Here is a 63,231-nt window from a genome sequence, read left to right as displayed (position 1 = left end):
TAGCTGGAAAGGAATCAAACACACACACACACACACACACACAGTGGCAGATATGTGAAACAGCCTTAACAATGAGAAGGAAAACAAACCTGTGTGAGAAGATACCTCAGCTGGCCCACTGATGGCTCACACATTCCCAAAACTTTGCCCTTGCCCGGACCTTTACTGTTCTCCCAAACCATCACAGAGGAAATCATGTACAATCAGTTTCCTGATAGAAGAATAGAATAGAGAATATCAACAAGGTGTCTTCTGGTGCAGTTAGGAAATGTTAACAATGAGGTTTTTAGGTCCTCCCTGAGGCACTGAACACTTAGCAGGGAGGTTACTTGCCAATTTCTAGGTCACAAGAGTCCAGGGTGGTGCAAGATGTGTGTGTGTGTGTGTGTGTGTTTGCATGAGAGAGCACATAGCAGAGGACTGTACATGTGTGTGTATGCATGTGGATACTTGAGTCTGTCAGACATGCATATACCCATGAACATATCAGTTGACTCAAATGAACACAGTTTATCTATCTATCTATCTATCTATCTATCTATCTATCTATCTATCTATCTAGCTAGCTAGCTAGCTAGCTAGCTAGCTATCTGTGTGTGTGTGTATGTGAGAGAGAGCATATAGTGGCGGACTGTACATGTGTGTATGCATGTGAATACTTGAGTCTGTGTCATGTGTATGTGTATTTTTGTGCATTTATTTTGCATCAGCAGGTACTGTTTGATTTGGCCATCTGCTCCCACTGCCAAGAAAAGCCAAACCAAAGAAACCCTGAAAAGATGAGGAAAGAAAAGAAATGCCATGTCTGCAGTTACATCTAAATGCCCACAAGCCATGACTGCAGTATAATGCTGTTAGAAAACCTGTCGCACACATTTGGCTCTCCTCACATAGGGGATAATTGGATTAAAGACATATTTTGTGCTCACATGAACTTATAGTAAAATGAATTTTACAGGGTTTTGTTTTGTTGCTGTAAAATGTGAACTCACACTTATATCAAAATGAAATAAACATGGCGTTAGAGCTGCAACGTGTGACAAAAAAAACCCACCTTCCATCTAGTTGAACTTTTCAAGAATATCGGTGAATATACCCAAAGTTGCTCAAATGATTCGCTAATTGTATCGTGGCTACTTCGGCTACCTGCTGAAACCAAGGCATTTGATGGCGCCACATCAATTAGAAAGCAGGCCTGTCGGTTCTGACCTTTTCTCCCAGCTCAGCCCAGTGAGTCCCCATCCATTTGAGGCCTGCGCCCAGCCTCTGTGCACAAACAGGCTGCTCACTCACACTCGCAGGACCCGAGGAGAGCAAATCTGGTTATCTCCACGTATCTCCCACAATCTACTGAGACAAGGATCACCCCCAGGCAGGGCTGAAATGGATACAGCAATATACACCGCCGCCGTGCCGAGGAGAGACAGGACGAAAGGAACAGAGGAGGGGAGCGGAAGCTGCGGGTGGGGGAGAAAAACAAGCACGGCGACAATGTGACTTAATTGATTCTATGCCATCTCATCAATTGTGATTAAAATGAAATGGGGCCCTGTACGTTTGAAAAGGTTAAAACAAATTGAAGGTGGGAATCACAGCTGGTAATCAAAGTCTGTCTAACAGCAGGCTTTTAATGAAGCGTCCCATTCTCAATCATTCATTTTGGGCAGCTGTGCGGATGCGGCAGTGTATGAGCTTGCCGCATTCAGGGCGTATGATATATACGCAGGCCTGTGTGCATTAGGTGGGTATCACCGGCACATCCACGCCTAATCACAGATGTGTGCTCAATCTCCCGACACCCGTTGTCAGGATAGTGGGAAGATGACTCGGTGAAAGAGGATTTACGAGTAACTGGTACAGTATTTTATGACTACTTATGATAGAACGTCACATCTGTCCGTCTGTCCATCTTGTCATTTTACTGTGCAAACACAGTCATTATGCAGATGGATAAACACAATTGCCTGATAAACCCATGTCAGGAAAAAAACAGATCAACTAGATCAGGCATAAATCTCTGAGTAGTAAAGCTGCTATTACAATCTAACCAGATGGCCATTACAAACTGTACATACAGTTTTGAGATTTTGTGACACTGGCACACAAGGAACTTTTGCTCTCTAGCTCCATAACAAGCTGGCGTGTAAGGATATTAACGTCAGGAATCAGGAACATGTCTCTTCATTCCATGCACCTGCACACATGAAACAAAATATCGTTTCCCCCAGCCCGCAGCAGTGCAACACAAAGACAAAAACACATATCCAAACTACAAAAACAAAAAAACTACAAAAACACATACCCCCCCCCCCCACACACACACATATATATATATAATTTGGGGGGCAACCACAGGAACTGCCGCAGCCGGTACGCAACTCCGTATACATCGCTAACCGCTCGACTAAAGGGTCCAACCCGTTAGCCAAGGGCCAACGTGGGTCCTTGGGCCCACCGGACGCAGCAGACCAGGGTCCCCCAGCCAGACACCTAAGACACACTTCCCCGCACTCCACACGACGACACCAAAAACACAGCCAACGCCAGGCGAGGCCGCCGCCAGACCGCCCCCGGTGTTATCGGAATTGCCGGTCTGCATAGGCTAGCATGCTAGCTAACACATACGTCACATTATATTGCATTAATAAATCCTTTCAAGCAGTTTATTTCAGAGTCACTTTGAAAACATCACGTTGGGTTTATGCATTCATACGACTGCAACCTGATACGTCAAGCATGTATCACCAAATAGAAATGAATAGCATACAGGGCAAATGATGGAACTAAACAGCTTGAAGTCACCTCATTACAAATCATCACACATTATCTAAAATATTCAGCAATGAAATAGCAGTTTTTTTTAAAATTATGATCCTTGATATTCATTGTACAGATAAAATAAAGTTTCTCAAAATGTTAATAAGATTCACCCAGATAAAATTTTCCACTTAACTGACCTTAAGGCCAGTCGGTAGACACTAATGTCATAATTGGTGTTAGCTGTGGGTGAGTACTGGCGTCAGGTAGTGCGGTGAGGTACAGTATATCGTAGGCAGTAAATTACACAGGAATAGTTTTGTTGAGTCTGTTGGGAGTGGCTGTGTTTGTGTGTGGTTCTTGAGGTGTCCTATGCCTAACACAACAAAACATCGACGATGGAAGGTGCCTACTTGGTAATCCCTACGACACACCTGAACACACAGGCTCTCTACCCTGTAATTACTGGTTTAGGTAGTTTATGGAGTACTAGTGAAGCTGCATGTGAGATGTGCTGCTAAACTCATGCCAGCGTGGCCTGATGTCCTAACTGTTAACAGATTAGTACATATGGATAGGAAATTAGCACAAAGGTTTGTTTTCCGATTTAGTCCTCTGTGTCAATGCTAACTGTGGAATATGGCACATGAAGTTCAACATCACATCCTGTGTGTTGGTAAATGCTCTTCACCGGTGTGGAAACGATAAGGATTAAAGAGTAAAATCAAACCACTCCTCAACAGTTCACTCCATAAGAATCCCACATGTGCTCTCTATGACATATTTTGTCTTGCAGTCTCTTGCAAACAATTTATCTTCTTTACTAATGTCGATTTGTGTTGGCTTTTCGGTTTGAGATTTCTGTGTGTTTTGGAGTGACTTCTGGTTCATGGTTTTAGTTTACTCAGAAACAATCTGAGCGTGAGCACATGGACACTCTGAATCAAATGTACTGATAACTTTTAAAAAGCTATAGATGATATGTCCGTTCTGTTGTTGGATAAAGGGGTTGGTGGGCACTCACCCTCACTTAAATATAAATATGCAAATTTGGAAACATTCCTGTGGATGAATACTGGCACCTTGTGGTGATTTGAAGAACAAGTAAAATGCAGCCTGAATGGATGGATGGCATTAATGACTCATTACAAGCCTATGAAACTCTACGAAACTATGAAAAAAGCTTCTCAGCCCTGCAATCCTGAAATACAAAATGGGAGAGGATTATATATATATATATTTTCTTTTCTTTTTTTTACCTGTTTTATTGCAAAAAGAGAAAGCTTTGCTGTGTTAACAAAAACAACATAACTGCAATGGCACCTGCTAAATAAATAACAATGCTGCTAGTTAATTTGAAAGCATATCCCCATGGTATATGCTCTGGATACAGACACTGCTGCCTTTTTGCTCACAAATTGTCCTATTTTCAGCAGTTCCTGTGTCTTAGTAGACTTAAATCTGTAAAGACACAATGCTGTCTCAGCAACAACTCTGTTCAATAGCAATGCAAATAGAAACACATGCAAAGCAAAACCTTTAGCTAATTATACAGCCGTCTTACAAGGTCTGTGTCCCTGAGTGCTGGAAAAAAACAACAACTGTAAAGCACAGCAAGTATGCTCTTTGCAAACACTGCTTCAATACCACACCTCTGTGGGTTGCCAGATTGGGTACATCTTAATAAAGCATAAGCTAATTATATTGCAACACAAAAGGAGCATTTTCTGATTTTCTGCTCAGATAGAATTTTGGCAATCTTTGAAAAATATTTTCAAAGACAATGATTAATAAATGTCTAAGCGTACATAAGCACTCAGAGCTAAATTCATTTAAATCCAATCTGGGGTAAAATCAGCAAAAACAAAGGTATATCAGTCACTAAAATGGTAAGGCAAGTACATTAAGACTTTAAAAAAAATGGTTAAGGTCATAAACCATTGTCACCAACACTGGGAAGTTTATCAATGTGTAACGTTTGGTAAATTTGACATTGTTAAGTGACCAAGACACCAAACATCCTAAAACTACTACCAATTGCAAGTTAGTTTTTTTATAAAATTTTATCCTATAAATAGCTTTTCATTTATTTATTTCTCTTATGTACACCTGAACGAGACAGACACATAGACAAAACTTGACCTTAGACACTCAGAGGTACAAGATAAAACAGCAATTGTGCAGTGGCTTGGGCTAACTGGTTGCACAAAAAACTCTGTAAGGCACTAAAATTGTTGATAGTAGCACTAAAAATGGCATCTGTGAAAAAAGGCAAGCGCAATTCTCCAGAATTATCTATTGCGATGTCTGCTTGGCCTTCGTGTAGTAGAAGACACCAAGTTCCCCAAAATAAGCTAGTGCAAAAGACACTATTGCATTTGCTTTCTCAGTGCAGTAGACAGTTCTTTGCCTCTCAGTTCAGTCAGAGTTCTCTGTCCTCTTAACTCTCAGTCATCTTTCTTGTCTGAGGTGCTGTCTTCCAGTGTGTTCTCCAGGCCGAAGTAATTAGCATTCTCCAGATCATCTTGTCCCACCTGCTGGAGGGCTTGGTATCGCTGAAGTTCCAGGTAGGTCGTGAAAAGCTTGGCGTACTCAGGGTGGGTAATGGCAAAGGCTTGGAATTCAGCTGTCATAGAGAACCACAGGTAAAGTAAGTAAAATAAACCAGTAAATCAGGTGGCTACAAAGTGACTTGGTAGGTAGGACATTACAAGAAACCAAAATATGTATACACTTCCACTTTGTCGCTTAGCACATTCTCCCTTTCAGAAAGTTTACTGCTATTTCTATTTAAGGTTTTCATTTCTTTAAGAATGTCTACAGCATTCATTCAGCCATAAAAGAAGCATCGTAAAGGAAATGCTCAAGCCTTATTCATTTCATGAACTCCTTTACAACTAGAGGAGTGCACTCAATACAGTGCAGATCTCCACCAGGCGTATGGATCTCCCCTTCTCCAATGTTCAAACTTGGTGACAAACCTTTGGAGAAGGGAAATACATGCACACACTGACAGTTTTCCTTCCATTATAAGACTTTTGTGCCGAACTGAATGGGAAATATGGAAGAAATAAAGTTGTTAATATGCAGCATGTAATCTAAACAATTTACCTAATAAAAACATTCTGCCTGTCAGTATGTGGATGTGCAGCCTCCTAGGCGGACACTCAAACGAATGCAAGTCTGACATGAAATGACAGAGATCAGGCTATCATAATTTCAAAGCCTTTATTAAAAGACTTCAAATGTGTTTAACCATCATGGTTTTTATGATATAAAATGAATTAAGGTGAATGGCTGCTCTGCTGATTGACTTTCTTTCATAAAACAACAGTAAGAAAACATAGCTCAGCCATGGGAAATGTTTTAATGTATCTACTAAGATAATTACCCGCTGTGACTGTGATTAATCCTATTCTTGAAGTTGTATTTTTATAGTGGAGTTTTAACATTGGAGGCTACCGCACTTCTGCGTGGCGGCAAGGTGAATAAGGCATAATTTTTTGGGTTTGACACTCACTGCCTGACCCGACTCAACTGTAGATGTGAGTTGCACATGCGCACAGTTGACTCAGATTGGGCAGTGACTGAGAGTGGTATTGGTCGAGCGAGCTAGAGTGAATGGAGAGAGGGAGCGGTGATAGCAAAAATAAATGTTTTTCGAAGGTTCTGAATCACTGCAACCACGAGAGGTTCTTCATCATACACTCATAACTGTGCACAATTTTTTTAGGCTGAGTCCAGTAGTTTGAGAATTAGCTGCAGACAGACAGACACACACACACACACACACATACGCGCGCACAACCAAACGCATACTCCCCGCCTGGTGGAGATAACAATATAAGCTAATATGTAAATTGTACACTGTCGAACATATTCCTTGACCAAAACAGTTAATAACAAATTACTCTTCAGGCAGGACACTTTTAACTTTGTTCTTGAGTCAAGGCCTTAGGATGGTCACTACTACATACACAAATATATATAAACTACGAGGTAAAATAAATGTGAAATGTTGCAAGGTTAGACTTTGCTAAGTCTTAAATGGAGTCTACTTACGGAAGGTGACGAAGCCAGAGCAATCTGCATCAATCTCCTTGAAGAGCTTGGTCATGTTCAGATCAGACACACCCAAAGCAGAATGCAGCAGAGCCGTAAACTCCTCCCGAGTAATTTTCTCATCCTCATCTATGTCAAATAACTGTGAGATAGAACAACAAGGGGGAAAAAATGAAAATACATACAATTATTTCCCTATACAGTCTTTGAATTTCATTTACATTGCATTTTCTAGACAGATGTAAAAATGTACACAACAACCACAACAAAAAATATTAGGAAAAAATTGGGAAAAGCTTATGGAAAAAAGAATATAGTTGGGTCCAGCTGATATCATGTTAAATATGAGTTTTAACATAATGTATATACCACAAAAACCAACATTCAACTTGATGGCTGTGAAATACATTCCAGATTTTCTATGCCGGTTGTTGGTTTGACATTTCCCACCCTTCAGAATGCTGCCTCTGTTCCTTCACACAATATTGGCAAAACAGACAAACAGCCTCCTATTAGTCTCATATCAGCTTTAGACCATGAATGGGTAATGAGGCCAGATTCTATCTCTCTAGAATACTTATCCAGTCTGCCAGTACAAAATATTCATCCAGCACAGAATGTAAGGTGATATCTTAATATTTCTATCCCACCTGGAAAGCCATGCGGAGGACCTCTTCAGTGTTGGCTGGTCGACACAAAATGTTCACACCAATCACATACTCTCGGAAGTCTATGGTGCCATCGCCATTCTAGACAGGGTCAGAAGATTAGCACGAAAATAGTTGAGTTGGTAAAAGAATATTGATGGGTGTCACTATAGGCTGTGTCGTCCAGATTTAGTATCAGACTTTTGGACAAAACAAAAAGACAAACAAATAAGACTCAAAAAAATGCACAACCCCCCCCAAAAAAAACAAAACAAAACGGCAAACAAACAATATTTTTGAACACATTCCATGTTTTAATTTCTATAAAACTTCTATATTATTGATAAATGACAATAAGAGTGCCTTTCTTTTTCTATCTAGGTGCCGTTACCCATGCCATCCTCTTTTTCACCTTCTACTTGTTACAGATGCTACAAGCCTTTGGGAGGGAAGCCAAAACAACATCACATTTTCTTCCTCCATACTGATAAAAGAATCAATCCTAACACTCCATCATCCCCTCCTACACCCGCTACACAATCCTCTGTCAGGACAATGGGGAAATACCCCCAAAAAACTTATATATAATGTATAAACAGCATATTTTGTAGTTTCCCTTTCCATTCTGTCCAGTGTTTATTTTCAGTTTTAACTTAAAACTTGTATTGCAAATCCTAGAGCAATTCATAATGTAATGTATAAACATCCAATGTCCAGGCTGTACTTGTACTTGTTCATAACATCTTTTTACTATTTATAATGACGCATCACACAGGCAAGCAAATGAGAATTCAAGATTTTAAATAAAAACAAACAGGGACCCTAGCCCTTCTTCCAAACAGTGAAACAGTGCTGCGTACAGAGCTATGTTATTTATCGGTGCTAATATTGGCTACTTCTCTGACATATTTTGAAATATACAACTGACCTCGGGGGAGGCATGACTGTGGCTGGCTGTTTACAGGGGTTGGGATGGGTTCAAGCCCTGGAGGAGGAGCCACTTTAGGACTCAGGAAAATATTTTGCACTGAATACAGAGAACACCAACAACCCGAATGGGAGAATAGATTACAGTTCCATTCTTCACCATATTTCTAGACTTCTAGGTTTCTAGACAATCTAGACTTATAGATATGTCTAGACTAAATCTTACAGATTTTACTTTTAAGCTTATTGTACCTCTTCTGTACTTCTTATTTTAGAATGTAAATGTAAAATATAAGTATCTATCAGATAAAACAAAACATTGAACTGGCACTAATATCTGGTAAATGTTTCTCACCCTGTCAAACAGGGCAAACAGCTGTTCGAGGGCCGGGTTGACAGGTAGCTTTAGGAAGCCAGCAAACTCCTCAATGGTGATGCGTCCTCCCTTACAGGAGCTGGCCATGGCAGCGAAGCCCTCCAGCTCCCTCTTCACACTGTCCCACTTCAGACTGGGGGAGACCGAGCAGGACACAAGGACTTTTGGTAAGAACATGGTGGGCACAGGTAAGATGAGATGAGGTTACTACTTTGTTGCCACAGTGCTTATGGAGAAAGAGCGAGAATTGCACTTTTCTTTTCTTGTACAAAACAAGTGATTGTTTGAGCTACATGTCTTCCCTTGATGAGAAAGACACATTTTTAATCCTCCCTATTTGGATACTGGGTCTGATAATCAGCACCTTTAAGAAGAACATGTTCTTTGTTTCCAAATCTTGACCACTTCAAGCTCAACAAAACTGTTTTGCCCTAATGCAGTGTGGAAGTGGTCCCATAATAAGTATGTTTGCACATAGACATTTCAGTAAATGGTTCAAACAGATAATCTGGAAGGTAGGTGGGAACATGTTCTGGATGCATCAAGCTTTGGATTTATCAGCAAAGTGAGCCTGTATGTTGTTACTGTGCGACAATCACAGAAGAACTATGGTTTGCTATGGTGGCAGGGTGGATTTCCAGACTTACCAGTTGCTTTCACCATTCTATCAATAAACCTAATTTTGTTGAATAATAATGGACCACAAAAACACTGCAAAACTGTGCGGAAATGGCTGTTAAATCTTACCAGCCATATCCCAAGGCCTCATTTGGGCCTCATTTGGCTGTTGGCTAACTTCAGTTTGATGTGATGTGATGCCAATAGCAAAACTGAGTGAGTTCATACTTTAGTTTGCGGCTGACTTTGGTGAACTCCACCAGGCCAGCTTCCATTGGCAGTGTCAGCTCCCCAGCTGAGATCATTAGGCGGCAGTCTTCATACGTGTGGTCTGTCACAGGGACTCCCAGGGCCCTTCAAAAAGACATGATTGGAAAACTTTATAGACTGACACTTACAGACATGATATCTATATCAAGGCATGTTTATGCAGTCCACTCCTTCAGTTAAATAGTTGGATGCAGGGGGTTAAATAGAGCAACCATCTTTCTCTTTCTATGACTGAGGTGGTGGGAAGACTATTTGCATACTAATAAGGTCAATTTTTTTATAAAAAGGGAATTACTGAATTTAACAGTTTCGTTGTATTTTTTTTTTTACATTTGCTTATCATGCACACATTTCCGGTTTCATCATTAAGCTGACATGCTTTTCAAGAGTAACAACTATGAATTGGCAGGAAGGCACTGAGTTTCTGCTCAAGGGCATTTACAAAGAACTTGTGAACTTGTGACAGAACATTTTGATGATAACTATTTGGTCTCTTTGTTGTGGTTGGAGAGTTTTTCTTCTCCATTTCATTTCATAGGCTTATTTAAATAACCCAATGGCGCAAAATAACAGCTCATAATTCTCAAATCAGAAGTAAGTCAATAACATAAGCCTACTTCTGATTTGTGGAGCTGGCTCAACAACTCTCAACGCTGCACACTAGGAAACTTAATGCACAGATAGGCAGATAGGCATTAAATAGTCAGATAGGCATTAAATTAAGTCAGTGAACACTTACTGGGCCATAATATTTCGCACTGTGCAGGCAAAAAGAGCCGCATTTTTCTTCTCCTCCTCTGTGGGGATCTGTGGGGGTAGGAACTGAAGAACAGGAAGAAACCAAAAGAAAGACGTGAGGCAAGTCAACTAAGAAGTAAACCGCTGCACCTCCATGAAAACCACTGTCATGAAACATTGCAAAACAAACCCCCTGACACTGATCCTCTGTAAGAGTGTAAAGAATGACTCTTTATGACATGGTATTAAGCAATCCTGGTCTTGTGTAACCCAAGAGGAAGATGATGGCTAAAATTCTGCCATTATGGCTGCACAATTCATACAAAAATGGAAAGAAAAAAGAAAAGAAAAGAAAAAAAGAGGTACATCACACAGCCTCATAACCAATATTTGGTTGATATCATATATATTGGTGAAAGGATCAAGAGAAAGAAAAACCATCCTCATATTCAAAGTGAGCAAAAAAAGAAATCATAAAATACAAGTAGTCTTTTAGTACATTATTACATTCAGAACAATACAATAAAAACATTATTTAAACATATCCTGTAACCCTTTTCTCTCACAGTATTATATATTACCTATATCTCACAGTACTTTTTATATTGCCTGTTACATCTGTCTCTCACAACATTACTTTGTATCTCTATTTTTCAGAAAATATTTTGATCATATTTGCTGTTACCTCTATCTCTACTGTGGTGTAGAGCTGGGACAGTGTGAGAATCAGCAAAGTCTTCCTGGAAAGAAATAATCAGCACAGCATGTCACATCTTTGAAACCAATATGCGATATACATGTTAAATTGAATGATGAAATAAGGCCCACAAAGAAAATAATTCTTAAGACAGTATGTGGCAAATCTTCAATGAATTGTGCATAACAAAAAAAAAAGGTGTGACACTAAGCATGAAACAGGTTTCAACCAAAACGGTCTTCATTAGGCAGTGCATCATTAAACTTAATTTATATACTGCAAAGCAGCACCCCTTTTCCATTTTTTTTTGAAAAATATTTTTTATAATTTTTTTTTCTGTTTTTCTAAATTTATTTCTAGCTTTCCCCCTTATCCCCCCTGATTAACCCAATGGCATATGGCCGGAAATCTTGTCGAATAACTCCCCTGGCTCACGTTTCCACAGGAAGGAGATAGTCGTTACACCAGCTTCCTTCAAACTCGTGTCGGCTGCTCTCGCTATTTTACACGCTGAAGCCTCGCATGGATTGCATCACCTTCAGGCCGTGAAGGAAGCGTAGGGAGAATGCTTTCAGTTGCTTGGCTGCAGGCGCCCGGGTGGGCCAGAGGGGTCGCTGGAGAACGATGAGTCCCCGAACACTACACCGATCTACACCCACTATCCCTCGGGTAAGGGTGGTCTAATGAATGCCTTACCCCGTGGACGCTCTGGCCCTGACCGGTTACGGCGAGTCTGGGATACGAACCTCCCAGCCACATGACGAGCGGTTTGCAAGAACGGTGGTTTATTCTGCTCGGCCACCAGAGCGGCCCCTTTTCCATTTTTGTTGTATTTTTTTTTTGTTGCATTGAAGCTCCTTTTTTCCCACCGACACATTTAAGACAATGAATATAGTATACACTACAATGGTTCTAAAGCACTGTGTTAAAATAAAGACGTTTAAAGTAATGATGATTGCTTTGACAATTAACATTTCCTTCCCCATTGTGTGTTTTATCTTAGGACCCTCAGGAGAAAGAGGAACAAGTCTGAAAGAAGTAAAACCAGTTTCGCCACTTCCTTAAACATGCATAACTTCTGTAGTGGCCAGAAGCTACTTGACAGAGCTCAAAAACCTGGTCGAAGAGGTAGGCTACATCTACAGCAGACATAATTCTACACCCTGTGCTCTCACATCAAACAAGTGATGAGAGGAGTAATGTGTACACTTACGCACTGAAACCTTGCCAAGTCCAAGTCACTGTGTCCTGGGGGGGGGGGGGGGAGAGACCGGGAGCGTTGACAAAGAACAACAATTACTTGAGTTCAACTCATCTCAAACCAGTAAGGAGTAATTCTCTCTGATATATTCTCTGCACCACTGAACTTTATTACCTCTTATTTTGCCCATTTAAGTCAATCCTTTTGTATATATCCGAAGATTGTTGTGTGGTAGTGCTGTTATTCTATGTTAAATACACTGTGACAGCCATGAAATTGGAGTCAAATCCCACGTATGTGCAAACCTACATGGTCAATAAACATGATCCTGATGCTGATCTCAAACCAGTAAACCTAATCTAATTTTTTTTTTAAATGGTATTTTAGCATTGGCCTTTCTTGACAGGGCAGTACAGAATGACATGCAACAAAGCTCCCGAGCTGGACTCGAAAGCGGGAAGTCGCAATAAAGCCCGAGACTATTTGGTGCCACCGCGGTGCCTCTCAGAAACCCTGTTCTTCCACTGGGACCCTACTGACAGCCAACTACATATTTGCTGGTGCTACAACTCTGTCCTTAGTATTATTATGTTATCTATTCTTACAGTGTCACAGTTAATTGTACAGATGACTAAATATGTTAGACTCAACTTGACAAACATCATGGGGCACTAATGAAAATACATAATACCCTGTTAGTTTACTAAAGGGATATACCAAAGGGAAACCAATGTGTCTCTCTGCTAGCCCTCTAACCATCCTTATTCCATCCTCTCCACGTGTACCAATGCTTAGGGGCACAAATAACCAACACAATTTGAAAGAATTAAGTAACTTGAATGATGCGTTTCTTCAAAATCATCACTGCCAATATGGCTCTGAAGTTTTGTGGTGGAATAAATGTACTATTGCAAAATGGACGGACAGTACCCACCAGTTTGTTTGGATATCTCATAATCACAGGCTGCACAGGAACCCCTGGGATAAATGCACCTTGGCGGGAGAAAGAGAGGGAGGGAGGGGGCGGAGAGGCAGGGAAAGAGAATGAGGGGGGAGAGAGAGAGTGAGAGAGAAACAGAGAGATGAGAGAGATTTCTGAAGATTGTTGTGTTGTAGTGTTGTTATTCTATGTTGCGAGCCACAGAACCGGAGTCAAATTCCATGTTTGTGCCAACCTACATGGCCAATAAACACAATTCTGACACACACACACACACACCACCGTCTTTATTTTCCACCACTTTCGTTTTTCTCCTTGTTCAAAATGTGAGTCACTGGAGATGGGTTGAAGTGTTTACTTCCTTTTTAGCAATGACTGCAAGATGTATATCTGCCATATGCCTACAAGCCTAAAATAAAACTGAAAAATAACACCTGTGTCACAATGTTCAGCGCCACACCTCTATCAAAGCTTTTCCTGTGTGTGTCAAGTGACCGTGTACAATACACAGCACATAATGAGTGAATGTCGAGGTATGGCGACAAAGCACACCTCTCAAACTACAGGTGCGGCATTCTTCTGCTTCCCTGGTCTTTGTGCTTTTAGGACGTCATTCGTTTTTCCAAACTATTACCAACTGATGGTCACAAAAGCCGTCGGCCAAAAGCATCTTTCTTTTTTTGTTCGTTTGTTCTGCTTAATTTCGTTCTACTTAAGTGTCAAATGGGTGGATTTTCCCCAAACAGCATGAAGTGCTGGCACGTCTAATGGATTATAAATGTATTTCTGGGTCAGCATTCTGTACTAGCAACATAACTTAGGCACAATATAAGTTGCCCTGATGTGGTAATCCCCACTCATCTGGTCTTAAACAAACACCATCTGACCCAGTTTTGTTTTTTACCTATTAGGGTAAAGGACATACCTTGTTTGAAAGTGATAAGACATGACCGATTTGTACACGTTCCCTCAGGGAAAATCAGGACCTGCAAATCAAAAGAGAAGTTATTTTTTCAGCGTGATACAAAGGTTGAACTCTATAACAGAACAAAATTGAACAATAATTGATTTTCAATATTTGTTGATAAAAATTCTTTATTTTAAAATAACAAATTAAGCAGCCAATACTGTGATTTTATCAGCTCTAGGAACATTCAAAGTGGTTTAAGGTTGGAAATGTGTTTATTGTCAAATGTAGATTACCAATTAATTGTGCTTGTAACTGAAGTACTTGAACTGTTCAAAGTTAATTGTTCAAGTTTTACTCATCACACAATGTCAACGCAATGGCAGTGAAATGTTTTTCCGCCCTGCTCCCTCCGCCCCCAACAGTTTTTATCGCTACCAGTTGTGTTTGAGCTTTTACTCTAATGGGCTTCTAGATGGCTAGGTTTATTTGTACTTGAGTATGATTTTATCTAAAACCAAAGGACTTTTAAGACGTTCATACGAAGTAAGACAACCAAAGCAAAGAGATGGGTAAGGTTTTGTGGCACTATCTTCACAAAAACTAACAAGCTTTATGTGTATTGCAGCATGTCAAAAAATGAATCAAAAGATAAAATGGTTGATACAGGTGGATTCTTTGTCTGGAGGTCTTTTTTTCCAGTAGATACATGAAAAAAGTTTAAAATCTACCTATGCATTGTGTGTATGGTACTAGTACATGTGTATGGGGACAGACCTGTGGCCAGTGGCCTCCTGACTTGGCTCTGCTGTCGATCTCTCGGATGGTGTTCTTCCTGGAGTCTGGGTCCTGTCGAGACACCAGGACTGGCTGGAGACAGCGTATAAATCCTGCAGAGAGAAGCCACACAAATAGATAGACATGCGTTTGGCTTGTAAATACCGAAAATACCAGTATTTATGTTTTTTTTCCCTCCATTGGACCTCTTAATTATGATATCAATAAAGCCATCACCAATAGCATGACTTTATTGTTGTGATCTAGGTTTAACACCCTTTAGTTGAGAGATCACATACTGATGACATCATCATTCAGCGCCAACTATAAATAAGTCCAATTCTGTGTTGAAACCAGTATTAACAGGATGGATGGACTAAAACACTACATTTATGAAATCTAACATCAACCACACCCACACCCCCCCCCCCCCAATTCTCCTCTACTGAATTTCAAAATAACAAGTAAGTTCCTCACGGCCGAAGATGGGTGTGGCGAGGTTCTCAAGGCGGGAGACTGTGGAGGGTAGGCCTGCTACAATACACACAATTCCATCAAAAAAGGTGGAATGGGGGGCCACAGCCAGAATAGGGGCCTCAGTGCTCCCAACTTGCTTGCCTTTGACCACCACTCTGAAGCCCATACAGAAGTAATAAGCTCTCCCCAATGCAGCCATCACCCTACGGCACATGAACCTGTGGAAAACCAATACCAGGTTACTTTGACAGGTTTAGTTAGGTCAAGAGCCTTGGTAATATTTGTTCTCTGTATTTCAGTCAGTAAGGATGACACCAACACTGCCAATAACACTGTCAGATGAGCTACAGATACAGTACTATTTCACTTGTGAGCTTCACAAGTGAAATATTGTAGATTTGAAAAATCCTGAATGGCTAAAATAAGGACTTGATTTTCACTCCTTATGGGACCACTCACTTCCTTAATAACTAGCAATTAAAGGATACACAGGAAGGAAGATGTGGCACAGATTGAGACATTATGACAAACTTGATGAACCGTGGTTGATCATAGAGTCCAGATTATGCAAGAATGGCATGACTGAACAGTCAATGTCAGTGAACATACCCAAGATGGAATAGTATTGTACTGCACAACTCTACTGCACATTGCTGGGACAGCAACGTAGTTCCTTTTATTAAAACGCAAGCTTTAGTTGTTATGAAGCGTAAACAGGCAAACAGTTTCCTTATATATGGACTATTTGCAGAATTTGGGTACAGAAGAGTGGCAAGATAACAAGATAAAAGATAAGCTCTTCCATTCCTGTCATTTCAGCTGCTCTCTGTGTTCTACGTGCTGTACTTGAGACTCCAAAAAAGCATTTTACAATTTAAAGAAAACATGTTATGAACAACTTTATTACACGTGCAACACACCACAGGGTGCTTTCTGTACTTCCAAGTCCCACTGGAGTTGCAACGATACAGTATGGCCAAGTTAGTCCAGAAAACGCTAAACTAAAACATATTTTATTTAAGGCAAGTTCAAGAAAATACTAGGTTATTGTCCACTGCATGTTTGGCACTATCTCTGGACTTTGTTTTTGTTGTGTTTTTGTCTTCATACCGTCTGCCTGTACACATTATATTTGATGTCCGCGAGCTCTTTCAACATTGTTCCAAGGGATAAGTTCCTGCACATCTATTGCACTTAGCAGTTACAATGATTATGATTGCTAAACTCTGAGCCTGCACCCTGAGCTTATTCATTAGGAGGAATTAGGCTCCCTGAGCGAATGTGCTGTCATGGCTGTTTGTATCCCAGTTACCGTCTCCAGCCAGTCATTGGCTCCACAGCTCCTTTCAGTGGGTGCATGAACGTAGTTATGACAGCCACCGGCCATGTCACAACGAGAACCAGAGACAGGAGGACGGCTCGAATAGGGACCAGGAAGACTCCCAGGAGTAAACACTGGAGAAGAGTACACACATACCACAGTTACACAATTCAAATAATTTACAATGTAAATGATGTACTGAGAGTTTCCTCAAACGGTATACAGCTGGCCACTGTTTCAGAGTCAGATAACGCGCCAGTGCTTTTGACATCAACATACCACTGAGCAGAAATACGCACGCTGCACTGAAAATCCACATTGCTGGAGGGATTTTCAAAGCACACAGCGGCTCCTATTGTTCCTGCTGCACGTTCGCAAGGCTTTGCAAAGGGATTGTCAATACTTCATCAGATTAGGCCTTACCACAAAGCAGCCCAACTATATAAATCAAACGGGGGCGAGGGGGGGGGGAAGGGGGGCGTACGGCACTGCGCGCTATGGAGTTATCCATATTCATATGCTGATCAATTATGAAAAGACCGCCCGACTGACTGCAGAAATAAACGCCGATTAACTTGAAAAGCATACTCACTTTTGCTATGTCTGCCTTTGTCAACTTCGTCTCTTGAACAAACGGATTAATGACCGCAGGCAGGAGCAGGGACTGCTGCCGAGGCAGCGCGAACACTCGCTGGTGCGACATTGGAACGGGGCGCCGCTCAGACCGCAGTGGCACAAAAGGCAAATTCTCGATTCAGCAGCGGCGCCGCTATCGCTCCACTTCCGCGACGTGACTCCGCTCGCCACATCTTTTTTTAAAAATCAGGCGACCATCTCTGAAGCGGAGAGACCGGATGAGAACGGGCGCGCGCGGGCTAGCCTCACTCGCTTCCTGTAGGCCCCACCTACAACGAAAGGACCGCTGGGGACAGTTTGCGCTGAATTAACTGAGGGACTAGAATTCCGTTATATTTTAATCCGCAAAGCAGTCATAACTCACAGATACTTGTGAGGTGGAGGCTTATACTGTCCGTTCATTCGCCCAGAGTAGTCTAGGAACACATCCGGGTCGAAAACGTGTAGAAGCTCATTTTATTTTACGAAGAGACGCAGATTTAAATCATAGCGTCGGGCTCGCGATGGCGAAAGCGTGATTTGACGTAATGACGTCATTTGACTGAAGCCAAAATAAATGACCACAAGATGGCGCAGTTTTACAGATAATCGTTTGAGGCGTTCGTTTTATTCCTGCACACACCGCTCCTAGGTAAGCAGTAGTCTATTATGCTCTCACCATTAATACTCTTGGCGAACAGGTCGAGTGGTTCAAATGGTTTCAGCTGAACTAGACTGTATTAACGATTCACCTTTATTGATGAAATTTTTTTTGACAAAGTGCACAAGCATCCAAAATAAAACACAGTCACTAATGTATATAGTTGAATTCAAAGAAAGAGGAGAGAATATGGGAGGGGGAAATATTATTTTGGTACTCTTTTGTCATGATTCGATCATGCAGCAAACCTATACAGCCTCATTAGGCAACCTGTGCCATTCATCTTTCTGTACTATTAGTGAAGAAAAATACAAAATGGAGACACCAAAACAATGACTTGGTCTCCATAGTGTGTTGTTTCCCTATATACTCCTATACAAAGTGCGTACCATAGAAGAATAATGTGTCCTTCAATGCTACTTTCTAACATAAAAAGTAGTCCCATCAGACAAAGTTAAACATACTATAAAATGTATATAGGCTATGACAATATATAGAAAACGTTCTCTAAAGCACCATTTTCGGTTAAGACACATTGTGCAAATTCATTTTTCCAAATGTATTTTACAACAATGAGACAATTACTTATGAATTAAAACAATGAGACATCTATAAAAATGTACTTTGTACAACGTGGACAAAAAGTAGTTCCAAGCCAACACAAATTCTTTACATGGTGTAAAACAGTCTCTGAAAATTCAAATTTGCATTACAAAGGCTATATCTCACAGCACAGTATAGCACTGCTTGCTCCAATGCAGTGTGGACATGTGGACATACCTGATGTCTGACTGTCTGACAAAACAAAACAAAAACAAAACAAAAACAAAAAAAATAACGGGGTAAATATAAAAAAAATTCTGCATCAGCTTAACAATAAAATGCCAAAATCACACAATTACATAGGAAAATATCCAGTTGCCTATGCCCAGCCTGTGTAGAAGGTCCCAAGGTGCCTGTCTACAAAGCTGGGGGCTGGTTATACAGGCCGGAGTGTACATTTCTCTCATGAGAGTGTGTAGAGTTGCCAGGCATAAACCTTACACCGGTGTGCACTTTGGTAAAATCAGTCGTGTGCGTTATCATGGCAGCATCCTCAAGAGGCCAAAGGTCATCACAGGGGGAGCCAATAGTCAGGCATATTAGTAATTTTTAACATCCCAGCCAGTCCTTTGTGATTTCACCCAATTTGACAATCTTCAGACTTCTGTCATCCAACTTGAAATAGTGGGCGCCTTTGAAGAAGTAGCTATAATCTGTAAACAAAAAGGAATCTACATGAGAATTCTCAGTTCATACCGTTATACATAGTGACATCATTCATACTAACAGTCTTTGCATTAATAGAGAAGAAAACTTGTAATACTGCAAACAAACTGTAACAAATTATGGGCTCTATGAAACGTTGCAGGACCACAATATAAGAAGTCCCAATTTGGATGAGAGGGAAACTACCTCATTTAGCTACACACTCAAAAATTAAATCAGGCACTGGTAAAGCTAAAAGTTGAGCCCTCTTGTTTTGAGTATGCTAATCAGCAAGCATAGGATACAGAGGTGGCTCTGTAGAGAGGCACAGAGTAGTGCTATATAAACTTGTCCATTCATCGAATGGGGAATGCACTTTGTGATCCTTACAGCATGTATGTCAGGAGGAAGGGGGCAGGCAGTAATGGAAAAGTACTTGGTTGCTTGCCTTTGACCAAATCTGCACACCGACTTAGAGCATGAGGTAACATGGCTGATTGTGATCATAAACTGTGACAGAGGAGCTTTTCAGGTTTCAGTATTTAGAATTCATGTACTTATATTTTTAGCACTCCAGCTAGTATAGTGGTGAGTTTGTTCTTTGCTCATTGTTTTTTCAAAATCCATTGCATATATATTAATAATGAGGAGTAATTGCAAATTTACAATTGCACATTAAGAATAGTAAATTGGAGCTCCATGAAACATTGCTCCACAGCTTGCCATTACTAGGAAGCATTTCAATATTAAGTGCAAAGCAAAGCTCTCTTCCCAGACTGTCCCTGCCACAGACCAATGCATAACCTCAGAACTACTATCTTATTTCCTCATCTTGGCAATGTAACCAGCTCTTTATAAATTATAATTTTTTTCTTTTTTGGATTCCCCCCCCCTTTTTTCTCCCCAATTGTATCTGACCAATTACCCGACTCTTCCGAGCCCACATCCGGCTTCCCACCTGCAGACACGGCCAACTGTGTCTGTAGGGACGCCTGACCAAGCCGTAGGTAACACAGAGATTCGAACCAGCGATCCCCGTGTTGGTAGGCAATGGAATAGACTGCCACGCCACCCACGAGCCTGCCGTTCTTAAAAAAATTAATTTTGTTTCTTTTTTCTAGCTAAAGTGCATCAGCAGTGTTAACAGAGTTTGGGCATATGAATCTAGTTGTTGAAGGAGCAGTGCCAGGCATGATGAGGAAGCCAGTCTGTAGAAAGTGAACTGGCACAGATGCTAAGTGTAGCCCCATGGTCATTTCCACACACATGTCCTTTTTGCCTTGTCTTACTCTTTTTAAAGACCGTTTTCATAATACAAACTTAAACAAAAGGGCAGTCTATCAAGGACCTTTTCTGCTTTTGTCTCTGTGCCAAGCTGCACCTTGATTTATTTTCTATTTCCACTGACTTACAGATCCCTTATTGGACCTACAAATAACACATTCCAGTAAAACACAATTTTTTTGCAGCATTTTCAAGTATATATTAGTTTAGGCAGGCATTATCATGCCCAATCATACTGTTAAAGAATGACAATCACACTGTTTAATAGAGGCTCTACCAAAACTAATTTTCCACATAAAAGTCATACCAATAAATACCTATGTCTCCAAAATTGCAAACTGCATAAATATTTAAAAGATTTTTTTTTTTGTTTTTTTTACCAATGCCATTGAGACTGAAGGCAGAGTCAATGCCATCTGGGATGCCGTTCCAGGATTCAGCAATAAGCTTGGGGAAACCAGGATCCATTTTCTTAGTATCCTCATTGTACCTAGAAACATCAAAAAGAAAGAGCCTAAATAGACAATTCCTTGCTCTAGATCTTAAAGTTGGAAATGTAACCAGGCACAAACATGTTTGCACACACACATGCATGCACACACGCATGCAAACACACACACACACATACACACACACACACACAAACATGACCACTCACAAATGTCATGCAGTTATATGATGATTAAAGAGTTACGAGAAGTCGGCAATTTTGCAATATTATACATCATCATGTGGTTCAAGAGCTGTGGGAGCTGACGTGGCTTATAGCCCAGTCACTCCAAAGAAACTTATTGCTGCCGGATGTAACTCAGCACCGTAGAATCAGACTATGGCATCATCAGCGCTAGCCTGTGGTTTATCAGCCATTCTTTTGCGCTCATAATATGTTTATGTGGGCTTTGTTTCTCACCGCCAGAATTTGTCACCAGCAAACAGGTAGGTCTTCCTGTTCTTCCTGAAGTTGAAGGCTGCGTCAATATGCTGTATGTCACTGGGGAGACCAAGGTTATAGATCCTCTTGGGGTAGCCTTTCTCCACTATATCAGCTTTGTATATCCACATCTCATTGCCTAGGAGCAGAAGGTAGAGTGATAACCAAGTGAGTAGAAACACAATCATTGGTAAAATAACAGAAGAGGGCATTTTTTATATCGTCCCAGTGATGCAAAACTGGAGCTCCTTGACACACATGCTGTCATGATACATTACTCCAATTGTGAGAGGCAGTTTTATCATCAAAATCAAAATCCTTCAGAATACATGTGGTAATGTAAGTATTGGACGATGAGGAGAATGAGGGCTGGATATGTGATCACAAAGATGACATCAGAGGTTAACTATTATTGGGATTGACAATAACAGTCTTCTTACGGCCAGACTCAAACCTCCACTCGAGGAAACTATGCACCAGACCAATTTTGATTTCAGTGTCTTATTAAGTGTCTTAGAGGCTGTGGAATATATTATGTAAATCTACTCAGGAAGTTTGTAATGCTACTACACTGCAAGGCATGTATTACAAACCACTAATAACCATGTTATAATGTCCTGAGTGTCCAGAGTGTGTACCACATATAATGGCCAACATTCCTTCTACTCCTAATGTTTCAGTTCTTAGCAACGGATGACCATTAAGCCAGAAAGCATCCTAGTGGCTGAAAGCGAGAGGAAAACTGATCCATTACTCATAGAAATGGAACTGTGTCCGTTTCTCTGATGGCCACAGAAGCAAAGCTGAAATGAAAAAGATAGCAATGGCATTCTCCAACATAAACCTGCCTAATTCAAGAGGGGATAGGTCAATCCTTTTCTGCCATTCACCTCCTGGACGAACCTTTAATTACTTGTTTCCTGAACCGTACCTGCAAAGAAGACAGTCTTCTCCTCCAGCGGGTTTTCATAGGCAGCATCTATTTTGGTAGGCAGGTCAGGCCAGTAGGTGGCTACTAGCATCGGGCCACTGGGCTTGCTTCTGAAATTGACTGACCTGAACAGGAACCTGTGGGAGTGTGAGACGGGGGGGGGGGGGGGGCAGAGAGAGAAACAGAGAGAGAGAAAGGAGAGTAGGGGGAGAAGGGGATGAAAATGGAGTGAGAGTTAGACAGAGTGAGTGAGTAGGTTTGAGGAGAGAGATGGAGAGAGAGAGAGTGTGTGTGCAAGTGCTTTGTGGGCCCAGCCAGCCACAATGGCCTGATTCATGAACATCTGGTTCTCGTTACGGCCAGGGCTGCCGACGCCAGCGGAACAAGACCCATCTTGCCCGGATTTCCAACACACAGCTGCACAACAACAGCAGCTTCCCAAACTCTTTTCCACTGACCTATTTTTCAAAGAGCAAATGATTTTAACTGCCAATCGCAGAGATGACTTCCAACAATGCCTAGAAATGAAGCTACAAAGCAGTTCCCATGTACCTACTTATTTGTGAATTCCTGTCCCAAATAATGCAGAGATATCCATATGAGCCACCGTGAAAACAAAATTAACCAGTGGCTATTTAAGTTAAGAGTTCAATGGAGCTAGACCACCACATGATGGTTAGTTGAAAAAAAAAAAAGTCAATCATAAAAAAAAAATGTCAAGTATTCCCAAAATTAAAGGTTCAAAAGCTGAACTTCCTTCCATTATATTTCCTTCCTCCAGCCTTGAGATCCAGTCTACCTGACGACACACACACACACACACACACACACACACACACACACACACACACACACACACACACACACAGAAAACCCCCGCACGTCTCAAACACTAACTCTTAGGCCCAATTTAAACTCCAAATGTCGGCTAGCAGACAGATGTCTCTCGACAATTTTGACGTCATGAGAGACACTTTCTGTGTCTCCCAGGGCTGTTGTGTACGCGACACATTTTCTTATGTCGCAGACTCGCACACATTATGTTGCTTAGCTGTGACTGGATAGTTGGATTGAAGGGACGAGGTGTTCGAGCGTTGCCATGGTTTTGCTTGAGAGTGTTGTTTACATTACGCGCGCTCATTCATAAAAAGAACACTCGCTACTGTATACAACACAGCGCGTGACGCGAAACGTTTCCATAGATACCAGGATACAGTCAGCGACACTGCGACAAGCATAAATGCAACAACTCGAGAGACACTTTTTTGTCTGCCGGGAGACATTTGTCTGCTAGCCGACATTTGGAGCATAAATTGGGCTTTATTCCATTCAGATTTGAATCACTTATGGCACTTTGTTAGCAGACCGCCAAATGTATTTCTTCTATCCAGACCACCAACTGTGGATTACTTCATGCTTCTTTTCCCTGACATACCCGACACTGACAAAGTACCACTGCTTAAGGGCAACCTATCGTATAAGTATGAGGTATGAATGCCTTGCATGTGAACCTTATATAGCTGTACCAACTTTTCCAGAGGAGGTTTTGAAAAATAGCAAACGCTAGCTCGAGGCTATTGTCTGGACATTTGCAGGCCACAAGTAATCGTGGCTGTTTCTGTCTTGTAAAAGTACAGCTAGATACCTCATCAGTAGCGAGGACAAGCAGCTTTAAGCTGTAACACAAACAGACATTAGAATGGCTCTTCCTCTAAACAGACTGCACTTATTTATTTACTGGATTTTTCCCCAATTGTATCCGGCCAATTACCCCACTCCTCCGAGCCGTCCCAGTCGCTGCTCCATCCCCTCTGCCAATCCAGGGAAGGCTGCAGACTACCACATTTCTCCTCCGATACATGTGGAGTTCCCAGCCGCTTCTTTTCACCTGACAGTGAGGAGTTTCGCCAGGGGGACGTGGTGTATGGGAGGAACACACTATTCCCCCTGGTTCCCCTTCCCCCCAAACAGGCTCCCCCGACCGACCAGAGGAGGCACTAGTGCAGCGCCCAGGACATACCCATATCCGGCTTCCCACCCGCAGACACGCCCAATTGTGTCTGTAGGGATGCCCGACCAAGCTGGAGGTATCACGGGGATTTGAACCAGCGATCCCCATGTTGGTAGGGAATGGAATAGACCACCACACCACCCAGACGCCCGTGGACTGCATTTATACAGTGGTTTTCTGGTCTGACGACCACTCAAAGTGCTTTACAATGTACGCCTCACATTCACCCATTCACACACACATTCATACACTGATGGAGGAGGCTGCCATGCAAGGCACCAACCTGCTCATCAGGAGCGCTTAAGGGTTCAGTGCCTTGCTCAAGGACACTTCCACATGCTCTCTGGAGGAGCTGGGGATCAAACCAGCGACCTTCTGATTATACAGCCACTCTGCGTCATGAGCTGTGCCACAGTAAAACTCCAGACAGACATTGTCTTTCATGCTGTGCTAAGTGAAAACTTTTAAGTGTTACCCGTTGCATCATTGCCAAATTCTACCTTCAACTTAAATAATATGGGAGGAAGGGGAATCCACCTTTTATGACAGGATAGTCAAGTAAACACTTGCTGGAGCCTGAAGGGCCTCCAGTTTTTATTTGAGGCCATAAACATTACCTTCTGTAATGACTTCAGAAGCCCATGTACAAGACAAAGCCTTCAGACAGCTAATTGAAGGTTACAGCAACAGGCCTGCATTCAAATTTTACTCATTCTAAGTTTTTTAATTGGCTTAAGTCTACCTCTTCCTCATTTCACTCTTAATCCTCCCTGGTCATAAAGTAGCCAACTTCTTAAACTTATGGTGCTGAGGCACACATTGCAAACACAACTAACTTTAAAAGCACAACAAAATAAAAAAATTGCTTAAACATGTCGATCAGGGTCATGTTCTGTTTAAAAGCAGGGTCCGGGGGCATCCGGGGAGCGTAGTGGTCTATTCCATTGCCTACCAACATGGGGAATCAGTGGTTCGAAGCCCCGTGTTACCTTCGGCTTGCTCGGGTGTGCCTACAGACACAACTGGCCATGTCTGCGGGTGGGAAGCCGGATGGGGGTATGTGTCCTGGTCGCTACACTAGTGCCTCCTCTAGTTGGTCGGGGTGCCTGTTGGGGGGGGGGGTGGCTGGGGGGGAATAGTGTGATCCTCCCACGTGCTACATCCCCCTGGTGAAACTCCGCACTGTCAGGTGAAAAGAAGCGTCTGGCGACTCCACATATATCGGAGGAGGCGTGTGGTAGTCTGCAGCTCTCCCTCTCTCAGCAGAGGGGGTGGAGCAGAGACCGGGATGGCTCGGAAGAGTGGGGTAAAAAAAAAAAAGCAGGGCCCAATGAGCACAATGAGCAGCAGTACACCATTAACTGCAATTATCTTGAAGTTCAGCTCGTTAATGATTGGGAAGTTTTGATTACAAACAATGCAATGAAATTTCAATGGATTAAAAAAAACAAACAAAAAAAACCTAAAGGTCCCAAATGAAAAATGCATTTTCATTCTTGTTGCTCCTTCAATCTTCTCTTAATTTATGTATGTCATATGTATCTAACACTATGTTCTATATATTCACAAGAAAAAAAATCCTTTTTTGGCTTACGAGAATGGCTTATGTTTTTCTCTTCCTGACAAACACTCTTTTTTTCAATTATGTCATCATGCACTTGCAGGTATACACCAACAATAATGACCAATGAATGGGAGCAAGATTGAGAGGAGACGATTGACGTCTACCACCAAATTGAAACTAGCTATAATATACATCCATGTCTACACTCTTCTAAAAATGCCTGGCTGTTAATGGCTGTCAGTAAAATCAAACTCCAAACTCCCTCCATTCACAAAATACCACCTAACCATTCTGTTTTTTTTAGGATTTCCCCCCCTTTTTCCCCTCAGTTGTACCCGGCCAATTACCCCACTCTTCTGAGCCGCACTGGTCACTGCTCCACCCCCTCTGCTGATCTGCGGAGGGCTGCGGACTACCACATGACTCCTCCAACACGTGGAGTCACCAGATGCTTCTTTTCACTTGACAGTGAGGAGTTTTACCAGGGGGACGTAGTGCATGGGAGGATCATGCTATTCCCCCCAGTTCCCCCTCCCCCCCTTAACAGGTGCCCTGACCAACCAGAGGAGGCGCTAGTGCAGCGACCAGGACACAGACACGGCCAACTGTGTCTGTAGGGACGCCCGACCATTCTGTTACATTCAGATCTACTGCTTTAGGTCATGCCAGCTTAAATATCTGCTGACAACTGAGGGCTAGAATAAGGCTGAAACTGTATAGAAAAAAAAACAGCTAAATGTTGTAAAATCCAAGTATCACACAGTTATAAAGATATGTGTTGGTTATGAAAGCTCTTTGGGCAAATTTTAAATGAATCCAGGCAGTAGTAGTATCAATATCAGTCAGTAATAATGACGACTATCCAATTTCACATACTTAAGCTGCAGTATGCCTGTCACATTAAAATTGCAAGAAAAAAATAACTTTGAAATGCAAACAGGGGATGCCAAAATATCTCTCTCCTGATAATATCTCTCTAGTGAGATAACCATACCCCATGAGTCCCTAAATAGCTTGAGTGCATCCACTGTACAGGCGATGGGGAGATGCAATGCTCCCTTTCACCATTCACAGATAAATCATGAGCCTGATTTTTTTTTTTTACAGTGATGTGCACTATTGCATTTGAAGCTTCTGCTGAGCTTCACAGAGTAAATCTTCATTCAAACTTCCATAATCCACAGAGCATTATCACACACACTAGCCCACGGGCCTATTGTTGATCACTGCTAATGCACACACAGAGTCCTAACAAGCTCTTGAAATAACTTGTACACCAAAGCAGGCTTTGTGAGCAGGACTTGTTTGTGTGTGTGTGTGTATGTGTGTGTGTGTTTTTACAGTCTCAAACTCAAAAGTATGAGGCAAAGCTGGGGAAACTGAATGAATTCTCTCTTTGGTATTGAGGTCTGCTGGCCTGTTTGCATTGGACATGTTTCCAAAATGGTCGAGACAGACTAGATAGAAAACTCTGCTGACCTCAGAATTGTGATGTGTGGGGTGTGACTGAAGTTAATACAAAATGTCCAGTCATGATGGGATTTGCTGCGGCAATTTGGTAACATCATTTCCATTATTTGTTTTTGTTTAAAGCTATTCAGAGAAGAATTTGTCTGAAATACTCTATTAGTGACATAGTAATAACTTTATAAATCAAAATACATTGATTCAAAGGGGGTTTAGCTTGAACCACAGCACTTAACTAATAGTAAACAACAACAACAACAACAACAACAAAGACTTCCTCCTCTACTATGGGTCAGTGAGTAAATCTTCACTTACAATTGTTTGTCCTCCCCGGGGCCAGAGGAGGATGGGAAAATGGCCAAGGAATAATAACTTTTGTATTTGGTTTGAGAGTAAGGATATCTCTTTCTTTTTTTTTCTCGAAACTACTTTTTTTTTCTGTCTCAATATCTAATAAGCATAAAAACCAAAAGCTACCCTCACTTCATCCACAACAAAAAATAGGGTGAGTCAACAAAGAAAGGATTCACTGTTAGAATCGTACTAAACAAAAATCTGTGTTGAAAAGAATATGGTATGGGTTATGAGATACAATTTGCATTTTCCACCTCTTTTCAGAGCTTTAATTGAGGTATTTGGTTATGTTTGTTATGTTCTTTCTGCAGATTTAAGACGGGAATTAAATGAAATGAGCACATAAGGACAAGGTCTAACTTTCCTGAGTGTCCAACACACTGATTTAACAGCAAGTTCTATGATGGTCAAATATGACTTTCTGCAAGGGGGTAGACTATGCACATCCAACATTACCAGTAAGTTGGAACAAATAAACAAGCTGATAGGATGAAAAAAAAGCAAGAGTATGAAAAACACCAAATCATTAGCTGTACCTTCATCATTTGAGGTTAAACACATTTTTACCTCAGTCTTTACCAAGCATTGGCATGTCTGATTACAACAACAAAAAAAAAAAGGAAAATGTATATGATAATTGATTGGTTAGTTACATTACCTGTCCTTGAAGAAGAAGGTCTCCCCCCTGATCTGTGCCACAGCATCGAAGAGATCTGGCTCACTACAGAGGTCCATTGGTGTGACGGGACCCTGGGTGGGAGCCAGGGGCTTGTCTGAGGACCCACCTAACAGCAAGAGATAGACCAGAATGACATTCTCTTTTTTTTCCTTCCCCCCCCTCTTTTCCCCCCAATTGTATCTGGCCAATTACCCTACTCTTCCGAGTTGTCCTGATCCAGGGAGGGCTGCAGACTACCACATGCCTCCTCCGATACATGTGGAGTCGCCAGCCGCTACTTTTCACTTGAGAGTGAGGGGTTTCGCCGGGGGGATGTAGCATGTGGGAGGTTCACGCCATTCCCCCCAGTCCCCCCCCCCCGAACAGGTACCCCAACCGACCAAAGGAGGCACTAGTGCAGTGATCAGGACACATGCCCACATCCAGCTTCCTACCCGCAGACACGGCCAATTGTGTCTGCAGGGACGCCCGACCAAGCCGGAGGTAACATGGGGATTCGAACCACCGATCCCCATGTTGGTAGGCAACGGAATAGACCACTGCGCTACCTGGACGCCCCAGACTGTTGCTCTTTTGAGGAAGTAATTCATATGTGATAAGAAATGAAATACTTAAGCTTGATACAAGCTAATATACAAGTTTTAATTGGTTTTGTTTAGAAAATGATTTCCAAATAATGGTTTCATCACCTTATCTGTAACTGCACATATTAATAGGCTACAAAAAAAAACAAAGAATGCTGTTGATTATTATTACCTTTTGATAAATATGTCCCCTGGTTCACAGTGTAATGACAGTAAATTGAATTGTACTGAACTGAATTGCAATGAGGGAAGCACGGGCTCGGCTCACTGCCTGCTGAGATGAAAACCCTACGAACACTTTCACTCAGACATAGCCAGATGATTTGGAAATATCGCAACATAAACTAAATTTGCCAGAAAACATAAGTCTTTCAGAGACAATTTAGGAATTTGTCATTTTTCAGTGCGCTTTAATGTGAAGCTAAAGCCAAAACTATATCCTTGACGGCTTAAAATTAAACTAATGGGAAATTTGATGAAACTTAAACCGTTTCCAAACAAAAAATCTTCTCCATACAACTCTTAAGTATGTGTGGTAGCTTTGATTTCAAAGGGTGGGAGTGTTTTTGTGAGGAAATCACTTTCTTCACAGTAAATATAAGTAGCAGAATTACATCACTACAGTTTCATCTCACCATAGAGCTCTTGGATGCCTCTGATATCATCGTCAGACAGTTTGAAGTTCTTGGTGAAGGTGTAGATAGGAGCCATCAGTGCGCCAGGATCCTGCGAGTGCTCCAAGCCCAGGGCATGACCAAACTCATGTGCCGCCACCAGGAACAAACTGTAGCCTGGAAATAGTCAATACTTATGAGCATGAGAGCCAATAACAACACAACTAGTAGTTCAAAAGAATCTCCATATTATGTCTGAGAGGTATGTGCTATTAAAACGAGGCAGGCAATACAACTGCAGTCCATTAGCTTGATAATGACATGAAGCATCATTTCAAAAATAAGAATACCTCTTACAATAGTTAGCTACAGACACAAAATACCAGTAGTTGAGTTTCCAGAACTGGGATGAAAATAACTCTTGTTTGTGCTTGCCAAGAGTCCCAGACTTGCTAGTTTTACCTATCAGAATGAGTCAGACTGATGAATTACATTACATTTCACTGGGTTAAGGAGTAGACTGGCCTCAATTAAAGTCTCCTTCTGGCCTGAGTATCCTCTAGAAACGTTACCTATATTTTCAGTGCTCTGTACCTTGGTCAGGGCAGAAACCCCACTTGCGGTCGTCGTCGTAACTCTTGGTGGTGGCGCACCACATTTTGCCGTCACTGCGTCCAGAGGCCGTGCAGCCATCATAGGTGTCTCCCAGGAAAGTGAAGGGGAAAACGCACGGGCTTCCCTCAGAGTTTCCTCCCACTGTTGACATTGCTGTAGGAGTATCAAGTGATATCTATCAACGGCGTGTTAAAAAAAAAATCAAGTTTACCCTCTTTTAGCTGTCATCACGTAGTGAGCTACATTATGGTGGCTTGCAAACTCATTTCAAAGTTTAAAGATTTTTATTTTAAAAAAATTAAGATCCTGGTTTACATTTCTTGTGAAGTGATAGCAGATGATTCAGAAAGCAGCATCATTAAAGGAAGCCGCACAACAGACAACAACATCAATGACTCCTCCTCTGGGCACAAAACAAAAACGCACTCATCCAAATTTCTCTTCTTCCAAAAGACAAATAATATTCTATTTGGCAAGACTGATTTTATGCGGTTTTATCTTCATTTCTTATTCAGCACAAGCTAACACACACGGCTCCACTGCACAGCTGCATTCCCAGTCAATTAGAAACAGATGAAAACCCCAGTTGTCTTACCTCCGCCCCCATCTCTCTCTCTCCCTCCCTTATCCCTCCTTCCTCCTCCACCCAAACCCAAGAACCAGACCCACTGACAGAATGGAAAAATAAGAATTGCCATTGCACTGTAAAACACATTTACAGCCATTCAGAAGGCCACTACCAAGAAATAAAACCACAGTTGGGATGTTCCTGTGGACCAAGACAGCATATGTCCTACAAGGACCAGCAGATAAACACAAACACTGTCAAACAGTGATACACATTCTACAGACCGAACTATGCATCCAAGCCTGCAAACATCAGAAATCAGAATCATGTTTACTGGCCATGTAGATTTGTAAATACATGGAGTTTGACTCCGGTTCGTGGCTCTCTCAGTGTACTTAACATAGAATAACAACACTACTTCACAACAATCTTCAGATATATACACAAGGATTGAGTTATACAGGAGAAATAAGAGGCGATAAAGTGCAATGGTGCAGAGAATATGCCTAACTGCTTCAGCTTCAGCAGTAGTCCAGTGTTGAATGGATGGTCTGATTTTGATTTCTACAGAACAACTACTGGGAGCCAGTAGGATATCCCTTGAAAAAATTAAAAAGAAATAATATTTTTTTTTTTTTAAAAACCCTCAAATAAACCATGCAGAGTTTCTACTTATAAGCAGTAGAAACCGGAGTCAGGATAATCTTACTCACAAATACAATAATAACACAGACTAGACTGTACCACCTACCAGTTTCAGGGCAGAAGCCATATCTTGTGTCACGGTCATAGTTGTCAGTGGTGGCACACCAGCGATAACCATCATCACGACCCTGAGTGGTGCACCCTTCATATTTATCCCCCTGGAAATAGAAGGGGAACTTACAAGGCTCTCCATTGGCATTTCCGCCCAGGGTGAACAGCACTGTAACAACACACATACAAATAAATGTTACACGTGCAATTAAGATGAAATCACACCTTAAAATCAGATCCCTCTGAATTTTGTTTGGCATTATACCATCAGATTTTTCCATTTTCTTATTGCACTATTCGTTTCTCAAATAAAAAAACAACAACAAACAAACAAAACAAACAAACGGTGAGAAACAGCAAATCTTCTCATTGTATGTACCATATATACATGTGTAGGAAGTGGTATTAACCCACCCACACTGTCCTGTTAGATTTCATCACAAGCTTCAGTTATGTCTTCCATCATATTAAACAAACTAGTACATGTGTACTTTGGCAGCTGGTTGTAATGAACATATGATAGTATCAGCACCATGGACAGCAACATAACACAGATAAACAAAACATTTGACAATGCCCAGTGTTTTGAAGTAGGACAGTAACTTGGAAAAGAGAATATTCCATAATTCATTCCAAACAAAAACATCATTTTCCTGGCATACTTTCCAACCTACTTTTTCCGTGTCCAAAATCAACAGAGCAACTTTAAAACAAATTTCAGTCTGAATCGATGTAGAACTTGGCCAACAGGGAAAGACGGATAGAAATTACAGAACTAACGCAAATTTTTGTGGTTCAGCCACATGCAAATAGGGCATGGTAGTACTATAACACTGCTAAGGGGAGCCGTCCATATGGAAAATGGATGTGTGGATATATGTGCATAGTATTAAAACTTCCAAACTAGAGCAGTGCACTCGGTAGAGTGCGGATCTTCGCCAGACGTACATATGTATTCTCCCTTCTCCATATATGCACACATGTACAGAAAAAGCAATATTTTTCCTGCCATTATAAGACTTTTGCACAGTGCCGACTCGACTGAATGGGAAATATGCAAAAAGAAGAGAAGTTTTTAATATGCAACACCGAAACTAAAAATTCTGCAGCCTCCTAGGTGCATGAATGCAACCAAGTCTGACATGAAATGACAGAGATCAGGCTATCATAATTTCAAAGCCCTTATTAAAAGATTTCATGATATAAATGAACAAAGGCGATGGCTGCTGCAATAAAACGACAGTAAGAAAACATAGCTCAGCCATATGAAATGTTTTATTGTGGCCAGTGAGATGATTTCCAGCTGTGACTGTGATTGATCCTACTCTGAATTGTTAAAGCAGAGTTTTAACATTATAGAGACTATTGCACTTTTTTTGTGTGGATTTTCTCCCCGATTGTATCCGGCCAATTACCCCACCCTTCCAAGCCATCCCGGTTGCTGCTCCACCCCCTCTGCCGATCCAGGGAGGACTGCAAACTACCACATGTCTCTTCCCATACTTGTGGAGTCACCAGCCTCTTCTTTTCACCTGACAGTGAGGCGTTTCGCCAGGGGGACGTAGCGCATGGGAGGATCACACTATCCCCCCCCCCCCCCGAACAGGCACCTCGATCAACCAGAGGAGGTGCTAGTGCAGCCAGGACACATACTCACATCCGGCTTCCCACCCGCAGGCACAGCCAGTTGTGTCTGTAGGGATGACCGACCAAGCCGGAGGTAACACGGGGATTCGAACTGGCGATCCCCCGTGTTGGTAGGCAACGGAACAGACCACCACGCTACCTGGACGCCCTGACTATCACACTTCTATGTGGCAGCAAGGTGAATAAGGCGAATTATTTTTGGTTCATCCAATGTTCCTCCAGTTCTCCTGTGCTGAGAAGTGACTGATTTGCTGGCTTGCGAAATATGATCAACTTCCCATTTACTTTCAATACTCATACCCAAATACATAATGTTCTGGTTTTTACACTGTCACTGCCCGATCTGACTCTACACGGTTGACTCAGGGTGATAGAAAGCAGTATTGGTCGAGCAAGCTAGAGATTTAATGAGGAGAGGGAGTGGCCATAGCAAGAACAAATATTTTTCTTCGAAGGTTTTTAATTACCACAACCCCAAGAGGTTCTTCATCATACAGTTATAACTGTGCATAAAAATTTTCAGGCTAATAAGTCCAGTAGTTCCTGAGATTAGCCACGGACACACACATACGTATATACATAATGTGTATACATACACACACACACACACACACAATAATCAAAATGCATAATCCCCTCCAGGCTTCAGCCTGGCGGAGATAATGACATACTGAATATCATGATATTGGATCGTCATAACAGAAGAAAGAACAAATGGTAAACTCACACTCATGGGGGCAGAAGCCATATTTGCTATCTTCGTCAAAGTTGTAGGTTGTGGAACACCATAGGAAGCCATCATCACGGCCCTGAGATGTACAGCTGCTGTACTCTTTGCCCATGAACAGGAACGGGAACTTACAGAACTCCCCCTCAGCGTTGCCAAACCTCACCTTCACCACTGCCAAAAAATTAAAACAATTCATCTTACAATTTAGAGAGGGGTCTGTAACAACTGGACATGAAAATAGGTTTGTGGATTGCCTTTACACAAATAATAATTTCAGGGGAGAAGTTCTGGACTGTAGGCTGCAGATATCTGGACCAAACAGTGCTTTCAAATACTCTCTATAAGTTTGTTTTTATCCATTTAAAGCTTCAAATGGGTGGGATGCATCACATGGGCTAACATAAAAAGTACTAGAAAGTTTAGACCATCAGAAAAGAATATGAAAGTTAAATACCTGGCTGTAAACATAAGAAGAAAGAAGGCCATTTTATTTTGTCATTGTACAGGTTATAATGAAATTTGTTTTCTGCATTTAACCCATCCTATTGTATAGGAGCAGTGGGCAGATGCAGCGCCCGCGGACCAACTCCAATTCTTCTTTCCATTGCCTTGCTCAAGGACACGGACAAGAGTATTAACCCTAACATGCATGGTGGGAGGAAACCGGAGCACCCGCAGGAAACCCATGTAGACATGGGGAGAACATGCAAACTCCACACAGAAAGGTCCTGGGATGGCCCGGGGTTTGAACCCAGGAGCTTCTTGCTGTGAGGCAACAGTGCTAACCACTGGGCCACCGTGCCACCCCTGTACTGTAATGATGTGGCAAATCTCTGCAGGTTGAATCAACTAAGATTTGCAAATGATTTCTGATACAGGTCCACACATTCACAACTTATCGTGATGAAAAATTGTGAAACCCTTAAAAGTCCATTTTTATTTGGTGAATTACGTTTCTCCTGTACCTTGGCCCTCTCCCAGCGTCCACTGCTCATCATCGTCAAAATGGGAGTCTCCCCCAATTCCTGGTCCCGGTGCAAAAGCATGAGCCAGGAGTCCATCTTTGCCATCAAAAGGGTAGCCATCTCCATGCTCTGTGGATGACATGGTTCATTTCAAAAGTAATGTTGGGGGAGAATTTGTTTTCAAGGATGCTTTTTATTGTGATGTTTTCTTTTTTTAAATCATAAGTAAAACTGAGAGGAAAAAAGGTTTTTGTGCACCTCAGTTAAACGCTAACTGCAACTTGCTTGCTTAAATTTATGAAAACAAACAGGTACCAATCACGACCAATTATCTTGTGGAATCCATGTTTCACCAAGTAACAGCAAAAAAATAATAGCTGAAACTGATCTATTTTCAAGTTTTACTTTTTTACCCCTCTAATTCTCTTACTTTTCTCTCTGTTTCCCATAAGTGCTTGTTTTCGTTGCTGTGCTGTCATAATAAATGAGGTCTTTACAGACAGGTTCAGCTGGGGTTAGACAGGGCAAATGCTGTCTCTCATGGTTATTTTAGCTGAAACGGCCTAAGTAAACAGTTAAACAGTTTGGAGACGGTAATCCCCATAAGTTTGCCAAATCTTACTCAAATATAGGTTGCAGAAGTAGGGTGTTAGCATTCTAACATGCATGTCTTAGTCACACTTAATCATAAATCAACCAGACAGTGACCTCTGCTGAACAGTTTGCTTACTCGGAGTCTGGTTAACGTCACATTTACTGACAAGAGACAAGGGATCTAACAGGAAACCGATGATTTTCTGGGGTAGTCACGCTTTGGTTTATAGCATCCTTGCTGCATGGGTTTGGCAGGGATTGCGAATAAATTTTGGACTTTAACTGTCATTCCTGTGTCCAATGAAGGCAGTCGGGTCTGAGTGAGTAAAGAACACAAAGCATTTCACAAAGCCGGAGAAATGAGAGTCCTGTGTAATAAATCCAATAAAGAAATATTGTTTCTGAGATAATCATAGACGGTAACTGATATTAAAACGATCAAAGGAAATACTAAATCACGTCCTCAAAGACAGAATCCCTATAATTGGCCATTGTGCAGCTCCGAGATCCACAGTAATACATGATTGCTGGCTTCGTCTTTGAGACAGAGTTCAGCATGCTAACAAATACTAATCACGCAGTCAGAAGTATACGGCCATAAGAACACCGACTGCAATGCAAAGACTTGAATCATCCCGTTTCTGTAGTTCTTAAAGTGTCTAAAATTGTGTTGTAATGTTGCTCTTGATAAAAACACAATGTCACAGATAGCGGATTACTATTTAGTAAGACTGACCACTGAATGTGTTTTTTTATCATCTTTTTTTTCTCCAGCTGTACACGCAAATGATGAAAATAGGCACTAATAAACCCATCAGTGTTCTGCAACACACAGCCCTATTGTACATCCACCTTACTAATAAATGTGTGCCAAAAATCATAATCGGATACCGTTGCGGCCAAAATTGATCATGATGTCTGCCTCTCCGTCCATGATGCGGGTGAATGTGAGTGGGGTGACGTCGCTCCATACTTTGAAGGCTCTAAAGAAGGCATCATCTATGGTCTCTTCATCCAGATCGGGAGAGTGTCCTAAGATTCTGAAGAGTTGAAAATCAAAATTGAAAAAAATTAAATACATACATGATAAACCCCCTCCAATCCTAGTTCAAACACTAGTAATTCTTTGTGTTTGTTGTTTCAGACTGCAGTTTTCCATATATGACACAACAATGAATGTTATTGTAAGTCTTTTTTTTTGTAATAGCAGGTACCTAGAGCATCAGGCAACAGTGGATATATCGAGTTTATCCTAATTAAACTAAAACCACACATTACACAAATGATCCTTAAAACCATCTAAAAAAATCATTAAGGTAAATATAACAAGAATTACGGCCATGCTTGGCATAATCGACGTAGGTGTGTAGTCGGTTTTGACGTCAGACTTCGAAGGACAAACGCATAAAAAAGGATATTTCTTTTTCTTTCCCTGAGACTTCTCTTCTTAAGATAATGGATGTGAATCCAGCTACAGTGGTACAGTAAATAGATGACTCATCTGGGGAAAATGCTCCCTGACACAGTTCAACCACAAACCCTCTTATGATTTTGTCTACTCTGTGCATTCCTAAGTACAGACTGAGATCACATATTGTTCTTCTTGGCTTGCCATCCTCCATCCTATTTTCAGGCACACAGACATCTAAGTCGAAATAGTCGGAACAGGCGTACTTGCAACACATGCACGCGCGCACTCATGCACCCCCCCCCCAATAAAACACACACTGGAACTTTTTTTTTTTTATAGTTTCTAGCGGTCGGCACACAGAGTTTGGGGAATAAAACCTTCTATATCTCAGTGTTTTTGTGTGTAATAAACCAAGGTTTAAAAAAAAAAAAGCATGTGAAAATGTCATGATGGATTGCTTAGGCCCGCCTTTAAGTACCAAGTAGGCGTGGCTTGGACTGAACAATGCCAGCTGTTACTTTACATGACCCCAGGAGAGGGGGGAACACTTTATGTGCTCGACTTCATGGTGACATTTAAGATCTCCAAATGTGCTGAACCCAACCCAACTGCGCTTCGTACCAGCAAACAATTAGAAGTATTTGAAAAAAAAAACCCTACTTGATTCAGGGTTTTTTTTAAGCGAGCCTACCCACACGGGCTCCATCATGCCAAGCGCACGTTAAATGTGCGCGTGCTGCTGACCTGTAGGTGATGTCTTTCTTTTGCCACATGGGTTTCCTGTGGAAGAAGTTGTAATTGGCCACATCTGGAACGCCACAGCGGGGCTTTTTCATGATCTCGACGGTTTTGGCATCAACCTCTCCGGTCTCTTGCAGGGAAAAGAATTTCTGCATTTTCTTCAGCGTGTCCTTGAGCACCATAAGGTTGCATCTGTCTTGCGGGCATCCGTAAAATTTGTTTAAGTAACGCTGAAAGAGAGGAAGAAAACACAAGCATAGTTCGTTTCTGCCCCCCGTTTACTCACCCACTTCGTGCTGGCCAGAACTGTTCAAGCACAATTAATACTAAAAAAAAAAAAAAAAAGGAGTGGGGGGGGGGTAGTTTTTTTTAAAAGTGATGGGGAAATGGGGAGATTTGAGTAGCAGATCGTATCTCCCCCTTTACTCGGCCGTGCGAACTTTTAACACGCTGTAAGAAGAAACAACAAAAAATAAGCCAACACTTACCAAGGCAACTTCTTTGTCCGTCACGGGGGTGGTGTCGTCCCCAGGGAACCTGATAATAGGCGAAGGGGCCGCGCAGATGTTTAGAAAGGCGACGAACTGAAGCAAAAACAGCTTAAGGACGGCGTGACGAGTCGCGAGGGTCGTCGGCGGATCCATGTTTCCAGGTCGGCGGCGTGCGGCGGGGTGGAGAAGCGGGGCTGTGTCGTCAGGTCCCGGCTTCGCCTCGCAGTCCTTTTCAGCCTCAACACTCCTGCGCTGCCTCCTCCGCTCTCGACTGCGTGTGTGCGTGTGTGTGTGTGTGCGTTTTTTTTTTTTGCTTTTTTCTCCCCCCCCCCCCCTTAACGGGACATCCTGAACCTCAGCGCCGTGAACTTACTCACTTCTGCTTACACACGCACTTTTTCCGACGCTTTCCTCACCGGCGAGACTGCGCAGTCAACATTTCAGCGAGTCGGCCCGCGGCCAAAGATAAGAACACTTCGCCTTAAGGCTAACCCGCCTTTACGTTAAGTAGGCACGCTTTTGCTAGTTCGGAGAAGTCTTTTGGAAGGAGACTGACCCAATAATCGTATTTTGGGGGGTGTTGTCTACTTTTATTTAAAATATATATATATATATATATATAGTTTATTCCAATCTCTACATCGGAATTAAAGAGACAAACATTGCACATTACACATTAGAATAACGAAGATGAATGGGCACGGTTTTGCGCGTGCGCAGTTCGCCCCGATTTTGGACCATACCTGTGGCGCGCTGTCACGTGACTGTAACCGCCCTAGAACGTGCGGGGATGCTGGCACTGACGTTTCTGCTGTTGTACGCCGTGATTTCCAAGACTGCGTCCCAAATCAGTAACTGCACACAAATTAGACCTCCCGAGCTTTTTGTTATTTCCAAGGTAGGCTTTTCTTATGCAACTGAAATCAATTGGGAGGGGGCGGGGAGAACTCCAACCGTTAGCAACGGTCAAATTCCTCCCCGCGACCCTGAGAGCAGGATAAGCGGTTCAGATCATGGGTGGATGGGTGGATGGAAATTCCTCCGCTGCAGCCTGTAGGCTTCATACGTTTACGTCATGCTCTTCTGGTTCGTAAAACACCACCAACAACAATGCTGGATTTTCCTGTATTTGCCCTGTGCAGTTCAATTCTGCTTTTTGATCAACTAGCCACTATTTCACGGGGAAAACAGTGAAGGGTTATCATGCATGTCAAACCTATTTCCAATATATGTCATACAATGCATTTAAGTAGGTAACATTGGCAATTTTCAGAGAGTTTTTAAAGTAGCCAAACGCATCTCGCATTGCTTGGAAAGCAAAATACAATGTGTCATTGATAAAAAACCTTACTCAAACGTTGTCTTCCTTCTTCTTTGTCTTGCACGTGAACCTATCTTTGACTGACTCAAAACTGTCGAGATGAGTAAAATAAAACCATGATTGAAATAGGAATCGCCAGATGTATTTGTTCAAAAAAAATAGTCGTAGTTACTTAACAGTTTCTTAACCGTTTGATGCAAACGTAGGAACATTACAAAAACGTGTTGAACCAAAGTTAAACCCATTGCAGACAACCTGTGAGTACGGCACATCATCGGTATCGCTGGGCAGAGCCATTGGAAGTACAATGTTGCCATCTAGTGGTTAGAACGAGAAAACGCATCTGGAGCCTTCAAGCGAGTGCCATCATATTTATAAAGACTGAAATGTTCTGATCCCGAATGTTCTGCTATTATGCAATCTGTGTATTTTCACGAGTGTAAGACTAAGAGGTTCTTATTTAAATTTTACATATACTATATGCTATATGCTATCTATCTATCTTTCTCAGTGCTGGGTGATATGGAAACTTGGAAATATTGTAATCATAATAATCATATGGAATTTAATATGGTGTCGGTGTGTATCATAGCTGCTTACAAAAAAAATGGATTCATCCCATTGTTTGGTAATGTACTATAATATAAAACCAAAACTAGTTTTCAGATAATATACTCCCTCAAATATTACGGACCTTGTTTTGTAAGAAATTAGTTAAAGCTTATCATTGTTATTATTAATTTAGACAACAACATTGTGTTCCCAATAAAATATTATTGAAGGACAAAAAACAATAATATTGAATTATTATCCAGCCCTACTATCTATCTATCTATCTATCTATCTATCTATCTATCTATCTATCTATCTATCTATCTATCTATCTATCTATCTATCTATCTATCTATCTATCTATCTATCTATCTATCTATCTATCTATCTATCTGTGTGTGTGTCTGTGTCTGTGTGTAATATAATGTATAAGGACATTGGTAACATTACAATTCGTGCCAGCATGGGTGAAAATACATTAGTTATGATATTTTTAATTACTTATCTATTTATCTTGTCAGCGTTTCAGTAAGTCTGGATAGTGTTCAAATTATTACTGGCATTAAAATCCAAACCATACTGAGTGGGAGCCTCTACAAAGAACAGCCACCATTACTAGCCTCTGGTGGCTGAAGTGAGACTCGCATCTTTCGGTGCTCAGGAACCGTGGAGACAGTTTGTCTTTACTGAGTTCTACTCTGCATCATGGGCTCTGGATTTACTTTAACTCTCTTTGACATCTCTTTGTTTCTGCGCTCAATGTGGATTACTTTTGACAGCGTATGGAAGGGGCCGCTTTAATAGGGAAGGCTGAGGGGCTTTTTTTTGCGAGGAGATCTGACAGACGATAGTTCACAAACAGGATCTTGTAGTATATCTTGCAAAGCAATTTCCCCTTCCCTTTAGCTAGAGTACAGTTAATTTTTCATAGAGAGAGAGATGCTGTTGGTTGTTGCAGAGTGAATTTAGCATCCATTTGCCAACAGTATCCAGGGCCTGTCACTTTGGAGCACGGTCTCTATTTCATGCACTGATACATGCTGCCATCTCGGCCGGCAGAGACACATGCACAGTGATTTCTTGCAGAGCCGGGGAACGGCACAGCACTGCACTGCAGCCCTTTAAATGTACATGGACCTTCCTCTCAAAATAGAAAAGGAAAAGTTGGGGCCACAGCTAAGTTAATGCCTCGATGCATATGGATGTAAGTTTTCAAGGGGAAACGGGCACAAAGAGATCGATGCGATAAAGTTTTGATTTGCATGTAAATTGTTTAAATTCTCTATTTTGTGACTGGGCCCCTTTTTTAGATTGAAACTCCTCACCGGGTCTCGCTTGTGTGCATGTGCATATATGTACCTACATGTGTTTGTGAGACTGTTGACTTGTCTTTGAAAATGTGTTGATGCTTCGCAAGTGCATATCTTCCTTTGGTATTCGTTTGTTGGTGAAATGGTTGATTTAATGTGAAGAGCAGATTAGTAGAGCAACATTTACTCTGTCACATAAACATCATATATGACATCTTAATAACAGTGTTTTGCACATGCAATATTATTGCAACTCCATGCAACCACCAACAAAATATGCTTGCTCTGGTCCTGTGCCACTTGAACCAATACCATTAATTATTAGCATGAGTGGCTTCCTCAACCATGCCAATGTGGCCTCCTCCTGGGGGTGGGAATAGGACATTGTGGACATGAAGGCCAGTTGTATCATGGCTCTCCAGCTGGCTCAGGATCTGCAGAACCGCTGATTGACCCCAGTCCAGAGGAACAGACTGCGGCCCTAGATGTCACCCTCTGTCCCTCACTTGGCTCTTCTGGCTTTTCTTGGGGCCCAGACGGATCCTCTGAAGGGTCATCAAACCAAACCGCCTATACGGCTTGCATCAAAGTGGTGAATGACAAATGTCACAATCCCACCGCTCTTCCATCCAGTCCTCTCCTCTCAATCCAGCTCGGTGCAGTGATGTTCTTGGGGTGCTTTGGGGCAAAAGGGTGCGTGGCATGCACAGTGCTGTTTGGTGCATGCTCGGTATACAGACAGCCCGGTTGAGTAATTAAAACCGACACGCTGAATGGTTTAGAATCAGTCTATTGGAATTGTTTGTTTTATGTACTTTGCAGGAGTAATTAAACAATGGCTAAATATATGCAGCAACAACCACGTCAATAAATCTGTTTCAAGATAAGTTAATTTGGCTAAGCAGTGTGTTACAGTGTACTGTGACACACATTATATCACTCGGTTTGAAACGTTCCGATGATGAATTATTGAACACAAATCCATTATCTCGGACATATTTTATTTATGAGTGCACCAAGACACTGGAGGACTTTAACACTGCAGGGTAATTATTGTTTTGCATTGTGTCGCTGCTCAGCTCTTGGATGCAACTGCCAGAACAAAATGCGACAAATCAAAAAAAAAAAAAAACCGTGCGAGCGTTGATTGACACTTTGCGTTGTGCGTAAGGCCCAGAGCGACATCAGACGAATTACTTTATTTAATGCTTTCTCCCTCATTCTGTTTCTCTCTTAGTGGGCCTTGTAAACACTGATATGCGGTAATGCATTCCATTATAGCAGGGGAGAGGAGACCGGTGTCTCTGGTGGTTCGTCACCATCGCAATAATAGGTCAACAGCTGTATTTAAAAAATTAATCACATTTCTTGGCAGTCACAAAGGTTAGCCGTGATGCTCAGAGACACGACTGGAGGCTCACATTGGCAGCAAATCTCTGCGGAGATGAGGAAGAGTTGCCTTTGATGAGTACAGCATGTAAATGATTTGTGTGTGTTTATAGGACACGGGGCTGGCCCTGCCTCGCTCCAAGACGCCGGCGTCTGCTCCGCTCGGTGGCAGAGGCTGGCAACAGCGGATGGAAATAACAGGGGAGAGACGGGCCGGCCCTGCTACTCATCAGTGTGCGCTCACTTTCAGTCGAATTTTTCTTTTCCTTCCGTTTCCTTCCGTTCAGCCGACGAGATTATAACGTATTTGCAAACTGTTTCCTTCTCTCACGTCTTTTCTCTCTCTCTGAACGACGTCTTCCCCTTTCTCTTTTTTCCCTGTGTGTGACTGGTGTGATGTGAGTGTCCCCTGTGTGCACATGCAGTCTGTCCTCCTCCCATGTCTCCATGGTGACCGTGGTCGCCACCTGGACACTGCTAGGCATCCCCCTTATCACATTTTCATCATTTTCTTTTTATATAACTTCTAAATCCATATAATGTTGTTATTCTGTTTTAATGTCCTTCTCTCACTCAGACATGTGACTAATTTTATTTTATTTTTTTTACATGGTGGTGGTGGTCACGTGGCTCAGGTCCTGGGCTGTTCTGGTGGGGTCTGGACACTGCTTGGCATCCTCCTCATCATAGTCTTCATATATCTTATAATTCCATTATAACTCTGTTATCCTCTTTCAACGTTGTATTGTGTAAATTGTGTAAACACAACACCTATCGCACGCTGTCCGTCTCGGGAGAGAGATCCCTCCTCTGTTGCTCTCCCTGAGGTTTCTTCCTATTTATTCTCCCTGCTAAAGGGTCTGTTAGGGAGTTGTTCCTTATCCGATGCGAGGGTCTAAGGGCAGGATGTTGTGTTGCTGTGAAGCCCACTGAGGCAAATTTGTAATTTGTGATATTGGGGCTGCACAAATAAAATTGACTCGACTTCCTTCTCTAATTCCACCTTCTTTTGACCTCTTATTTACTTATCCTGTTAGTTTTGTCCCGTCCATTTACTCCGCAGCCTGCACTGGTTTAGGTGTCCATGGAAGTTTAGTGGATATGTTTGAGGAAGGCTTGATACTGGAACGCTATCAGAGATTGTATGTGTGTGTATGTGTGTCAGTTTTCAGACTACCCTCCACAAGGCTCAGGTTTTTCCACACAGCATCTTCAGCGCTAGCTAGCTAGCTGGCTGGTGTTAACAAGGATAGACACCTGAGGTATCTTTATACTGTGCAGCTAAACAATTAGTTTGCCTAAACTGATACAAGCATCATCTGGTTGTTGGTGTGATGGTTTAAGGAATTGAAATATTGAGGCCTCTCTCACATCAAAGACAAATTACTTGCCGAGATAACTGGAGATACGGGGGCACGCAAATTAATTATGAATGGCTACTTTGAATTGCTCTTAGTATTTCTGAAATATTCAGGGTGGTATTCATGGAGCGTCGTGGCTAACCTATTCGCTGGGTGCAGGCTGACAGCAGGGGATGAATATTTCAATGATGTTCTGATTTGGCCGTCACAGCCAATGAATAGCCTTAATAAGTAATGCACATTGCTTGGATTTTTACCTGGGTTGTCGGTGAGGGATGCGAATAAAACAGCGCATGATGTAAGTGAGTGAAACGGGTGTTGAAATAGTGCTGTCTGTCTGGCATCCGTGACAGTTCTGAGAGCGCCGCCACAGATTAGCCATTATGTTGTTTGTACATGTCAGCTTTGGACAGTTTGACTCGTGTCCCTTCTGCCGGTTATTTGTAATGGATCTCAGTGAGATGACAGGAATTACTTACTTTAGCCTAATGCATATTCTTCACTGGGCCAATTCATCAGGAAATGTTTTGGCTCATGCACGAAATGGCCAACGCCTACCAAAGTCTGTACATTAAATTAAGGAGATGAGACTTGCTAGTGTTTTTCCTCTTTTTCTATCATTTCTTTTCTTGTGTTCTCTGTCCAGGTCTTATCTTGAATGGCCAGTGCACACGATTAGTTGTAATTATCCCATGCAAAGAGAACATCTATTTGAAAAAAAAAGAAGTGAGTGTAGGTGAAAGAAGGAGTGTTATTTGAGCCATCAGGTGGGAATCTTAAAGATATCTCCATGAGACTCAATGTTAAATTCTAGTATCTTGGACCCCCCCCTTCCAAACAGAGATGACTGATCAGGCCTATACATCAACACCACACCCCTTAATGAAGCTGAGACTTAGCCTGCAACAGTTTACACAACATTTCCATTCTCATCATGACTATGACACTGAATATGAAAAGAGCATCAGTGGGATGTCTTGCCGATTGATCAAACAGGCTGTTTCTGTGATCAGAAATCAGGAATCAGGAGCACTTTGTCATTTCATTTCATGCACTTAAGTACATAAAATGAAACGAAATATTGTTTCTCCCAGGACACATATATCAAACAACAAAAAAAGAAAAAAAAAGAAAAAAAAAGTCACTGTCCAAGAGAAAGAATGCCAGGATGAACTGCCGGTCTGCATGGGCTAGCAGTTAGCTTAGCCTGCCCCGCTTCCGCGTCCTGTCAGAATGCCCTTGGTGTTTCCTCCTCGGGTGCAGCTCCAGGCAGGGACGTGGTCCCTAGGCCAACCGGACACAGCAGACCCAGCTGATCCAACGCCAGCTCCCCCAGCCAGACACCATCGACCCACCTCCTCACACTCCACACGATGATCTCTTTTACTGCAAGTGGCACCAAGTCTCATTACTATTTGTGTGTGGGGACACACAGGGGGCAGATTTTGAAGTTTTCAGTATACAAATCCCTTCCTAAAAAAAATCTACCTCTCTCTCGCTCTCTTTTTTCTTTACACACATTCCTTCCCTCTTCTGGAGGCACTTGATATATTGCTCTACCAGCATCTTCACCTTGCTACAGGACAAATATATCCTCGCCCAGGTCTGTCATTTTAATAATACACTGTACTCAATAGCTAGGAGAGGCTCACAAGAACAGTCTTGCATGTGAGGTTTCAAACAGCTTGTTCCCTCAGGCTTTGCATGGCTTAATTTAAGGGACGTGTAATGCACCCAGGTAAGCAGGTTTAATCTGCTGTGGATGTGCATACACACTAAAAGGCTGAATTTCATTTGATTTGATTTGATGTGTATCTTTGCCATACCGACTTTTCATCAAACAGCAAATTTCAGCAGCTGGACTTAATATTATCATTATTTTTTCTTCCACTTTCAGATTTAAATCTTGTTCCATCAGAATTGGTTCAAACAAATCCCCACGTTCACCTCACTGAACCTGCTTCCTAGAAAAAAAGAAGTAATGCCCTTAAAGCTCAACAGGGTGATATTATGGTCAGGTCCCACTGTCACAAATTCCAGGCGAAAGTGAATTTCCCATTCCCTGTCAATAACAGCCTCGGTATCACCTCCGAAAGTGAGGGAGCATGATTCAATAAAGCTGTCTATTTTTTCAGGTTGACCTCGTGTCACTTCGCAGGTCGGAGAGTTGAATTACAAGGTCTTTTTTTTTCCCTTGTTGTTGTTGTTTCTCTAGCATGTCCCCCCCCCCCCCCACTGCCTTCCCCAGAAACACACCAAACTAGTTATCCTGCATGGGCCAGCGGCAACACGACCCGACATTTACACGTCTGTTTTGGCAGAGTCCGGCACTGTGCACATCAAAACACATCACTTAAAATAGCACGAAAAAGGTGACCTTATTTTCCCCGGGTTATGGGCCCCCATTCCTGTGCCGCTTGTTGAAGTAAAGGTTGGCTTTGGTTGGTTTTACAATAAAAGCACTAGTCTGCACTGTAGTGCACGAAAACGGGGTTGTTTTATGCCAGTGTATGAGCCAGTGTTCTGCCAATGGAAGCCGTGCTTCCTCCTATTGCTGCAGCCTGTGATCTGGGCCCTGTTGTAGTGGCATGTAAAGCCCACATCAGGCCCCTTGTCTCCAAAGAAGCGGATAGCACGCACCATCTAGCCCGGGTTGTCTGCAGGATATTGGAAAAGACCTTTGTCAGGAAATGGAGGCCCGCGGGCCATTTGGGAACAGCGATAACGCTGTTCTAAATTTCTGCATCGCCCTTTTTCGCGTTAGGTAACACCGAGGCCTTTCAAAGCCAAGGCTGAGCATCTAATGGGTGACAGTTGAGAATGAGGGCTTTGTGAAATTCCTGTGATGTGCTCCAAAATCATATATATATATATATATATATATATATATATATATAAAAAACCCAAAAGGTAACAGCAGTGTAATCCCTTTATCTCAGCAAGGCTCTCCACTGGAGAGAAGGCTACGCTGCCATGTAAAATAATGAATAGCACACGATAGGCAGTAACCCATCCAGCTGAGTGCATTGTGTCTGCAGCACAGAAATGTGACAGGGAATGAATCAATCCTCAGGGTAGCCCCAATACCATTAATATGCAAACCAAATAGATGGCTTAAGTTTAATTTATATGATTCTCCCAGTAGAATCATTATTATTCCAGGATGGATCTTGCCAGGAATATGTGGCCTATAAAGAAATTAACTTTGTCTCTTTGCTAAGTACACCAATGCATCAAGCCATAATCTCCGTGATAGATGAATCATATGTGATATTATCCAAGACAAATGTATTCATATTGCATATTTTTCTAATTTTTCCTGTCTGACCATCTGTGTGTGTTACGTCTGACCAAGATTAATCCGCTGATCCTATTGGGAAGGAGGGCAAGTGTTTTTCCTAATACAGAGGAGTAAATAAGCGCTGATATCAAGTTATAATCCAGCACATTGTATTTCATATCTTTGTAATGTATCAGGGACAGTGATTTCCCAGACGACAATATTTAGATTTGTTTTAGTGTGTATTATATATGTGTGTGTTGTGTGTGTGTACATACACACATCTGTGTGTATGTGTACTGAGCATTGTGGATATCAATGGCATATGAAAATTGCATGGCGTGTCCTTGGCTGAAAGCGCTAAATCATTTAAGCAGAGTGATCCTTGAACGGATTTGAAGGAGGGGTGCGTGGTTGGCGGGAGGTTGCCAGGGCCAGTTTGGCCAGAGAAACACGGAGCAAAGGTCACCCTCCCAACACGATCACCGTTGACCCAAATTCCATCCATCCGCTGCTACAACGGCCTGATGATTATTTTTCCAGGAAATTACCACATTTGATCTCACCCCTTATGTTTGCTCGAGTGGGTCTAGGTCAACTGTGTTGGAATTCAACCCGACGATTCAACCATCAACGTATGCAGGCGAGAACTCACCTAGCACGCTGTTCGGTTCGCTATAACCTCTGGCTTACATCGGCCCTCCTAAATTCACTTATGTAGAACACTTGTCTTCCCCAAGGCATAACCCGAGTCGAAGAATGTCGGTCGACACGCAGACAGATTGCAAACTAGTGTTAATGATCAACCCGTCAAGCAGAGCCAGTGTTACTTAATCTTCTGGTCCTTCTCTTCTTGATCAAAGCGATGTAAATGCAAGGCTGTATTGATTTGTGCTGCATCCCCTATTGCCGCATTTATATAACTCGGCTCATTTGCAGTTTCCATCTGCATTTCCAACTCTCGAACCATCTTCTCACTAAAACAGCTACTGATCTGCTATATCGGACTGAATCTTCTCCCAGTAAGTTTTAGTCGGGGCGAACTCATACCAGCATGAAATGTTAAATTTATTTTTTTTAAAGGGTACCTCCTTTTTGGAGCGAAATTTGTGAGTCATGAGCGGATTTATATAATGCAGATTTATGTAAATCTGCATTACATAATTAGATAATTTACCCGGGTTGGCACAGTGGTTGTTGTCTCACAGCAAGAGGGAGCATTCTGACCGTTCTGTGACGAGTTCACATGTTCTGTCCATGTCCGTTTTTTGTTTTTTTTTACACTCCGAAAAAAACACGAGTTGATTTAAAACTCAAATTGCCAAACAGATTTGAATGATAATGTGAATAACTGTGTGTGTGTGTGTATTTGTTTCCCTGTGATAGCGTGGCAACCTGTCAAGGGTTGCACTTTTCGCTCCACTCAGAGTAAGCTGTGATCGGCTCTTGGTCCCCATGATCCGGAATAGGGTAAATGGGTAAGGAAGATGGAAGATTAAGATTAGTGGACCTTACGTTTTGTCTACAGGGCTATACCAGGTGTTCTACTATAATGTCCATAATCCCTTAGATGCTAGCTCCTTCGATGTTAAACTTTGATTTGGGTCTGCTGTGTCCGGTGGGCCCAAGGACCACAGCTCTGCCTGGAGCTGTGCCCGAAGAGAAAACACCGAGGGAGGTATGACAGGACGCGGAAGCGGGGCAGGCTAAGCTAACTGCTAGTCCATGCAGACCGGCAGTTCCGACAGTCATCCTGGCTGGCGTTCGTTCCCTTGGACAGTGACTTTTTTTTTTTTAGTTTGTATATGTGTGTTAGTTTGGATATATGTGTTCTTGAAGTTCTTGTAGTTTTTGGATATATTTTTGTATTTTTGTCTTTGTGCTGCACTGCTGTGGGAAACAATAATTTCATTTCATTTCATGTATGGGAGTACATGAAATGAAATGACAAATAAAGTGTTCCTGATTCCTGATTCTGAATGTGTGAATAACACATTTTTATGAGTACGATGTTGATTTTGACACCATAGCACCCACGTGGATTCTAATTTAAGGGGAATATTTGTGGCCTTGCAATCTTGTTGCAACTCTGACCTTTTGTTTTTAAACCTTACTGTTGCCCACAGAGATTATGCAAATGATACAATTACCCAAAACAAAACAGTGTTGAGAGCGTGGTTGCTGCTATCTCAATGAAGCAGCAGGACTTCAGCTAAAAATCCCTGTCACCGTTATTATTACAGATTCTAGCTGGACTGCACTGGAATATGCATGCTCTCCCACACCTGAAATCTAAACAGGTACAATGAACTCTCTGTCACAATAAGGCATGGTGATTAGGGCAGTCAGTGAGAAATGAAAATGAATTCCTGCACCTCAAGCGTGGTGTTATGTGGAATTGTCACAGGTCACTCTCCAGGCGGCTGATGTCTGCAAAGTAATTCATCCAATGCATTATCCCAATCATGATGAATATGAGGCTTTATGAATTAGGATGTTTCCCTGCACCAGACTTTAAATGATATTTAGGTAAAGGGTCCAAGGATCACTTTTGCCCTTTAATTTTACAGATATTGCCGTCTCCGCCCGCATGAAATTTCAATCTAATCATCAAGAGCAATTTGTAAAATACAGGGCCATCCATAGAAACCTTGGGGGTTGAGGTGCGGCTCAGGCTCGTAATAAAGCCACGTTTTCATGATTTGCCTCAGAGTAATTTTTGGTGCCAGAGGTATAATATTTATTTTCCTCTTTTACATTTTATTATCATTGTTATAATTGCTAATATTAAATTTAAAATACTGTCAATAGAAACAAAAATAGGGGTTTAAAAAGCATAATTACTTAGTAAATTAAGTTTATCTATGGCCTTGAGATGTTCTGGCTGAATTAATTGGCTGACTAAATTAAAATAGCTCATACAGATTTAAGACTATTTAAGCATATTTGCTATTCACTTATATACATGTAAATAAATTAAAGTTTATTCAAATAAATAGCAAACAATAGTCAGACGACTGATCACTTTGTTTCCTAATTGTATGCAACACACCTCCTAAAGTCCACTACACTTATAGCAAAAATTACAGGTAAGAGAAGCACAGGATACATTCCAATCTACTTTTTCTTTCATCTCACTGGGATAGAATTTATATTCACTAATGCCTGGTTGATTTAGTGTTTACAGTTTTTATCAATTTTAAGAAGAAAAAAAAAGATAAACATTGTAACTCTCTGCGCAACAGAATTCCGTATTTAAATATGACACCTGGAGTCTCAGAACTCTTTCTTTCTACATTTCTGGTTGAAAATAATAACACCAGTACATCAATGGTCTACTTTCTTATCATCCTCTTCAACAAATAATGTGCCATTAAGACATTTTAACAAAGAAAAAAGTTAGACTAGAGCAATTGCCTTTTATGTGTAATGCTATGGAATATTTATGTACAGTACTTCATTGCAACGGCTGCTTTATTAAAAATGTGAGTTTCTAGGTTAATTATTCTGCATAATATAACATGATTTTTTAAAAGTTTTCTTTGCACATAATGTGTTACGTAGCAAAACTATACATACCACCAGTGGATTTTGTTATATTCAAGAAGCTGCTGTAAATTCATAGTTAAATAAAAACTGCAAACAATAAATTAGGAGTGGTAAAAGGCTATATTGTGTAGAATGGCTGTATTGTTAATTCACATGGATTATTAAAGGCATCAAGTCCGTAGAAAATGTATTTTTGGTAATGCCAAATATGGATAGTGGATTTATTTATGTGTGAATGACACCCTTATGCTTTTTAAATGATGACCAGTGCGTGCATTTTGAGTGGAAGCAGTCAGCTGGTGAACCTATTGATATAAACCACTGCCAAAATAGCCCTTCTCTCAGATTGCTCTTTGAACTTTAGGATTATAGGCTTCTGTCAAATTCGGACTCTGCATGGCAGTGCAACGTAGCACCCCATGCCTTCCTTCCTCTGCACGATCCCTGAGACCCTGCGGCATCTACAAAGTCAACACTTGAGTCTAAGGAGGGGAAATGTCCAGCTGTTTTTCTCACACGAATGTATGCAATCTCTAGCTCTCTGTGATTTTGGCATAGCTCTAAATGGAAACAGTGTTGTTTCTTTTCTTTCACGCCACTGCCGAGCAGCAGAACAGCATGTCAGACCAGTTTCCTCTGGATAATTTCAGACATGAGAGGCCTGTTTTAGCCCCCTATCACCCCCCCATTGCCAGCCAGACCTGGCTTTCATTAGCGCTACTTATTGGTTGCACATGGTTACTGAGTGAACTGTGTGTTATCCCTCACACGAAAGGTGCCGAGGAAATTGCTGAGTCTTCTGTCGTAAGACAAGATCTGGGGGAGATTTCCTGAGCTTGCTTGACACGCGTGGCCCGGCGTCTGCTTGGTGGCAGGGGGAATAATAAGGCTCAGAGAGAGCAAGGCCTAATTCTTGTAGGCCCTCACAAATGGGCCTCACTGAAAATGGATATCTTTAGTGGGCCGGACATATAGCCCTGAGGGATCCCATTGGGTGACCCATGGGATAGCCAAGCTTTAGACCTTCTAACCTTCACCTTATATGCTTCTTGTGTTTTCAGTTCTCTTAAACAATAATTTGCCCACACACCAATAGGAAAACATTGATTCATTATGATAAAAACTACTGAAAGCGGTTAATGTAAGGATGGTGTATTATGAAAATAATAGTAAAGGATGAAATGTTGATTTTTAGATATAGATATAGAAAAATGTAAGCTAGACTCAATGTTATATTATCCATCTGATATTTCCATCAACACGTTTCTCCACTGGAATATAACAAATGTAAAATATTAGCTTTCAGTACGAGAACATTTATCATAATGTGAGTACATTACCATGGATTTATGTTGCCTGTACAACACAAAATAGGGCCAGGTTGAAAACTAGGGTAACACTTTCTATGAAGCGTGCATCCATAACGCCCTATAAGCATCTATAACGCCCTATAAGCATCTATTGCACCTATAACGCTCATACTTTCCTATAATGTGTATTACAATGACTAATGGCTATGGCTGAAGACTGTGAAATAGCACTGAAGTCTCATTATGCTTCAGTATGCTTTATGCTTCAAAACTTCAGCAAAACAAGTTGGCTATGATGCATTATGACATTTAACAGATAAACAGACTAATGATGACATATTTATAATGCATAAATCCGTTTTAAATTGACATAATATATCATAAAGGTGGTTATGAGGTGTTCTGTGGGCATATACATGGTTATAATGAATCTTACAATGACTTATAGCTACACTTATAGGGCATTATAGATGCAAGCTTCATCGAAGGTGTTACCAAAACTAGATACTGTGTCATTACAATGTATTCTAATCCCATAAACTTCTGGCCTGACATATGAATATTAATGACATACAGGTTTGGTAGTGGTTTAGGGTTAAGGTTAGGTAGTAGTTAGTCTCTTAAACCAGCCTATCTCTTCCACAATATTCTAATGCTCCAGAGACAGTCTGTCATTCAACCCATTCAAAATTGAGGAGAGGAAGATAAACTCTTTCAGAAGCTGTCATGTTCCACCAAAAAAGCTCATCAGACCAGAAAATATTTCGACCAATCATGACACAGTGTTCATGAAAAAAAAATATTCCCCTCACAAACATAACCGAGGCAGTGCTAACATTTTGGATTGCAATGTTGGTAGTATGCTAGCTGTTCATGTCATATCTGTAATGCTTCAAACCCAATAGGTTGGATGATCCATCTGTTACGCCAACTAAATTGGTGAAAGAAGATGCCAATAATGTTACAACATAATTTGATGTACTAATTTGTTTCCCAGTTGGAGTTATTTATGCGACTGCACAGAGGAAACAGATGCGAGGGAAGCAACAGCTCATTTATGATAGGAGCAACAGAGAACCTGAATCACAGACAGGGGTAGATGGAAGCAGAGGCAGAAGCCCCCTGTTTGGCATGAGAGATTTGTCACATTTTGACACCTTGGCAAAAGCGTCAATATGTGATGCCATGGAATGGCATGGGGTTGTCAATATGCTGTGTAAAATAACATTTTACTATGATCATTATCCATCATGGTTTGATATACACATACACACAGCAGGAGAGATAGTTTTTATGTGTGCACTTTTGTCTGTCTGCATGTCCATGTGTACACAACTCTGTGCCCTGGGTGAAAATGAGAAGTTTTTGGACTTGTAACCCCTCTTCCCTCACCGGTAATCACTGTGGAACCCTGTAATCTCTGGTGCACGCAGATGCTGCCAGGGGAATATTACTGTTCCTAATATTAATCTGCTCTCAAATTCCTTTCTGTTGCCAAGATGAGGGGCACTCGTGCACCCTGTTCTTACGGGTATTAAGTGTGCTACAAGAGATTCATCGAGAGGTAGATTTCGACTCGTCAGGGATCAAGCCCAGCCTGAGGTTGTATTCCTGCTTTAAGGAACACCCGCAAGCATGCAAAACCCATCTCCATATTCTCATAAACAGCCTGACATGAAAGACGGTGCACCACAGCAGGGACTCAAATCCACCCCCAGCCCACATGAATCATGTCAGCCAGATCCAGAGGAGGGTTAAAGCCTCTTTAAGGTGCTTGGCCCCCGACTGTGATACCTGACTTAGCAGCAGGTAAACCCCGTGCCACAAGGCTGAGGACAGCTCTATTGTCTCCATCAGCTGATCAAAGGCACAGAAATACAGCAGCAAACCCCTCCTAAAATCACCGGGGCAGAAATTAATAGGAATGTACTGAATGGATTTGAACTTTTTTTTCCCTCCCTTTCAGACACTTTCCATCAGTGCTTACCTGGAATTTGGTTCTGTAACATTTGTTGTACATATCTCAGAGACAGAGTGGATTTATGCTTTTTCAAAAGGGCCTCGGTACAACAGTGTAATCGTGTTAAGCCTGTAGTAATTTATTAAAATAAAAAAAGAGAAAAATACAAGGCTAATAACTTCAATTACTTAAATCACAAAATATCTCCCTTAAGCAAACAGATAATGACTTGGTGGAGTCAATGACTTTTTTTCCCCCGATGGAATTTCTCCACTTTCCCCCTTTTGATGCTGCTGTTTTCCAGTGTTGCACCAGTATCTATAACAACAAATAGCTGGGGCTTAAGCCTAAGTCTTGCAGGCTAATCACCGGATGTTGTGAAGCCAGCCTCTGAGTTGGAACAGCCCTCTCCCCTCTCCCTTAACTGGCTCCCCATGTTTATTAGTTAATATATTTTTCTTTTCTCCCCCTGATGGAGTGTGCATGTACTTGCATGAGATATCTGAGCGGCTGTGGAATTGGATGCAGTCCACTGTGGCACTGCAAGTATTTATGCAATCAGGAAGCAAGTAGGCGGAGGAGCGGAGGTGCCAGTGGCGTGTGAAATCTTCAGGCCGAATTGACAGCAGGATGACGGATACCTGTAAAATACATTCACGCCTCTGAGAGGGGAGGATTACTCCTCTAGTGTTATACAAAACATTTTCTGTGACACTACTGAGGGATTGTATCCCCTTGCCAGGGTAAAAAAAAAGGGGGGGGGGACCTGTCTGAAGTTAGACTGGGGTAAAATGAAGAGACAGGCCTCCACTGCCACATTCAGATTGTTTTGATGTCTGGGAAATGCACACTCAATTATAAAGGCAGTGCTGCATGTAAAGCTGTTTGTTCAGTTCCCCGAGCAGAACAACAAAACTGAGAACTTGTAATGGAAACTCGTTCTATTGAAACAGTGAGTATTTACATGCCAGCTCTTTATGCTCCCCACACAGTCTAATATCATGGAGATTGGGTTGAAATCTGTATTATTTATACATTACGTGTCTCAAAGCCAAACCTTGTAGAGACAAACAAAGAAAGTTGGAGGAATTTGAAATGTACAGATATTGATCGGCATAATGTGACTTGTCTGTCGCATCCTGGTCTTCCCTCTACAGGCATATTACTCACCATTAGGCACTCTTAGGTCACCTTGCAATGGGCTGTCTGTCCCCATTGAGGTGAGTACTACTTTGCATATGCAAGACTAGTCTTTTAATGTTGACCAAAGAATATCCGTTCTTCAATACTTTGCAAAAATTCCATTGTGGCCCTATGCCAAAAAGCTTCAGGAATTTGACCGTCAACCCCCCCCTCATTTTATCCTACCGGCTGACCTGTTTGCTATCAGTGCGAATGCAGACCACCAGCCATGCACTGAGTGTATAATTATTCCATTTCCAAGATAAATCTGGTGTATGGTGTCATATCCATCATGGCTGTCACCTCCTACAAGGGGAGCAGAGCACTAAATGAAAGCCTTTTTGCTCATATACACTTCTATATAGTCATCAATTTTGAGAAGTCTATTCATTGTTTGGTTTGACACACATGAGCTAATAATGAATGATTGGGGAGTGCCCCTCGAACAGAGGAGCCAGTAGAGGCGTAGACAGGCGCTTAGGAGGGGGGTTGTAATTCTAGATGACAAACAGCATTAGACAGGGCCCAGGGAATCCTCTCCTCCATTGCCCCCTTCTTCTTTTCAAGGTTGCTGTACTATACATGTGGACAATGTCAAAAAATTTGTAGCGATCAATATTTCTGGTTCTGTCTGACCAAGAGAAGGACCAGTATACAAGTGTTAACAAAGGGCCCGGGCGATGGCAACGCGGGCTTACAGCTTGTATACACTCGGATATGACGTGAAAACAGCAGTTTGGACCTCAGATGGTGCCCGAAGAGGAGCTCTGATCCTTGTCCCCGCCTTGTTTCACAGTAATAAACATTGCTTGTCCACTCAGGATGGACATGGAAAAGAGGTTTAGGCAGTGACCAGGGGATGTTTTTTTTTTAATTTGTTATTCCAGTGAACATTGGATTAGGCATGTTATTCATAAAATGAAGCTAACAAACTGTTTTTTTTGGGGGGGGGTTGTTTAGAAGCAAAGTAGGTTATGCGATGAACATAACAAGAATATTCAGGCAATATTGGGAATATTTTCAGAGGCTCAGCAAAGAACAGCAAAGCAAACGATTTCAAGCAACTCTCTTATCGCCTTCGGTTAGAGGCAAGTCAAGGTATTCATACATCAAGAATGAAAAGAATTACTATCTCTGATATATAATAAATGTTTCAGCCTATCAGATTCAGCTTTTTTTTTTTTGAGGAAATGGTGGCAGCTTATCCCACAGAGGGATGTCTAAGGGATGTATGTGCCATGTACGTTACAGATATTACCTTAGAATGATGCTGGCTACCCAATGGCAATCTCACAATAGCCCAAAGGTTGATATTGGCACACTGGAATGAAATGTGTAGATATTTATGTGGTTACATGCATGAGTAGCCCTGATGCATTTACAGTAATTGATTCTTTTCAGTGATTTTCAAAAGCCGAGGCCCCCACCGGTACCTGCTTTGGCCTTGCGTGTTTAAAACGAGCGCAGGCGCGTCACGCCTGGCTTCATTCCACAGATACGCCGCCTCCCCGTAATTCAATATGGCCTTTCTGCGCCTAAACAAGGTGATTAATTCTCTCGGACACAAGCGCTGCTGCGGTACAACCCCGCGGCTTCTGCTCACGTACTTTCACTAATCTCATTCTTCACCGGGACCGACAAACATACTTCCGCGACAGCGACGTTCAACTCTATATTCACTTTTGTACAGCTTTCAGCGCCGACAAGACGGTACCCTCCGGGTACATGAGAACTTAGCTACTGTTTACTTTCAGGCCTATTTACACCACGGGCGGCTGGGTAGCGTGGCAGTCTATTACGTTGCCTACCAACACGGGGATCGCCGGTTCGAAGCCCCGTCTGGCTTGGTCGGGGCCGTGTCTGCGGGTGGGAAGCCGGATGTGGGTATGTGGTCCTGGTCGCCGCACTAGCGCCTTCTCTGGTCGGTTTGGGCGCTCGCTCCCCCTGGCGAAACTCCTCACTGTCCGGCGAAAAGAAGCAGCTGGTGACGCCACATGCTTGGACGTCGCAGCCGTGGGTGTTAGGGATGTTGCGACACGCGCACTTTCACAGAAACATGAGCCCCCCCCCCGCACACACACATTTTCCCATTGATTAAACGATACTGAGTTCCCCCATACATGAAAACCTATTGGGCAAGTTAGATTGATTGAACGGCCATCCAGCCAATCACAGCCATTTGATCAACCCACCCGGCCAGGCAAGAGGAAACAGTTGAAGTGCGGTGAAGTTAACGTGCGTTCAGAAACTGCTCCAGTCATTCGCCGCTGGCTGTGATAAATTATTATTAAGGAATAACAGATCAGAGGTATGAAATGGCTATTTAACTAGTTAGTAATGTAGAATTTTCCTTTGTAATCTTGTCTTGTTATGCGAACATTAGACACTGAACGAACCTAAAATGAAACAGGTAAACAAACTTAATGCAAGCTAATGGTAGCTGACATTATTTAGCTAGATAGCATTCTCACAGCTAGATAGCTAGTTAAAGTCTGAATGCCTGCCTCTTTTGGGACATCTCTTGCACCCTCGGTTTACAATGTCTCTTGTCTCAGCTAGCTGCTAATTAGTAGGCTAGCAGTCTGTAGCGGATCAGTGTTTGCTAGCTTGATAGTTTGCCAGTAAAATACAGTGAGTTTGACGTTGCTCATCATTCTCCTGGTTTTTGTTATGCAAGGTAGGAGGAAATGCACAAAAGGAAAAGGTAGAAAAAGATTGACTCCTTTTTCAAGTCAAGTGGTCATGTACGTGGAGTTATAGTGACATGGGCTTGCTAGGTCTTTGCTTTGGAAGGAAACAGAAAGCTTGCTTTGCAATCATTCAATTTTATTGCAGTGCATCAATTTTGTTCTTGTGTAATGCTATGTAGGTGTTCATTTACGTAACTTAAAGTGATTTTGTTTGAGCTTGAAACCTATTTAAAAAAATAATAATTCTGACATCAACTCATCCCTATTACTGCTTGTTTAGGATAGGCAATCCCATCAGGCATCAACCTCAATGAGAGAGGATGAAGTTAACTTTGCACAGGTGAGCATTCAGAAATCAGCAGCAAGTCCTCTTAAATGAAGAGGTACATTATGTTGTGCAGAAGTACCCAGAGCCTAATCCAGAATGCCTGAAGTCACAACTAGCAATGTTCAGAACCAAGTATAATTTCCAGTCCAGAAGTGACGTTGTTGGTATTCTCAGGGGGTTGTGTCCGGAGGTCCGTGGCCTCTTTGAACCAATTGAAACACTTGTGAGATTGCTTATTGTTGTCCCGGTGTCATTAGCTGAAGCGGAGAGAGGGTTCAGTGGGCTCCGGAGGCTGAAGACATGGCTCTGGAGCACTATGACACAAGCACGCCTGAACAGTGTGGCTGTGTGCCATATTCACAAGGAAAAGCTTGACATGTTGGACAGGGAGACAATTGCCAAAGAATTTGTTTCTCGTAGAGACAAAAGAAAGAGCACCTTTGGATGTTTTGAGCAGATGTAGGCAATTTGGGCAGTTTTTCCCATTGCTTACTAAAAAATTCAGGGGCATGTTCATACTCAGACATTTTCCACCGTAATTGTGTTTTAAGGCACAACAATACTAGGCAAAAAGAACAACTTTCCCTTTGTTATTTCTGACACGGATTTTGAGTGTTTTTGTAATGTGAAAGGTGCTGTGTTCTTGCCAATTTCACCCCCTGACACTGGTTCTGAGTAATTGGTATGGTCGAGTTGGACAATGTAGCTCAGTTTTCATCTTGTTGTGTATCATGGATGAAATAAGAAAAAAGGGAATTAAAGTCTTATTCTTTATATTTTTGTGAAAAGGGTATTTTTTAACAGACGCTAAAAAGTCTAGTGCCTAGTTATTGCTTAATATTATGGTATGTGAATGCTGGTGCATATAGTATCTTGGGGTGAAGGTGGTGGTGCTGCAATCTACATTTTGAACTCAATATTATTTGCATATGGTGGTGAAGAAAATGTAGAAATGCATGGCATTCATTTTGATTTGGCATGTTGTGGAGACTGGAACAGGGGCCTTAGGCAGCAAGGGGGGGGGGTTCTCATATCCCACCCCTAGAACACCCACACTTTTGAAATCGCTGCTCCGCCCCTGTCCACATGTATCAGAAGAGGCATTTGGTAGTCTGCGGCCCTCCCCGGATCGGCAGAAGGGGTGGAGCAGCGACCGGGATGGCTCGGAAGAGTGGGGTAATTGGCTGGATACAGTTGGGGAGAAAAGGGGGGGAAAATAATTTTAAAAAAAGAACTATTTACATGACATAAAATAATGTAATTTTGTGTTAGATGGAATATTCAAAGCAATGTTATTCTGTAGTTGCTAAGTAAGGGAGAAGGGTCATTGACTGTTGCTGATAATTTGCGAGTTCTTCGGTGACAAAAAAAAATCACAGACAATGCTGAGGTGATCAAGTTCTACATTTTACAAGTTCAGGATGAGTTCATATTTCCTTTTTTGGGGGGGAGGGGGTAGATTTCGCTGTCAAAAGGACCACACCTACATCATATTTTTCAAAAGAATTCCATGAATTTTTGATAAACACAATGTAGACCACCGAGCAAAATAATGCACACACAATGCAAAAAAAAAGCATGCATGAAATGCTCTACAGCTGCGCTATACAGAGGCTTTATCAGTATTGTGCTGATAAACAACAGAGAAGTTATTTTAGAAATGAAGCAATTAAGCAGATCCAAAATGAACACAACCCCCTTGTAAACCAGCACATGGCAATGTCATTTGCATGCCTTTGAATAACTAATCTCTGAGGGGAGTTCCTTCTGATAGAATTCTCAATGCCATGCGCTCTTTGTTTTAAACACAGCAAACAAACAAACAAAAGCATCCTGGGTACACAGTACTTTCCTCATCTGCTACCCCCACCATCCGCACCCCTTCTCTCTCTCCCTCTCTCTGTCTCTCTTGTTCTCTGTCTGTCTGTCTGTCTGTCTGTCTGTCTGTCTGTCTGTCTGTCTGTCTGTCTGTCTGTCTGTCTGTCTGTCTGTCTGTCTGTCTGTCTGTCTGTCTGTTTGTCTGTGCTGTCAGATGACCTACAGCTGACTGACAGTGGCTACAATGGCCATTACTCACCTCCCGGCAGAAAGAGGTGGAGGGTAGGGTACTCTCTTATTTTATGAACAGGGGGGAAAAAAAAGAAAAGAAAAAAAAAAGAACACAGAGTCTCAAGTTGAGTGCAGCTCTTTTCTTTGGGCTTAATTAGAAACACCATCCATCATGGCTGCAGCGTTTCTATTCATCTGCCTGATTGGAGACATGACAAATGAATGTGGGAATAAACGGAGTGTCAGGCCGGGGAGGGAGATGGATGTTCTCTCAGTGGGACTGAGTGGGATAAGTACAGTTAGCGTTGGCGAGTGGCCAAGGCTGCCGTGCTCTCCATCTCTTCACGGATCACCCCCGGAGCCAACACCAGGAGCACGGCCCTCCTCGGCATCCCCCACTCCCACCCCTCTCTTTTATTGACAAATGAACACCTTGTCAGAAATAGGCTTTCACCCCCCCCCCCCCAGCACTATCTCCAGATCTTCTGACGCACCTCGATGACCTTAAATAACTTGGTGTCGATCAAAGAATTAGTCAAAGCTGTTTCGTGTTGTTGTTGTTGTTGTTTCTCGAGACTTCATTACCGTGAGCCGGATTCTCTTAACAACTTCCTCGGTGCGGTGTGAACACTCGGAGCGATGTTGGACGGATGTTAAGTTGAGTTGTACAATTTGTTGTCTGAATGTAGTTATAAAACAGACACTTTGAACATTAGCCAAGCATTAAAAAGGGGAATAGATTAAAGACAGTTTAACACAATGCTCTTGTTATATTCAGCCGGGTCTGTGTTGTGAGCAGGAGCCGGGGGGGCCGGTGTGGGCCCACCGATGTGTAAAGCAGTTCATCAGAGTTCAGACTGAATTAGACGCCATCCGAAAGTGTTTGACTGACACCCTGTAAGCCCCCTTCTTCTTCAGACTTTATTAGCAAACTCACTTTGATCCTATTATATAGCAGACAATTGTTATTCCACAGATGAAGAAAAAAAAGAATGATTTTATAAAGATTAATACCCCTGCACCTCATTCATCCATCCGCCCACTTTTGCATAGACCCCATCTCATAAAAATCTGAATTGGTTTTTCAATTATTACAGCGCCTCCGCTCTCGCCGGCTAAACAAAGACTTTCCTGTGGATCCATTGAGATGAAGTTAGATTATGCATTACTGCAATATCCAATTTAATAACTCGGATTTTCCGTTATTGTTTTTTTTCTGTTTTCTTTGTATTCTTTAAACGACTGAACCAGGCTGGATGGTGGCCCGGCGTAGGAGGGAATTCTGCTTCCTCCCCTAACAAAGACATACACAAGCCTCCCGTCAATGACTGAGATGGAATAAGACTGAATAAATATAGGCATTCTTCACTGTAAGCGAAAAAAGAAGAAAAAAAAAAGGGGGAAAAAAAGATGATGAATTCATCGTTCATCTGACTCGGAGAGGTAGAAGAAATGTGATTAAATTAATTACAGAGCAAACCACGCTCAGTCTCAGCTCAAATGGCTTTTAATGTATTCACGCTCATTGTCAGTTTGCCGGTTTAACTTTTATTAATCATAATTCGCTTCACAGCCAGCTGTTATTGTTCTCTCTCACTGCATTGCTTTTATTCCACAGTTTGAATTGGCAAATAGTTGTACATGCAGATCAGATGGTTTTGCATGAGACATTTTTAATTTGCCCTGAGAGACTCATGTGTTTTAAGTAGTAATATCTTCACAACTGCCGAGTTACTGCAGAGATTAGGGATTCGTCTCCATAACTTTTAGGATGTCGAATTTGAATCCCATCAGCCAGAGTTTACGGGTCCACATGTACTGTCACTGTATTATCATATATTCCTAAATGACAAGTGAACAACCTTTCACACAATTGCCAGATCTCACAGCTCCACTTTTCTGAGAGGGAATACACCAACGGTGTCGCTTCATATTTGAAGAATTAAGGTGATTGAGCTGCATAAACAAACTGCAGAGGAAGTCAGGTTCACTGTCACATCCTACACACTTTGGTCTCAAAACAAAGGGAGGGAAAAAAGGGATTGTGATCGCAGCTCCGTGGCATATTGGAATAAAAGCCCAACCTGAATGATTTATCTTTTTCCACACCCGCTTTGAAGAGCCGTGAGACGCCGACTCCCCACTGCTGTGAGCTGTTTGGGTGGAGCACCGGGGGAGGGCAGCACTATATACATATATATTTATATATATATTTATATATGCAAGACGCCCTCGTCCCCGTATGGAGTCTATGCAGAGACTGAGTACAAAAAGGCAACGCAAGTACAGTGGTTTTGGCCCAAGGCTATCTTGTGCAGGGCTCCCCGAGCTTGAACAAAGTGCGTGAGACATTTTTCGAAACACAGATTCATTTTGTTAGAGACGAGAAGAATAGATGAGAAGTAATGGCAAGTCATGAAAATTGAAATGGATAAAAGGCAGAAAGAAGAAGGAAAAAAAAGAAGTAAAGAAAAGGTCTGCTGCGTACTATCTTCCAGCAAGCTCCCAAAGTGGTTTTGTCCTATTGAAATATCCAACACCTTTCTTGCTGTGATGTGTCTTGGTGGTGGTGTTATATAAGGATGTCTGCTGTTCGAGACGCATCTGTCATTGGATTCTCCCTATGGTGCTTGACAGCTACTGATTTTACTGAAGATCTCTTTAGCCCTTTGTATGGTTCTTCATCGCCTGACTCTATATATATATATATATATATATATATATATATGTGTGTGTGTGTGTGTGTGTGTGTGTGTGTGTGTATGTTTTTTTTT

The 63,231-nt window shown here is 41.9% G+C and overlaps 2 protein-coding genes across 2 annotated transcripts; both read right to left on the bottom strand.

Annotated features, from left to right (window-relative positions):
- Positions 1-2,655: 2,655 nt before the first annotated feature.
- Positions 2,656-17,797, bottom strand: lpcat2 (lysophosphatidylcholine acyltransferase 2). The gene is made up of 14 exons (XM_056279454.1): positions 17,308-17,797; positions 16,707-16,849; positions 15,395-15,612; positions 14,918-15,030; positions 14,159-14,219; positions 13,228-13,286; positions 12,306-12,340; positions 11,081-11,135; positions 10,397-10,479; positions 9,616-9,741; positions 8,749-8,902; positions 7,470-7,568; positions 6,820-6,961; positions 2,656-5,383 (listed from the first exon to the last, which is right to left on the bottom strand). The coding sequence occupies exons 1-14, from the start codon at positions 17,416-17,418 to the stop codon at positions 5,205-5,207; spliced, it is 1,578 nt and encodes a 525-aa protein (XP_056135429.1). The 5' UTR covers positions 17,419-17,797; the 3' UTR covers positions 2,656-5,204.
- Positions 17,798-18,068: 271 nt separating this feature from the next.
- mmp2 (matrix metallopeptidase 2) lies at positions 18,069-38,486 on the bottom strand. The gene is made up of 13 exons (XM_056279453.1): positions 38,174-38,486; positions 37,689-37,915; positions 36,425-36,573; positions 34,940-35,068; positions 33,972-34,145; positions 31,593-31,766; positions 30,253-30,426; positions 29,680-29,835; positions 28,440-28,566; positions 22,386-22,522; positions 21,434-21,593; positions 20,904-21,013; positions 18,069-19,247 (listed from the first exon to the last, which is right to left on the bottom strand). The coding sequence occupies exons 1-13, from the start codon at positions 38,327-38,329 to the stop codon at positions 19,144-19,146; spliced, it is 1,977 nt and encodes a 658-aa protein (XP_056135428.1). The 5' UTR covers positions 38,330-38,486; the 3' UTR covers positions 18,069-19,143.
- Between the last annotated feature and the right edge of the window lie 24,745 nt (positions 38,487-63,231).

The sequence above is a fragment of the Lampris incognitus genome, chromosome 4 (assembly GCF_029633865.1).
Source record: "Lampris incognitus isolate fLamInc1 chromosome 4, fLamInc1.hap2, whole genome shotgun sequence".
NCBI lineage: Eukaryota > Metazoa > Chordata > Actinopteri > Lampriformes > Lampridae > Lampris > Lampris incognitus.
This window is presented reverse-complemented; position numbering and strand designations above follow the sequence as displayed.

Bases quoted from the DNA above. Each gene is read 5' to 3' on its own strand.
- mmp2 (XM_056279453.1), bottom strand. From the start codon at position 38,329: ATGGATCCGCCGACGACCCTCGCGACTCGTCACGCCGTCCTTAAGCTG. The intron at 37,916-38,173 runs GTAAGTGTTGGC...CCTCTCTTTCAG, and splicing joins CGGACAAAGAAGTTGCCTTG to CGTTACTTAAACAAATTTTA. The intron at 31,767-33,971 runs GTGAGTTTACCA...GTGTTGTTACAG, and splicing joins TGGCTTCTGCCCCCATGAGT to TGCTGTTCACCCTGGGCGGA.
- lpcat2 (XM_056279454.1), bottom strand. From the start codon at position 17,418: ATGTCGCACCAGCGAGTGTTCGCGCTGCCTCGGCAGCAGTCCCTGCTC. The intron at 15,031-15,394 runs GTGAGGAACTTA...TTCTCTCTGCAG, and splicing joins CGCCACACCCATCTTCGGCC to GATTTATACGCTGTCTCCAG. The intron at 10,480-11,080 runs GTAACAGCAAAT...CCTGTTCTTCAG, and splicing joins ACACCACAGTAGAGATAGAG to TTCCTACCCCCACAGATCCC.